This window comes from Lolium rigidum, chromosome 3 (assembly GCF_022539505.1).
Source record: "Lolium rigidum isolate FL_2022 chromosome 3, APGP_CSIRO_Lrig_0.1, whole genome shotgun sequence".
NCBI classification, from domain to species: domain Eukaryota; kingdom Viridiplantae; phylum Streptophyta; class Magnoliopsida; order Poales; family Poaceae; genus Lolium; species Lolium rigidum.
The window spans coordinates 257,515,850-257,587,938 of record NC_061510.1 but is presented as its reverse complement, the minus strand read 5'-3'; positions in this window follow the sequence as shown (position 1 = coordinate 257,587,938).

Sequence of the window (72,089 nt, the reverse complement as noted above, 5' to 3'; positions counted from 1 at the left end):
GGTAAATCCCCATAAATCAATGTAAAACATGGTATTACCATCATATATGTTGCAAATATGTGGGAATTCAATATGATAAAGGACAGAGTTTATGTATGCATTTTACATGTATCACATGGGCATACCCAAACTTATGATCTTGCTACTTCTGGTCCTCTATATCTTCCTCATCATATCATGTTACTCATCTTAAATAAAGAAATATTTTTATCTCCATGATACTCCAATTCCTACAAAATTGTTAGTTATCCAAACAAATGATATGATAATTTCTACCAAGATGAGAACTATAGGAATCACTAGGAAACCATTTTATTCAAAAACCTAAAATATATAAAGAAAGGAAACACTCTTTTTATTTTGTTTTACTGTAGGAAGAGTGCACCTATACATCTGGCAAGTGTATTAGGTGTGTTGGGGACACAAGAGACTTCTTGTATCTTAATTGCAGGGTTGATTGAGAGGGATATCTTTGACCTCTACCTCCCTGAGTTCGATAAACCTTGGGTGATTCACTTAAGGGAAACTTGCTGCTGTTCTACGAACCTCTCGCTCTTGGAGGCCCAACACTGTCTACAGTAATAGAAGCGTGCGTAGACATCAAGCTATTTTCTGGCGCCGTTGCCGGGGAGGTAAGGTAAAAGGTATTCACATCCTCCGACTACTAAGTTATTTCCTAGCACTGTTGCCGGTGTGTGAGTGCTCGAAGGTATCTCCTTTAGATTCTGCAATTATTTCTTTTTGTTTCTTGTTTTTATTTTCACTAGTTAGGCTTAATGGAAAACAACAACAAAATTGGAGATCTTTATGAACTTTATCTTGTATTAGGACATGATGTGTTTGAAGTGAGAATTAAAAACCCATGGAACTTTGTTTGCATAATAGTGATAGCAATGTTATTAGCATGAACTCTCTGAACACTATTATTGCTAATGCTATGGAAAAATTTAAGCTTGGGGAGGTCGGTTTTGATGAAAATGATCTCTTTAGTCCTCCGCGTATGGAGGAGAAAGTTTATGTTGATTATGATATGCCTCCTATATATGATGTTTACAATGATGAATATGATATTTTTAGTCCATCTACTATGGAGGATAAAGTTTATTATGATTATACCATGCCTGCAATTTATGATGATTACAATGATGGTTGTGACAGTTTTACTCCCGCTATTACTAATAAAATTGATTATGCTTATGTGGAGAGTAATGATACTTTTATGCATGTGGATCATGATAAGAATGCTTTATGTGATAGCTATATTGTTGAGTTTATTCATGATGCCACTGAAAATTATTTTGAGAGAGGAAAGTATGGGTATAGAAATCTTCATGTTACTAAATTTCTTCTCTTTATGATGAATGTTTTGAGCTTTCTCTTGATTTGCTTTTATTTGCTGGGTACTTTAAGACCCTACTGGTCCTTATGAGAGAGGGAGACACGATTTCATATATCACAATAATATTAAGTCTCCTCTCCTTGTGTTGAAATTTTTGAAGTTACACTTGTTTTGTCTTCCTATGCTACTCACTTTGTTCTTCATTGACTTGTTTTCTTACAAGGCTCCTATGCATAGGAAGAGTGTTATATTTAAACATGTTTTATATATGCTTCTTGATGCTCTCTTTTCAACTTTCATCTTTATGTGAGCATCATAAAAATCACTATGCCTAGCTAAAAGGCGTTAAAGAAAAGCGCTTATGGGAGACAACCCATCGTTTTTATTTTCTGTTATTTTTGCTTTTCTTTTTTGTTTTGAGTCAAGGTGCTTGCTACTTCTGTAGCAATACCTTTGTATCTTTATTTTCTTGCATTGTTGTGCCAAGTAAAGTCTCTAATAGAAAGTTGATACTAGATTTGGATTTCTGCGCAGAAACATATTTTTTAGCTGTCACGGTTTTGAGCTTTTCTCTCTGCAGAAAAATCTAAAAATTCTGAAACAATTCATGAGTAATCCTCAGATATGTACGCAACTTTCATTAGATTTGGATCTGAGCATGTTAAGTGCCTCGAAAAAATTCGTCTTTACGGACTGTTCTGTGTTGACAGATTCTGCCTTTTATTTTGCATTGCCTCTTTTACTGTGTTTGAGTGAATTTCTTTGCTCCATTAAATTTCAGTAGCTATGGGTAATGTCCAGAAGTGTCGGTAATGATTGTGTCCTTGCAGAACATGTGAATTTTTGATTATGCACTAACCCGCTAATAAGATTACTTCGAGTTTGGTGTGAAGGAAGTTTTCAAGGATCAAGAGAGAAGGATGATATTACATGATCAAGAAGAGTTAAAAGCCTAAGCTTGGGGATGCCCCCGTGGTTTATCCCTGCATATTTCAAGAAGACTCAAGCGTCTAAGCTTGGGGATGCCCAAGGCATCCCCTTCTTCATCAACAAACTTATCAGGTCATCTCTAGTGAAACTATATTTTAATTCTTTCACATCTTATGCGCTTTACTTGGAGTGTCCGTGTGCTTTTATTCTCATTTGTTATTTTAGTTTTCTGAATAAATCGGATCCTAACATGCTTGGGAGGGAGAGAGACACGCTCCGCTTTTTCATTTGAACACTTGTGTTCTTCGTTTTATTTTTCATGTTCATGGCGAAAGCTGAAAGCTGCAGCACTTATTGTTATTTGATTGGAAACAGAAAATGCTTCATGTGGTAGTTGGTATATTGTCTTGAATAATTTGATACTTGGCAATTGTTTTGAGCTCTCAAGTAGATCATGTTTAAGCTCTTGCATCATGTAGTTTAAACCTATTATTGGAGAACTACCGTAGAGCTTGTTGAAATTTGGTTTGCATGATTGGTCTCTCTAAGGTCTAGATATTTTTCTGGTAAAAGTGTTTGAGCAACAAGGAAGACAGTGTAGAGTCTTATAATGCTTGCAATATGTTCTTATGTAAGTTTTGCTGTACCGGTTTATACTTGTGTTTGCTTCAAACAACCTTGCTAGCCAAAGCGTTGTACTGAGAGGGAATACTTCTCGTGCATCCAAAACCTTGAGCCAAAACCTATGCCATTTGTGTCCACCATAACTACCTATTATGTGGTATTTTTCTGCCATTCCAAGTAAATACTTCATGTGCTACCTTTAAACAATTCAAAACTTTATTACTCATTATTTGTGTTAATATTTTATAGCTCATGAGGAAGTATGTGGTGTTTTATCTTTCAATCTTGTTGGGCAGACTTTCACCAATGGACTAGTGGCATATACATCCTCTTATCCAATAATTTTGCAAAAAGAGCTGGCAACGGGGTGCCTAGCCCCAATTAATTAACTTTAATTAATAATTCTATTCACATGTTTTGCCCTGATTTATCAGTAAGCAACTTAATTTTGCAATAGACACTCCTCCATGGTATGTGAAATATTGGAAGGCACCAGAGGATTCGGTTAGCCATGGCTTGTGAAAGCAAAAGGTTGGGAGGAGTGTCATATATAAATAAAACTAAAATACATGTGTAAACAAAAGAGAAGAGGGATGATCTACCTTTCTGGTAGAGATAACGTCCTTCATGGGAGCCGCTCTTTGAAAGTCTGTTTGACAAGGGGGTTAGAGTGCCCACTACCATTCGTTGACAACAACAAACACCTCTCAAAACTTTATTTTTATGCTCTCTTTATGATTTCAAAACTTAAAAAGCTCTAGCACATGATTTAATCCCTGCTTCCCTCTACGAAGGGCCTTTCTTTTACTTTATGTTGAGTCAGTTTACCTACTCCTTTCTATCTTAGAAGCAAACACTTGTGTCAACTGTGTGCATTGATTCTTACATGCTTACTTATTGCACTTATTATATTACTTTGTGTTGACAATTATCCATGAGATATGCATGTTGAAAGTTGAAACCAATTGCTGAAACTTAAATCTTCCTTTGTATTGCTTCAAAACCTTGTATTAAGAATCTATTGCTTTATGAGTTAACTCTTATGCAAGACTTTTTGATGCTTGTCTTGAAAGTACTATTCATGAAAAGTTTTTGCTATATGATTCATTGTTTAGTCATTATCTTTTTGTTAGCAAACTATAGACCATTGCTCTGAGTCACTTCATTCATCTCATATGCTTTATAATAGTATTGATCAAGATTATGTTGGTAGCATGTCACTTCAGAAATTATTCTTTTTATCGTTTACCTACTCGAGGGCGAGTAGGAACTAAGCTTGGGGATGCTTGATACGTCTCCAACGTATCTATAATTTCTTATGTTCCATGCTAGTTTTATGCCAATAGCTACATGTTTTATATGCACTTTATATCATATTATGGAATTTATTGGACTAACCTATTAACAAGATGCCACGAGTGCCGGTTTACGTTTATTATGTCTGTTTATTGCAGAAAAGGCCCAAAAACCAAAGTGGTCGGAAAAATCCAGAAAAATTACAAAAATTCTATTTCGCCAGAAGACCCACGGAGCCAGAAGGGCAAGGCCAGAGGAGGCCCACGGCCTCCTCCCCATCCACTGGCGCGGCCAGGAGGGGGGCGGCGCCGCCCTATGGGGTGGGCCCCTCGGGCACCCCCTCGCGCCGCCCTTTCGCCTATATATTGCCCCAGATGCGAAAACCCTAAATCATCCAGTCATATTCCACCAAGGGTTCCGCAGCGCCGCCGCCATCGACGACAAGTTTCGGGGGACAGAATCTCTATTCCGGCACACCGCCGGGACGGGGAATTGCCCCCGGAGCCATCTCCATCGACTCCATCGCCATCTTCATCGCTGTTGTTGTCTCCCATGATGAGGAGGGAGTAGTTCTCCCCCGAGGCTGAGGGATCTACCGGTAGCTATGTGGTTCATCTCTCTCTCCCATGGTGTGATCTTTATGTGATCATGAGCTTTGTAATCTAGTTGAATATGTAGATGTTACTCTTGTCTATTATGCACTCTAGAGGTTACTTTAATATGAACTCCGGAGTCACTCTCCACGGTGTGATGGTGACGAGTGTGCGCATCGTGTGTGATTCCTTTATGACATTGTGGAGCTTGTTTACTCCGGCTTGAGGTGTGCTTTTGCAGCCCTACACAATGAATGGTGTTTGTTATCCAACAAGAGAGTGTTTGAGAGTAGCATTTATTTATTCAATTATGTGATCATTGTTGAGAGTGTCCACTAGTGAAAGTATGATCCCTAGGCCTTGTTTCTAAGCATTGAAACACCGTTTCCAACAAGTTCTGCTACATGTTCGCTTGCTGCCTTTTTTATTTCAGATTGCAATTACTACTTATAATCATCCATATTACTTGTATTTCACTATCTCTTCGCCGAACTAGTGCACCTATACATCTGACAAGTGTATTAGGTGTGTTGGGGACACAAGAGACTTCTTGTATATTAATTGCAGGGTTGCTTGAGAGGGATATCTTTGAACTCTACCTCCCTGAGTTCGATAAACCTTGGGTGATTCACTTAAGGGAAACTTGCTGCTGTTCTACGAACCTCTGCTCTTGGAGGCCCAACATTGTCTACAGGAATAGAAGCGTGCGTAGACATCAGTGGTGAGCTTGGATGCTTCATACTTAGCCTGCATCCCGAAGGTTTCCGAAAGCTTATGGAAATCATTGTCGCATTTATCTTCTAAAGCAAAGCTTCCTTTCACTGTGATTGGGCCATTGGGTCCAGGAATCCTCCATAATATGTATGTATAATGTGGCACATCCATGAACCTGGCATACGCGGGTCAGCCCAATAGAGCATGATACTGTGATGGAAAATCGATAAGCTTGAACTCCAGCTTCTCCCTCCTGAAATTCTCTCGGGTTCCGAACTGTACATCGAGTAATATCTTTCCAAGGGGATAATTCGGCTTCTCTGGTGTGATACCATGGAAACGTGTGTCCGTTGGTGTCAAATTTGTCAGATAAATATTCATCTTCCTCAAGGTATCCGCGTACATGAGGTTCAAACTGCTTCCTCCATTTATGAATATATGCGAAACCTCGAATCCCGCGATCACCGCTGGTAAAATCATAGCTGATTGTCTCGGTCATGGAACCTGAGGCGGGTGGTCCGCTTGAGTGAATCCTATGTCCTGTGCCGACCAATTAAGTTACTCGATGGTTGGTGGAGGCATCTTCTCTGCCATGTATACCTGTCGCGAAATTACCTTCTGCGCTCTATTCGAGGGTCTGCCTTTCTGAATCATCGACACTCCTCCCGTTGTGTCAATGTAGCCGCCATAATTGACTGGAGGTGCCGCCAACTGCAACTGATGTTGGTTGGAGCTGGTAATTGCGGGTGGTGGTGGCAAGTGGACTTCACTCCTTGGCCCCTGTACATGCCCTCTGTTTGCTGCTTGTGCATTGGTGTGCTCCGCATACCTATGCAAAGCTTGGAAGGTTCGGCAGTCCTTCTGAAGATGGCCTGACTGTCTTTTCCCTTCACTATCCAGGTAAAAAATGCATCTGGCATGGCCCGTTCAGAAGGTCTTCGGGTGATATGTTGTATGGCCTCTGGAACCTTGGTCGATTATTTTGTCTGCTGGAGTTTGGCGCATCTCTATGATCATTGCGCTGCTCGTTGCTTCTCTGATAATCATCCCGATGATTTCCTCCACTATTTCCTCGGAAGCCAGCTGCCACTTGGCTGGGACCGTCGTAATCTGAGAATTGGCGAGAGTATCGTGTCCAATTTTTATTGTTGTTTCTGTTGCGATCCTCCTCGGGTGATCTATGTCGTTTGTTTTGAATAGCATCCTCGCCATCCGCCCAGCAATTCGCTATCTCCATGAGCTCTTCTATTGTTCTCGGGTTGGATCTACCAAAATCCTCGATTAGGTCTATTCTTCGGATCCCCACAACAAATGCGTCGATTGCTCTTTCGTCGGATACGTTTTCTGCCAATTTTTTTATGATGTTCTATCGCTGGATATACATCCTCATTGGTTCGTCATACTTCTGCTTGCAGGCCCTTAGCTGCTCTATTGATGCAGGTTTCTTGCACGTGGAACGGAAATTTTTCACGAACAAGTCCTCGAAACTTTCCAGCTGTTGATGGACCCTCCTGGTAATTTCTTTATCAACGATCATGCGGCTCCGCTGAGGTGAACCTGAATGCTCTGCATGGCTGTTTCTCTAGTTCCACCCATCAATTTCACTGTTTCCAGGTAGTCGACTAACCAATCCTATGGGTCTTGCAAACCATCGAACTTTTTATAGTTGTCAGGTAACTTGAAGCTAGAGGCAACCCGAGTTCTGCGAACTCGTTGGGTGAAGCAAGGGAGTCCACACATGTCCTCTTCATCGACTTCTGGCAAGTGCCGCCTTGATCTATTTTCGCGTGCTTTGTCGACTCGAGTTTGAGTCACTGTGTTTCTTGCATCACCTTCCCGTGGAGGGTCTCGTGCTGCCACCGTAGTAGGTCGAGGACTATTTTGCCTTGGACTATTTGCTCGTGGGTCACTTTCGGGTTGTGGTGTGCTTGAACCCGCTATCGCTGTCCCCATGACGCCAACTCCTGCCATAGTCATCTGGTACAATGCTTCTCTGGGATCTCCAGGAGGTGGCTTGGATGCTAGTATGAAGGCGTGAGTCGCCATATATCCTGCTTCCGGTGTTTTGGGGATGATGTGCCCTCTTGTATCTATCAACATAAAGGACATGTCGACGTTTTGGATCAAATTCTCGCGCTCATTCTCGGGCACGTTCGCCAGTCGAGATCTTCCTCTTGCGCGTGCCGCTCTGTGAATATCTCCCGAAGTTCCTGATTGTCGGCTCAGGTTGTCCCTGCGCGCACTTGATGCGGAAGCTGCAGCTCTTCTATCGTCAAGTACCTTTCTTTGTTTTTCTAGTTCACGTCCGGCACGAGCGAGTCTATATTGATAAGCTTGCAATTCTTCTGTTGTGGCTGTTGTGGTCATCGGCTCCGTGCCATCCATGGCTGTCTGAGCTCTGTCCCAAGCTGCTTGCGGAAGCTGCAATTTTTCTCGAGGTGTTGTCCCGACGTACTTATTTCCGGTTCCTCGCGTAAGATCAGCGGGATCGATGTATGGATTGCCCAAATCACCAAAAGCCTCTGACGCCTCCTCTTCTGGACGACTTGATTCACCGATTGCACAGATTTGATGATATATTGTAGCTTTATTTTCTTCTTCAAGGTCGGTGACACCATCAGATAGATCGGCGAAGACCTCCCGAATAGAAGTAGATCTATCGATGAAGTCGAAGTAGACGATGCTTTCCGAGTCGTCGCTCAGATCGGAGTTCGTGAACGACCCAAAAGACATGTTACCGAACATATCGGCGAGTTCTCCGCCGATGGCGGGCTTGGTGAAGCTTGATGATGAAACCTCCTCGTCGCCTGACTCGATGATTGATGTTGATGATACCGAAAAGTCGGAGTCGGCCGTTGATGGTCCCAAAAAAATCGGTGCCGCAAAATGGTGCGATCCTTCTTTCTAGACGAGGAAGTGGAAACTCCCGAACGTCATCTCCATCGACTCCTCCAGATCGTCATATGCATGCAAACGGGCGGGAGGGTGAGGAACAAAATCGACGAGATCAGGTTTGACCTGTTTACCTCCGGCCATCCCGTTGCTTGCTACTGATGATGTTGACGATGCCATCGAGATCAGCTCCTTGTCGCCTCCAATTCCCACAGACGGCGCCAATTGACGAGGGTTTAACTTGTCAATGCCTTCAAGTTGTAGACTAGGGTTTCACGGAAAGTAGAGGGCAAGTAGATCTCGAAGGTTCAACCGAAAAGGTGCTCGACTGTGAAAAACTAGGGTTTGTGTTGACAATGATTCGATCCCTTCTTTCTCCCTCGGCTCCCCCTTATATAGGAGGTGGAGCCAATGCTTTCGTATCGTACAAGTTACAAAGTCCGGGAGGCTATCTGAGTCATTACCATATTATTACAAGACTCTCTATTCCTAATCTATCTCCATTTTCCATATCGATGCTTATTGAGCTTCCGGGCTTCATAAACTTTGGGTGGGCCTTCCGCCATCCTCGAGTGCCTTATTCGACAGGCCCATTCGGCAGTGGCGGAGCCACGCCTAAGCAGTGTAGTCAATTGACTACACTGTTTTTTGGCAATACAGACTAAACATATGCAAAAAAAAAATGAAACATTTATATAATACATGTATTTGACTACACAGTTCTAAACTGACTACACATGTTTGTTGGCCTGGCTCCACCACTGCCATTCGGGATGCCTATGTCAGCGGGGCTTAGTAATACATCTAACATATTCGACCAAGTGTTCTACTCTTTAGGAAAGTGGGAGCTCAGAGATGACTAGCTAATATTATTGTTATAACATTGTGCATGATGATTCAGCTCATGGCTCATTGCCTTTATCTCACAGCGGAAACCTTTAAAGATAAACATTATAAGAATATTAATGATATATAAGAGTTTCATATATGAAAAATAAAGACAAAAAGGATGCTACTTGAGTATTTCATATATGAAAAGGTAGGAAGAATATTGTGTGCTTTTACTGCGGGGGACTATAGGGTCTACTTAGAGACGTAGTGCATGATGGAAAAATCAATTATTTTTATTATTTCATTAAATAGATGCAAAATAAGAAAATAAATTTCAAATTCTTAAATAATTTATGTCACTATCTTTTTTCTTTTACACCTCTGCATTGATTCCTTCATTTTAATTCACTCTCAATTACTATATCCTATAATATATTGTGCATAATCTTTAGCCTCAAGCTCAACAATTAATTAATTGAGATACGATAAACGATATATTTGCTCGATTTCCTGTATTAAAAGAAGATTATATATGAGATATATTATTATAAATTGGATGCTAGGATAAATATGGCAAGTGCACGAAAAATTGCCTTGGACCACATAGAAAGACAGATGGCTTTTGAAACCAAGTTAAGTTACCTTGTGTAATACATTTAAAAAATATTTACCATAGAAGATGCAATATATTTTTCATGTAAATTTTGGCCTTGTTCGAACATTCTTTGCATCATTTAGAAATTTAATAAATTTCATGGTATTAAGGATATAATTAAAATTTGAACTACATGCACAAAAAAAACCTCTGAATGCAAGGAAGAGAAATATATTTAATTACTCATCTAACTGTGTTGCTTCTCTAGAATATATATAATAACATTCAAATGTTCACTTTGTAAATTAAAACCAAAATAATTATCTAAAATGCTCTAAATATTTTCTATGTGTATGTTAACATATTGATACATGTAAAATATATACATGAACTTTTTTGTTCATTATGTGTTATTGATTGATATTTATATGATATATGATGTTCCTCACATGTTTTCAATGATTTTGGCAAATTTCAACAAAAGTCCCCACTATTTTGGTATTTAACTCTTTGAGGAAGAAAAAACAATTTTTCGTATTTTAAAAAAGCGGAAAGATCAAAGGGCATGCTTGAGAAAATTTGAGATGAATCCAACGAGCTAAAGTACAACCCCGGGAACCCAACAATTCGTCCTAGAGATCCCATGGTGTGGGCCAAGGGAAGCCGCTCCACAATGGGGATCTGGATCCTCTCGGGCATCGCCTCACCTCCTACTTTATACGGCACTCTCCGTATCACGAAAAACTAACACCCTAATTTTCCATGATTTTTATAAATCGACGGCGGAGGAGTAAGTCTTCTCCTCTCCGGGAGAGGGTAGATCTCGCTGCTTTGTGGCCTCCATAGTGGTCAAATCGCCGCCATCAATGGTCACCAACTCCTCCTTGGCATAGGGTGAAATGTCTACCTCACCATCTTCACTAGCACCACCATTAGAATAATCACCATCTCCAAGATCGATGTCATGCCCCCAATAGCTTGTGTACATCCGAATACTAGGACATGTTTGTGGTGTCTTGTGCATGTTTGCACTTGGCTTTTGAGGTTTTTTTGTGGTGAAGCCATGTTTTCGGATTGTGCTGTAATCCGTATGCCACTGATCATGTCCATGGTTCAATGTTATGAATAGTTTCCCATGTTCCTCATGACATAGGATGACTTAGCCATTATTTCTAAATAATATGCTTTGAGTATTTGGTCAAGTTTTATATGTTGTTGTGGTTCTATGATGGTAATATGTGATTCTAAACTCTATGTTTATTCATCTATATGGGCTCATAGAGCTTCACCTTATGGTAAGGAAGAGAGTAGGGATGGTTAGAGTTGATAGCAATCATCTTCCAAATCTGAGACTTCCAACAGGGGGTTCTTGATTGAGGACCTTAAATTTTATAGAGGTGGTTGGATTTATGCCTTAATAACTCCATTGTTTGCGCATTGATGTGTCATTAGGATCAATCACTAGGAGTGTGTTTACACGCATACAGATCTACACCTATCTTAGGCTCTATCCATATAGGAACAAAACTTGACAAAACATTCATCGTGTTCATTTTGAAATTACGTGATTAATAAACGGTGTCACCCTCGGTAAGGTTTGAGTCACATACATGATCACCAATCTTGTCCTCTTGCTACATAGAGCATTGAGATTTCTCTGAAAAGATCTTATTACTTTGTTACACTTTATTTATTGGGACCAATCTAATAATAGTTGCAAAAGTTCACAATTTCTTGTTTTACACTTTATTTTGTAGTAAATTGTAAAAATATGTAAAGGGGTCCAAATTATAATCAAATTTATAATTTCCTGAAATCTGTCTCTGCAGACCAGGTATTAAAGATTGTCTAGTAGATTCTCTAATATGAAGTCAAATTAAAATAATAAAATTGATAAACTTATGGTTAATTTCCTGGCAGTAATTTTTATATAAAATACACATCCAAAATGGAGTTCGTATGCTGGTTTTAGTGAAGCGTAGAGAAGCAGTTTTTGGATTCTGAAAGTTGGTGACGTGATTGACTCAAACTCTCGGCATATATATGATGGATTCGGTAAGCCATGACTTCATAGACTTGTGGGGGAAGAAAGGAGTCTCTCGGAAGATTTTATAGGTGTCCAAGATCCCTTAAATCAAAGGGGCATCAATCCCATGGCCTAGATTGCATCTCCACTTCTATATATTAAGGGGAAACCCTACTTTTGGAGGCCCCAAGACATTGTGATGAAAATTCCTCCTCTTAGCAACCGTCAAGGATGGGTAGAAGCTCATCCACACCAGCACCAAGTCAAGGAAGAAGGGGGCAACGGGCCATCTCCCCGTAGGGTTGTCGCCTTCCCAAGGGGATCCACCATCACCGCCCATAGCCGGTGGGATGGAGTTGCCGCAGTTGTGGACGCCATGGCCATCTCCACCATCGCCACTTCTTCACCAAGCTCCTCCTCTCCATCAACAACTCCATCAAACCTTTGGTATTTGTAATGTTTCTGTTGTGAGTAGTTCCCCATGTTCCCAAGGGGATGGGATGAATTGGTTATGATTTCTATATAACATTTGTGCGTATTTGATCAAGTTTTATTCTTTGATATGGTTTTACGATGGCAATATGCGAACATCGACTTTATGTGACTTCACCTATATGGGCTCATAGGGATGCACCTTAATGTAATGAAAGGGAGTATGAATAGCAAGAGATGATAGAAAACTTTTCCAAATCTTCAGAGTTGCATTAGGGGGTTTATAAGATCGGGGATCTTAGAAGTTAAAGCAATGGTTGGGCATTTATGTATTACTAAATCCCTAGTTGGCTTATTTACATGTCTTAGGGACCAATCATTAGGGGTGTTTTTGCTCATGCTTGTGGCTGGATCTATTTTAGGCTTCGTCTAGAAGAGTAAAACTTAACAAGATGTTTAACATAATACTATTTTTGAAATCTTTATGCCATGAAGTCCATGCCTCCCTCAGAAAATGTTGTCTCGCATAAGTACACACCTACGGTTGTTGCGTTGAGGATTGGACTTTCTCTTAAAATATCATTTACATTCTTGCACATTTACTTTCTTGCATATTTACTTGTTTGCATATTTACTTTCCTGCATTTTAACTTTCAGTTTTAATCCTCTCAAAGAAATCTTACTTGTTTATTTAGTTTTTTAGTGCATAATAATTAGAATTGTCAACATGCAAGGAAACAAATCAGATTTAAGTAATCTTTTTTTAAAACCACATACTGTAGGGAAAAAGCCCCACAGCTTCCCACCTTTTATTATTAATTAAAAAACAACAGGGTACAAAACATGAAGAAGAGGAAACAAACTAAAGAGCTAAAAAATAAAAACCTACCAGGCTACACAAGATATATAACAAGAGCTTATACAAGAGAAGCCACCCACTTCAACAGTTTGTCTTATGATCCTTCTTGAATCTCTGTGCATGAAGTGATATATCATGAATAAACAGAGCACGCCATGTTTGTATAACATGATCAAAGATACAAGCATTTCTCACTTTTCAAATATGCCAGCAAGCAATGATTACCACTTCAGTGAAAAAAGAATACTTGAACCTCCTCCTTGCCATCTCAGTAGTCTGAACCATTCTGCCATACTGTCCCCAAGAGATCTGTAAATAATTCCACACTCTAGTACTGAAATTACAATTAAAAAAGAGATGATCTCTATCTTCATGAAAATGTCCAGCACATAATACACAATTATAATTATCTGTCACATTCCAGTGCCTCCTCTGGATCATATCTTTGGTATTAAGACTGTCAGTGAGCAATAACCAGGCAAACATTTTTATCTTCATAATACACTTACTCTTCCAAATCCAAGCAAACTATGGATCCACCTGTATATGGTCATACAAAGAGAGATAATAATGATGTGCCTTGTATGCACCCTTAGCACACTTCCATTCATCATGTCCAATAGGGACCAACTGTAAGTCTGTAACTGATCTAGCTTATCCTGAATGAAGCAGAACTCCTCATAAGCCTGTGCCGATAGAGGTCTATGAAATTCATCTGACCTATCAAGGAGAAGTGCCAGAGGACGTGGGCATAGCCCAGTGGTTGGGGTCGCAGTGGCGCATCCCAACGACCAGAGTTCGAATCCTGTCAGGAGCGAATTTCTGGAATTCTCACGCCAAGGTCCCACTTCTACTATATCATTTAGTGTCTAGTTCCTCCTAGCACTAATTCATTTTTTTTATCAAGGAGAAGTGCCATATCCCTTACTGAAATTTTTCCATCTTTGGCAAAAGAAAATAGTCTGGGGGATCTCTCACTAAGTGAGTTTCCTGATCCATCAAAATTCCATTCATCTGTCCAGAACAAGACTGTTTCACCACTCTTGACTTCTGGTCTTACCACAGATCTATATTTATCCATCCGAGTGGCCACATCCCTCCACCAATATGATCCACATAACTTAGAAGCATGAGGGACATCAAACTCACAATATGTACTCCATATTAATTTAACACAAGGAATGTCCCTTTTAGAATTGAAAAATTTGTGTAGGAATTTCACCAACAGAGCATCATTCTTCTTCTGGAAATCTACAATTCCCAAACCACCTTTTAACTTTGGCTTACAAATCATGTCCGAAGCAGCCAAAGATTGCTTAGGGGTATCCACATTATCCCTCCATAAACACTGCCTAATAATTCTATTGAGCTGCTTAATTATACCAGGTGGAATATGAATTGTGCATAGCATGTGTAGAGGCATGGAGGAAATAGTAGAATTTATAAGCTGCAATCTAGCTCCTTGTGTCAGGAAGCATGAAGTAGATGTGAGCCTTCTCTCCAGCCTATGAACAATGGGTGAAAGATCTTGTATAGATGGCCGTGTAGTGCCCACAGATAGTCCCAGATATGTAAAGGGAGGAGTAACAATCTGACAGCCAAAACCAGCAGCTAATTGTGCCATAGTATTATCAGGAACATTAATACCCATCATGGAGGATTTATGATAATTTATCTGTAAACCAGTTGATTTGAGATACCTTCAACACTTCCTTCAGAGCAAGCACCTGAGTCATCTTAGCCTGCATAATTAATAAAGTATCGTCTTCATACTGAATAATTGGAAAATCTGGATCAGCATTGTTTACAGACAGATTTATAGCACCATCTCTTAGTAACCTATTGACTTTAGGCAAGTCCCCTCAAGAACATAAAGAAGTGGTGATAAAGGATGACCCTGCCTGACTCCCCTCTTATAGTAGAATTGTTTACCAAGAACTCCATTAACAAGGACCGAAGACACCCCAGAAGATAGGAAATCCTTTACCCAGCTAATCCATTGATCAGAAAATCCCTTATGTTTCAATATCATGAATAAGGCATCATGCTCCAAGGCATCAAAGGCTTTTTCAAAGTATAACTTAAGAATAATTATGGGCTTCTTGGAAGCATGACACTGATACAAATATTCTAGTGACCAAGCAAGACAATCCTGTATTGTCCTTGACTTAATGAAACCATACTGGTTTTTGTGAATGCACTCTAGAATTCTTCCCTGTAGCCTATTAGCTGCCATCTTGGTGAGGAACTTTAAGCAGACATTTATCAAAGAAATTGGCCTATAATCATTGATGGTCTCAGGGGCATTTATTTTTGGCACCAGACTTATGAAAGAGGAGTTTAGGCTCTCCAGAGATATTTTCCCAACATGAAAATCATTAGCCACCCTGTAAAAATCTTCTGCAATTATATTCCAGCACTTTTTAAGGAATAAACCATTAAACCCATCAGGCCCTGGTGCTTTATTAGCTGGCATATATTTGATTACTAAATCCATTTCCTCTTTACTAAAAGGCTTTGTCAAATCAGAGAGACCAGAGACAACTGTGAGTAAATCATCTAGATCAAAACCCATATTTATACCTCTTGACGGCCCCATTCTTTCTTTAAATTTAGTGTGGAGAATTCCTGCCATTTGCTAATGATCTGATATAATTTCTCCATTTTCATTCTTCAATCCAGAAATAGTGTTTCTTCTGTACCTTTGACTTGCCATGGCATGGAAGAATTTTGTATTGTCCTCCCTAACCTTTATCCATCTGATGGAGCTAGCATCTATTCCTCGAATATTTGCACTGAGATTTTAGTAGTTTTTTAAGATGCAGCTTAACTATTTTCCTGAAATTAAATTCAGCAGTAGTGAGAGGCCTCTGCTCCTCTACATTATCCAGAATCAAAAAATCTCTATTACATTTCTCAATGAGAAACTTTATAGTGGAAAGACTGGTCTAGCACTTCTTCAGATCATACCTAAGTGTTTTAAATTTATGAGCCAAGACAGCAGCTGCATTTGTTTTGTGTGATTTCTTTATCCATGAATCCTTTACACATTGCAAAAAGGTAGGATGATCCACCCAATAGCTCTCAAATCTGAATATCCTTGCTTTAGGTATGACAATATCAATTGTAACCACACAAGGTACATGGTCAGAGGAAGAATTTGCCATGCGAAGAACCTAAGTGTATGGGAAATGAGTCGTCCAAGTGGGAGTTGTAAAAACCAATCCAGTTGTTCAAGCAATGGTTGCTGATGCATATTAGACCAAGTGTACATTCTCCCCTTTATAGGCAATTCCACTAAACCCAAGTGTCCAATTATATCATTGAAAATAAACATATCATTTACATCTCCTCCTGGCTTATTTCTATTTTTACTTGATCTGATAAAATTGAAATCCCCAAGCAGTAAACACATAGTATCTGGTGGGATTGTCAAATTATATAGCCAATTAATAAAATTATCCCTTTCCACTCCCTTACAGGGCCCATAGACATATACAAGTGTCCAATTTTCAGCATTATGTGTAGATGTGAAGTTAATGACAATAGAGAAACGCTATAATTCCACAAGGGTGCCAGTAAATACAGCAGAGTTCCAAAAAACAAGGCCATGATACGTCTCAAACGTATCTATAATTTCTTATGTTCCATGCTTGTTTTATGACAATACCTACATGTTTTGTACACACTTTATGTCATATTTATGCATTTTCCGGAACTAACCTATTGACGAGATGCCGAAGTGCCAGTTCTCGTTTTCTCGCTTTTTTGGTTTCAGAAATCCTAGTAAGGAAATATTCTCGGAATCGGACGAAATCAATGCCCAGCATCCTATTTTTCCACGAAGCTTCCAGAACACCCGAGAGCCGCCGGAGGGGAGCCCTGGGGGGGCCACACGCCAGGCCGGCGCGGCCCAGGCCCTGGCCGCGCCGCCCTATTGTGTGGTGGCCTCGTCAGCCCTCCGACTCCGCCTCTTCGCCTATTTAAGCCTCCTCGACCTAAAACCTCGAGACGAAAAAAGCCACGGTACGAGAAACCTTCCAGAGCCGCCGCCATCGCGAAGCCAAGATCTGGGGGATAGGAGTCTCTGTTCCGGCACGCCACCGGGACGGGGAAGTGCCCCCGGAAGGCTCCTCCATCGACACCACCGCCATCTTCATCAACGCTGCTGTCTCCCATGAGGAGGGAGTAGTTCTCCATCGAGGCTAAGGGCTGTACCGGTAGCTATGTGGTTAATCTCTCTCCTATGTACTTCAATACAATGATCTCATGAGCTGCCTTACATGATTGAGATTCATATGAGCTTTGTATCACTATTAGTCTATGTGCTACTCTTGTGATGTTATTAAAGTAGTCTATTCCTCCTTCACGGTGTAATGGTGACAGTGTGTGCATCGTGTAGTACTTGGCGTAGGTTATGATCATAATCTCTTGTAGGTTATGGAGTTAATTATTACTATGATAGTATTGATGTGATTTATTCCCCCTTCATAGTGTAAAGGTGACGAGTGTGTATGCTATGTTAGTACTCGGTTTAAATTGCAAAGATCTATTATGCTCTAAAGGTTACTTAAATATGAATGCCGAATGTTGTGGTGCTTGTTAACTCGGCATTGAGGTGCTCTTGTAGCCCTACACAACGAATGGTGTTCATTATCAAACAAGAGTATATGTAGCACAAAGGAAGAGAACTTATTTATTTATGTGATCAATGTTGAGAGTGTCCACTAGTGAAAGTATGATCCCTAGGCCTTGTTTCCAAATACCGCAATCATCGCTTGTTTACTGTTTTACTGCATCTTTACTTCCTGCAATATTACTACCATCAACTACACGCCAGCAAACACTTTTCTGGCGCCATTACTACTGCTCATATTCATCCATACAACTTGTATTTCACTATCTCTTCGCCGAACTAGTGCACCTATACATCTGACAAGTGTATTAGGTGTGTTGGGGACACAAGAGACTTCTTGTATCGTGATTGCGGTGGTTGCTTGAGAGGGATATCTTTGACCTCTTCCTCCCCGAGTTCGATAAACCTTGGGTGATCCACTTAAGGGAAACTTGCTGCTGTTCTACAAACCTCTGCTCTTGGAGGCCCAACACTGTCTACAGGAATAGAAGCGTGCGTAGACATCAAGCACTTTTCTGGCGCCGTTGCCGGGGAGGAAAGGTAAACGGCACTCACACTCCGGACCCCGGCAACTAGGCACTTTTCTGGCGCCGTTGCTGGGGAGGAAAGGTAAAAGGCACTCATACTCCGGTCCCATGTAACGAAGTACTTTTCTGTTGCCGTTGTGTGTGTGTGCTCGAAGCTATTTCCTTTAGATCCTGCAATTGCATCTTTTTGTTTCTTGTTAAACACTAGTAAGGCATAATGGAAAACATCTGCGAGCTTTTTAAACTATTTCCTGAGTCAAGACATGAATGGTTTAATGCGAAAATTAAAAAACCTATGGAATCTTATTTGCATGCTAGTAGCAATGATATTAGTATGAACGCTTTGAACACCATTGTTGCTAATGATATAGAAAATTCTAAGCTTGGGGAGGTCGGTTTTGATGAAAATGATCTCTTTAGCCCTCCGGGTATTGAGGAGAAAGTTTATGTTGATTATGATATGCCTCACATATATGATGATTATAATGATAGTGGTCTTTTGGTGCCGCCTACTATGGAGGATAAAGTTTATTATGATGATACTATACCTCCTATATTTGATGATGAGGATAATAATGATAGCTACTTTGTTGAATTTGCTCCCACTACAATTAATAAGAATGACTATGCTTATGTGGAGAGTAATGATACTTTTATGCATGTGAATAAGAATGCTTTATTTGATAGTTATATTGTTGAGTTTGTTCATGATGCCACTGAAAATTATTATGAGAGAGGAAAATATGGTTGTAGAAGTTTTCATGTTACTAAAACACCTCTCTATATGCTGAAATTTTTGAAGTTACACTTGTTTTATCTTTCTATGCTTGTTGCATCATGCTTCATGAATTTGTTTATTTACAAGACTCCTGTGCATAGGAAGCATGTTAGACTTAAATATATATTGAACTTGCTTTTTTATGCTCTCTTTTGCTTCAACTCTCATCCTTATGCGAGCATCGTTAAAACTGCTGAGCCCATCTTAATGGCTATAAAGAAAGCACTTCTTGGGAGATAACCCATGTGTTTATTTTACTACAGTACTTTTATTTTATATTTGAGTCTTGGAAGTTGTTACCACTGTAGCAACCTCTCCTTATCTTTATTTTATTGCATTGTTGTGCCAAGTAAAGTCTTTGATAGTAAAGTCAATACTAGATTTGGATTACTGGGCAGAAACAGATTTCTGTCTGTCACGAATTTCAATATGCCTCTCTGTAGGTAAATCAGAAAAATCTGCCAATTTACGTGCGTGATCCTCAGATATGTACGCAACTTTCATTCAATTTGGGCATTTTCATCTGAGCAAGTCTGGTGCCTCTTTAAAATTCTTCTTTACGGACTGTTTTGTTTTGACAGATTCTGCCTTTTATTTCGCATTGTCTCTTTTGCTGTGTTGGATGGATTTCTTTGTTCCATTAACGTCCAGTAGCTTTGGGCAATGTCCAGAAGTGTTAAGAATGATTGTGTTACCTCTGAACATGTGAATTTTTGATTATGCACTAACCCTCTAATGAGTTTGTTTCGAGTTTGGTGTGAAGGAAGTTTTCAAGGGTCAAGAGAGGAGGATGATATATGATCAAGAAGAGTGAAAAGTCTAAGCTTGGGGATGCCCCCGTGGTTCATCCCTGCATATTTCAAGAAGACTCAAGCGTCTAAGCTTGGGGATGCCCAAGGCATCCCCTTCTTCATCAACAATTTATCAGGTTTCTTCTCTTCAAACTATATTTTTATTCGGTCACATCTTATGTACTTTACTTGGAGCGTTTGTTTGCTTTTGTTTTGTTTGAATAAATTCATGCTTATGTGGGAGAGAGACACGCTCCGCTGGTTCGTATGAACACATGTGTTCTTAGCTTTTAATGTTCATGACGAAGGTTCAAATTGCTTCGTTAATTGTTATATGGTTGGAAACAGAAAATGCTACATGTGGTAATTGGTATATTGTCTTGAATAATTTGATACTTGGCAATTGTTGTGCTCATATAGATCATGTTTAAGCTCTTGCATCATGTACTTTGCACCCATTAATGAAGAACTACATAGAGCTTGTTAAAATTTGGTTTTCATGATTGTTCTCTAGAGTCTAGATATTTTCTGGTTGAGGTGTTTGAACAACAAGGAAGACGATGTAAAGTCTTATAATGCTTGCAATATGTTCATATGTGAGTCTTGCTGCACCGTTTTATACTTGAGTTTGCTTCAAACAACCTTGCTAGCCTAGCCTTGTATTGAGAGGGAATTCTTCTCGTGCATCCAAATCCTTGAGCCAAAATCTATGCCATTTGTGTCCACCATACCTACCTACTACATGGTATTTCTCTGCCATTCCAAGCAAATACTTCATGTGCTACCTTTAAACAATTCAAAAGCTATTATCTCTTATTTGTGTCAATGTTTTATAGCTCATGAGGAAGTATGTGGTGTTTATCTTTCGATCTTGTCATTTACTTCGGACAAACTTTCACAATAGACTAGTGGCTCATCCGCTTATCCAATAACTTTGCAAAAAGAGCTGGCAATGGGGTTCCCAGCCCCAATTAATTAACTTTCATTAATAATTCTCTTCACATGTTTTGCTCTGATTCATCAGTAAGCAACTTAATTTTGCAAATAGACACTCCTCCATGGTATGTGATTGTTGGAAGGCACCCGAGGATTCGGTTAGCCATGGCTTGAGAAAGCAAAGTTTGGGAGGAGTGTCATCCATAAATAAATAAAAAAAACTAAACTAAAGTACATGTGTAAACAAAAGAGAAGAGGGATGATCTACCTTGCTGGTAGAGATAACGTCCTTCATGGGAGCCGCTCTTGAAAGTCTGGTTGACGAGGTAGTTAGAGTACCCATTACCATTCGTTGACAACAACAAACACCTCTCAAAACGTTATTTGTATGCTCTCTATATGATTTCAAAACTTAAAAAGCTCTAGCACATGATTTAATCCCTCGCTTCCTCTCGCGAAGGGCCTTTCTTTTACTTTATTGTTGAGTCAGTTTACCTATTCTTTCTATCTTAGGAGCAAACACTTGTGTAAACTGTGTGCATTGATTCTTACATGTTTACCTATTGCACTTGTTATATTACTTTGTGTTGACAACTATCCATGAGATATACATGTTACAAGTTGAAAGCAATTGCTGAAACTTAATCATCCTTTGTGTTGCTTCAATACCTTTTACTTTGAATCTATTGCTTATGAGTTAACTGTTATGCAAGTCTTATTGATGCTTGTCTTGAAAGTACTATTCATGAAAAGTCTTTGCTATATGATTCAGTTGTTTACTCATCATCTTCATCATTGCTTTGAATCGCTGCATTCATCTCATATGCTTTACAATAATGTTGATCAAGATTATGTTGGCAGCATGTCACTTAAGAAATTATCATTGTTATCGTTTACCTACTCGAGGGCGAGTAGGAACTAAGCTTGGGGATGCTTGATACGTCTCAAACGTATCTATATCTAGACCATAAGAGCGCGCGTTGCCGCGCCCGTCCATGTAGAGGTAAGTATAGAGTTTTATGATAAACACATGTCATTTCTACTAAACTATTAAGGGTTTATGAAACACACAGTCTGTCCAATTTACCATGAACATATGGTATTATTGCCTTCTCTGGAATCCACTAAGATAATTAATTTACACTTGGTGACCGAGAGAAATCATAAGAAAGACTAAAATTACAAATGCTGTCATGGTCAGGGCATCATGGGAGACGTAAGAGTATGAGCAAAGGACATGGTACCTACTCCTACGTAGTTATGTAGAGCCTCCAAGTTTGAAGACGAATTTGGAATAGTAAACCGTATGATTAGAATGATAGGAAATGGGAGACATAAAATAAATGCCAGTAAAAATATTTAATTATTTGACAGCAACGAGCATCACATAATCGGCTAATAAGCTATATGTCCATGCTTGAGCCTGTGTATGTCATAGTTTGGAAGAATTAGTTAGGAAAAAAATAGTACAAATAAGGTAGAACTACCTAAGCAAGAAAATCATTTCTCAAACCTGTCAAATCGGTTTTAGATCAGAAAGGTTGAAATTCCGGAGCTGCCCAAGGGTCAGATGGAGTCCATCCCTTGACGAATAATCCGCGACCTTAATTGCAGAGGTCATGTGTTCCAGAGGTCATGTGTTCCTTATGTCAGATCCAAATGCTGATCTTGGTATCTCAGATGAAGTGAAAGGCGTATGGTTGGTAGATGTTGTTGATGAACGACTCACAACCATCTCAGACATAGCACCAGATCTTCTGCTTCCCATGCACACTTGTCCACAACCATGCTTCATGCAACATCAGAGCGATATCATATGAGCCAGCAATAGCATACCAAATATTAGTTGGAAGCAACATGAAAGGACATCAGGTGAAGCAGAAACATGGATAGCAACAAATTGAACATGAGAATTTTTTCTAGTGAATAATCATACACACAAAGTACACACTGTTCAGATCAATTAAGTTGATAGTTGGTAAACAAATATTATGGGATCAGCCCATCAGGGAAACAATACTCTTCGTTGTCCGCTTGAGCTGATTGGTTAGACATATTCAAGGAAATGAATACAGAAGATAAATACAGCTGAATGTCATATTCAGCTTAATGTAGCCTTTCGTATTAGCATCACCAAAAGTATTTCAGGTGAAATCATTGCCATATACACTGTAGCATGCTAGTAATGCACCAGTTTACAAAAGCAACCTGGTTCGAACAAACACAGCCTTGAAGAATAAAAGGTTTGCAGAGCACAAAATTACCCTGCACAAAAGATGGCAATAGCCAATAGATATAAACAGGAAGTCAAATAATGATTCAGTAAGAAATAAAATATATGGAGGAAAACAAAGATGGTGATACACAGCGCATTGTTCCATAAAGATGTAAGTGACTCGGTCGTGAGACATCTATTCAAAGACTGCAATTTCCTGTTCAACGATGATAACATTATAAACATCAAAAGCTTTTAAAGAGTAACATCGTGGTACACACCAGTACAACACAGTCCTTATGTTAAAATTATTACTGTCACATGTACAAGACTGTCACCTCAGTTTTGCAACTCAAATTGCAATGCATTTGGGGTAGACATTTGCCTAGTGGTAACTGAAGACGACGATTAGGATTAAAAAAACTGACAAAAGTTCAATCACAAGAAATTGATACATATGTGTTCAGGAATACCATTTTCTATCCAAACCTCTGTAACTCCGCTGGAAGATGTGCTTCCTTGTGCCACTTACTTATTCGAACCATGCCGAACGCACTCTTACTCCAACGAGCCGTACAGGATACTGCAGCAGTATCATGGTGAGCACGAGGTGTCTGCTCGCAAAAATTGCCCCCTACTATCCTCCTTTCTTTGGCTCGTCAGATCAATGGAAGACGAGTCGAGGTGCCTTGGGAAGATGATTATGCTGACCATATATGAGGAACCAGGGACAGAGGAGGTGGTCGGTCTTCCTCCAGATCCAAAAAGAAAGGGAAACGGAAGGAGGCCATTAATCGCACCAATAATTAGCATCGACGGTACACTTCCATTGATGCCGCTCCGCATGCCGCCGAACGGACCAGACCTAGACGATGCTACATACACGAACGAACCAGAGTCTTTTTTTAGCACGGGTCTGGCCTCCCGCACAGCAAGAATTGGGCTGTTTCACGGCCCGATGAACGACAGAAGACCTAAATTCATTCTGGGAGTAGAAGCCCTTTTATTTTGGACAGGCCTTGACGTAGTAAGGGAGGAAAAATGGCCTGCGACGCCTGGTGGGATGATGGGCAAATCTGGAACGTCCAACAACACGATCGAACGGCTGTGAGTGTCAAATCGCTGTGGTGAGTCCTAGTTGGTTGAGTTATACTGTTAACTAATTTCTTATGTTCCATGCTTGTTTTATGACAATACCTACATGTTTTGTACACACTTTATGTCATATTTATGCATTTTCCGGAACTAACCTATTGACGAGATGCCGAAGTGCCAGTTCCTGTTTTCTGCTGTTTTTGGTTTCAGAAATCCTAGTAAGGAAATATTCTCGGAATCGTACGAAATCAATGCCCAGCATCCTATTTTTCCACGAAGCTTTCAGAACACCCGAGAGCCGCCCAGAGGGGAGCCCTGGGGGGGCCACACGCCAGGCCGGCGCGGCCCAGGCCCTGGCCACGCCGCCCTATTGTGTGGTGGCCTCGTCAGCCCTCCGACTCCGCCTCTTCGCCTATTTAAGCCTCCTCGACCTAAAACCTCGAGACGAAAAAAGCCACGGTATGAGAAACCTTCCAGAGCCGCCGCCATCGCGAAGCCAAGATCTGGGGGACAGGAGTCTCTGTTCCGGCACGCCGCCGGGACGGGGAAGTGCCCCGGAAGGCTCCTCCATCGACACCACCGCCATCTTCATCAACGCTGCTGTCTCCCATGAGGAGGGAGTAGTTCTCCATCGAGGCTAAGGGCTGTACCGGTAGCTATGTGGTTAATCTCTCTCCTATGTACTTCAATACAATGATCTCATGAGCTGCCTTACATGATTGAGATTCATATGAGCTTTGTATCACTATTAGTCTACGTGCTACTCTTGTGATGTTATTAAAGTAGTCTATTCCTCCTTCACGGTGTAATGGTGACAAGTGTGTGCATCGTGTAGTACTTGGCGTAGGTTATGATCATAATCTCTTGTAGGTTATGGAGTTAATTATTACTATGATAGTATTGATGTGAATTATTCCCCCTTCATAGTGTAAAGGTGACGAGTGTGTATGCTATGTTAGTACTCGGTTTAAATTGCAAAGATCTATTATGCTCTAAAGGTTACTTAAATATGAATGCCGAATGTTGTGGAGCTTGTTAACTCCGGCATTGAGGTGCTCTTGTAGCCCTACACAACGAATGGTGTTCATTATCAAACAAGAGTATATGTAGCACAAAGGAAGAGAACTTATTTATTTATGTGATCAATGTTGAGAGTGTCCACTAGTGAAAGTATGATCCCTAGGCCTTGTTTCCAAATACTGCAATCATCGCTTGTTTACTGTTTTACTGCATCTTTACTTCCTGCAATATTACTACCATCAACTGCACGCCAGCAAACACTTTTCTGGCACCGTTACTACTGCTCATATTCATCCATACAACTTGTATTTCACTATCTCTTCACCGAACTAGTGCACCTATACATCTGACAAGTGTATTAGGTGTGTTGGGGACACAAGAGACTTCTTGTATCGTGATTGCAGGGTTGCTTGAGAGGGATATCTTTGACCTCTTCCTCCCTGAGTTCGATAAACCTTGGGTGATCCACTTAAGGGAAACTTGCTGCTGTTCTACAAACCTCTGCTCTTGGAGGCCCAACACTGTCTACAGGAATAGAAGCGTGCGTAGACATCAGGCCAACAGAGGCTCCAACCGAGGGTGAATAGGCAATAATATCAAAATTCTTTGGATAAAAACCTCTGATAATTTGATGATCAAAATATTCCATTTTTGTTTCTTGCAAGCATATTATTGAACACTAATTTTCATGAATTTTCGTCTCACACCTAATTGTCTCCCTTCTGAGTTAAGACCTCTAACATTAAGATCAAGCACACACCATTTTCTAGTTGTGATATTATCCATTACATAGATTGGAATAGAGCAGCAAAAGCCACCAGCTAGGCAAGACTTTGTGGACAATACATAAATGAATATAGTAGCAGAGAGCAACAGAAATTATCAAGCACCAGACTGACATATGACTGTTATTACAATAACTGACATCAAAAGGATAAAATGCAACAAAAGCCAGCACACCACAGCACCCATCATAGCATTGTGTTGTTTAATCATCTCTAGAACTCTGTGAGTCAGAAGTCCTATCTGGAGCAGCCATCAGCTTCTCCTTAGTCAATTATTTAGGGTAAATTCCCAGAGACAAACCAATCTGCTGCAGCAATGGGATAGGTGTTGGTGGCAGTGTACAATTTACTGACTCACTGCCCTTTTGCTCAGTGTTTCCATCCATGTCCCTGTCCTAGCCAGTGTCAGAAGATTGTGGTGGAGCTTCACTACAGTCTTTCTTCTGGGTGAGTCTTCTGTGCACCTTTCTTTTCTTGTTGACAGGGGCTCTTGTATCAATCAAGGCAACATGTCTATGTCCATCATTTTTGGCAGAACTTCTAGTACTGCGCCTGACAGATGTGTCAACCATAGGTGTTTCTGTCTTATGAGTTCTTGTTCTCCTGGTTACTTTCTTCACTCTAGCTGTTGATGGAGATGCAGTGAAAATAACGGGTACAATATCATCAGATTCTTCCCCAAAGGTTAACATCCTTGCCACTGGTTTAGTGACATTCCTTTTCCCAAGCAAGTAAACAGTAAAAGTGGCTCTGTCTCCACCTGTGGAAGAGAATTCAGTATTCTGTTGAAAGGCTTCAGTCCAGTTCCTCTTAGACAGCAGAACAAATTTAAAAGGAGCATGCAACAAAGGTGGAGCAGGTACAGCATGAGGTGCAACAAAAGGCAAAGCCTTCTTCAACAAACTTTCACATTGTATCAGTGGCGGTAGAGCAGGACCAAACATATTTGTTCCAGTTCCCAAAAAATAGTGTATCAGTTCCATCCCTATGTCATGTTTATTGATCAGTGGCTCCTGGAAGCAAATAAGGGCAGAATTAATGATAAAATTTTGTTGCACTTCATTGTCTCCATTATCATCATTGTGATATGAATCAGCAGATGCATTGACAATTGAACTGTCTACATCCTCTTCCACTACTTCTTCTTCTTCCACCACAGGATTTGCTTGCACCACGGGCTCCTCTTGCTGTACTGGCTTCCAGACTTCCTCTACATTGCTTGATGGATGATGTGGCTGCTGTTAGTGGGGCTCAGGTAAATTCCATCCAATCTCTGGGAACTGAGGTAGCACAAATTTATTGTTATCCATGAACCTATTCCCTGGGAGTGGATGTGGGTTTCCATCCAAGGGCATCTGGTCTTCATCTTGTGGAACAATGTCAGCAAAAAATCTTGTATCCTTGATGGATCCTACCCATAAAAATATAATAGCTAAAACTTAAAAAAATCAAAAGCTTCCATGCATCTAATAGGGTTTGTTGTGCATATATTCTAAATTAGGTATAAAAGTATAAATTTTTATGACCCCATGAGACCATATTTAAAATTTGAGATAGTTTCACAAAACTCGGATTCTACATTGCTTTGTAGTTCATGCATCTCCGAGGAAGCAACATACCATTTTAAGGTGTATGAATTTTGAACACCGTGAAACATTTTTTTCACCATTGCCACCTCACATCTGGTCTACAACTTATTTTACAGTAGATTGCACAAATATACCGTTGTGTTTCACCTTGTTATGAAGTAATTTGTGTTTTATATAATTTGTAATACCAAATTAATGTAATTTTTTAGTAAATCTCTATACAATCTTTCTTTTAATACATGATGCGGAAAAAATATAGTCATTGATAGCTCACTTCATTAATTGTTGACCTTGCAGACAAAACATGTATATCATGCTGGAGTAATTGCGAGTTTGCTGGAATGGAGGAATCAATGCAGAGGTGTAAAACCAAAAGATAGTGATGGAAAGCATTTATTAGAAATTGACCTTTATTTTGTATTGGTCTTGCATCCATTTAATGGAGTAATAAAAATCATTTAATGTCCCCTCCTCTAAATTTGTATATAAACCCCAATAGCCTCCCACAACCAATTCACACAATTTTCTTCTCGCCTTTTGTTCATCCAGGTAATCAACTGGCACATCCCTTCATCTATGTGTTCTTCAGGTTAGATTTTAAAATAAAATTTTATAAAACCATTGATTTGTTTGTGATGTTGATATTCAAAGGTGCCTGTGGTGTGATCAAGGTTGTGATCCATGAGCGGACGCAATAGCAACGATGTTCAGGATGGAGAAAATAGTGGCTCGTCTTCTCCAAGCTCATGTATGTCTTCCACTGATACCACAAGCGGAGAGAAGGTTATGTTGCTTGGTGTGTGTCAGCGCTGCAATTTTTATTGCATGCAAACAAGGGAAGAATACCCCATTTGTATCCAATGCAAGCAACCCTTCCTCATCCACATCCAGACCGCCATTGACAATTTGAATCGCAACAAGCAAGAGTGAGTAAGACTTGGGTGGTGCTAGATTTCGAGTTTATTCCATTTGAGATTAATATGTTAGTCATCACAGGCTGGATATTTCTTGTAATAATACACCATAGAGACTTTTTCCTATGGTGGCATAGTAAAAAACCTTGCAATAATGCTAGCGCTTTTATATGTAAACCTCTTAATAAGGTGATGATGGCAATGATTCTATTTTTAAGTATTGTCTTCACCTATATATGGTGAAATTGTTGCTTTCAAAGCACTTGTGTTATTCAATTAATATATGGTGCCTCGCAAAAAGTACAATGATTCTACACCAAGATTCAGCCCACCTGGATGCAGGTAATATAAATTTTCCCTCTTCGATTGGACTTATATCGAGGACAGTGTATACATTTATGAGTGTGATGATTTAGATGGACAACCCAATGATTCTATGAGGATGAAACTTGGTCGAATGCTCTAGATCACCACCAGCTTGTGTTATCTACAGGCTTGTGTTGTAGATATTGGATATCAGCAATTGACAAGGTATCGACTTGTCAATGCCTACAAGTTGTAGACTATGGTTTCGTGGAAAGTAGAGGGCAAGTAGATCTCGAGGGTTTCAGCCGGAAAAGTACTCGACTACTAGAAAACCAGGGTTATGTTGACAATGAATCGATCCTCTCTTTCTCCCTCGACTCCCCCTTATATAGGAGGCGGAGCCGAGGGTTTCGTGATGTACAAGTTAAAAACATCAGGATACATACTCTTTGAGTTCGTCCCGTAATAGTTACAAGTCATTGATGTCTACGGGTGCTTCTATTCTTGTAGACAGTGTTGGGCCTCCAAGAGCAGAGGTTTGTAGAACAGCAACAAGTTTCCCTTAAGTGGATCACCCAAGGTTTATCGAACTCAGGGAGGAAGAGGTCAAAGATATCCCTCTCATGCAACCCCTGCAACCACAAAGCAAGAAGTCTCTTGTGTCCCCAACACACCTAATAGGTGCACTAGTTCGGCGAAGAGATAGTGAAATACAGGTGGTATGAATAAGTATGAGCAGTAGCAATGGCACCAGAAAAGTGCTTTGCTGTCCAAGACTGGCGTGTGGTTGATGGTGGTAATATTGCAGGCAGTATAAATGCAGTAAAACAGTAAACAAGCAGCGATAGCAGTATTTAGGAACAAGGCCTAGGGATCATACTTTCACTAGTGGACACTCTCAACATTGATCACATAACAGAATAAATAAATAGATGCTAGACTCTACACCCTCTTGTTGGATGATGAACACCACTAACTGTGTAGGATTACACGAACCCTCAATGCCGGAGTTAACAAGCTCCACAATATTCAATGTTCATATTTAAATAACCTTAGAGTGCATAACAGATCAACATAACCAAACCAAGTACTAACATAGCATGCACACTCGTCACCTTCACACTACGAAAGGAGGAATAGATCACATCAATACTATCATAGCAATAGTTAACTTCATAATCTACAAGAGATCACAATCATAGCCTACGCCAAGTACTACACGATGCACACACTCGTCACCATTACACCGTGCGGGAGGAATAAACTACTTTAATAACATCACTAGAGTAGCACACAGATAAATTGTGATACAAAACACATTGCAATCATAAAGAGATATAAATAAGCACTTCACTATGCCATTCATAACAGCGAATAAGTATTCCGTGAAATATAGCCTAAGAGACCCACACGGTGCACACACTTGTCACCTTTACACACGTGGGACAAGGAGTCTCCGGAGATCACATAAGTAAAATCCACTTGACTAGCATAATGACATCTAGATTACAAGCATCATCTTATGAATCTCAATCATGTAAGGCAGCTCATGAGATTATTGTATTGAAGTACATAGGAGAGAGATGAACCACATAGCTACCGGTACAGCCCCGAGCCTCGATGGAGAACTACTCCCTCCTCACGGGAGACAGCAGCGTTGATGAAGATGGCGGTGGTGTTGATGGAGAAGCCTTCCGGGGGCACTTCCCCGTCCCGGCGGCGTGCCGGAACAGAGACTCCTGTCCCCCAGATCTTGGCTTCGCGATGGCGGCGGCTCTGGAAGGTTTCTCGTACCGTGGCTTTTTCGTATCGTGTTTTAGGTCGGGGACCTTTATATAGGCGAAGAGGCGGAGTCGGAGGGTCGACGAGGCGGCGACACACTAGGGGCGCGGCCAAGGCCTGGGCCGCGCCACCCTGGCGTCTGGTGGCCCAGTGGCCCCCCTCTGGCCTCTCTCGGGTGTTCTGGAAGCTTCGCGTGATCCTAAGATGCTGGGCGTTGATTTCGTCCGATTCCGAGAATATTTCCTTACTAGGATGTCTGAAACCAAAAACAGCAGAAAACAGGAACTGGCCCTTCGGCATCTCGTCAATAGGTTAGTTCCGGAAAACGCATAAATATGACATAAAGTATGCATAAAACATATAGATATCATCAATAATGTGGCATGGAACATAAGAAATTATCGATACGTCGGAGACGTATCAGCATCCCCAAGCTTAGTTCTTGCTCGTCCCGAGCAGGTAAACGATAACAAAGATAATTTCTGGAGTGACATGCCATCATAACCTTGATCATACTATTGTAAGCATATGTAATGAATGCAGCGATCAAAACAATGGTAATGACATGAGTAAACAAATGAATCATAAAGCAAAGACATTTCATGAATAGTACTTTCAAGACAAGCATCAATAAGTCTTGCATAAGAGTTAACTCATAAAGCAATAAATCAAAGTAAAGGTATTGAAGCAACACAAAGGAAGATTAAGTTTCAGCGGTTGCTTTCAACTTATAACATGTATATCTCATGGATAGTTGTCAATGCAAAGTAATATAACAAGTGCAATATGCAAGTATGTAGGAATCAATGCACAGTTCACACAAGTGTTTGCTTCTTGAGGTGGAGAGAAATAGGTGAACTGACTCAACATAAAAGTAAAAGAAAGGCCCTTCGCAGAGGGAAGCATTGATTGCTATATTTGTGATAGAGCTTTGGTTTTGAAAACAAGAAACAATTTTGTCAACGGTAGTAATAAAGCATATGTGTTATGTAAATTATATCTTACAAGTTTCAAGCCTCATGCATAGTGTACTAATAGTGCCCGCACCTTGTCCTAATTAGCTTGGATTACCGGGATTATCATCGCAATACACATGTTTTAACCAAGTGTCACAAAGGGGTACCTGTATGCCGCCTGTACAAAGGTCTAAGGAGAAAGCTCGCATTTGGATTTCTCGCTTTTGATTATTCTCAACTTAGACATCCATACCGGGACAACATAGACAACAGATAATGGACTCCTCTTTAATGCATAAGCATGTAGCAACAATTAATGTTCTCATATGAGATTGAGGATATATGTCCAAAACTGAAACTTCCACCATGATTCATGGCTTTAGTTAGCGGCCCAATGTTCTTCTCTAACAAGTATGCATGCTCTAACCATTAAATGAGTGGTAAATCTCCCTTACTTCGGACAAGACGGACATGCATAGCAACTCACATGATATTCAACAAAGAGTAGTTGATGGCGTCCCCAGGAACATGGTTATCGCACAACAAACAACTTAATAAGAGATAAAGTGCATAAGTACATATTCAATACCACAATAGTTTTTAAGCTATTTGTCCCATGAGCTATATATTGCAAAGGTAAAGAATGGAAATTTACTTTGGAATGGCGGAGAAATACCATGTAGTAGGTAGGTATGGTGGACACAAATGGCATAGTGGTTAGCTCAAGGATTTGGATGCATGAGAAGTATTCCCTCTCGATCCAAGGTTTAGGCTACAAAGTTATTTGAAACAAACACAAGGATGAACCGGTGCAGCAAAACTTACATAAAAGACATATTGTAAACATTATAAGACTCTACACCGTCTTCCTTGTTGTTCAAAACTCAATACTAGAAATTATCTAGACTTTAGAGAGACCAATTATGCAAACCAAATTTTAGCAAGCTCTATGTATTTCTTCATTAATAGGTGCAAAGTATATGATGCAAGAGCTTAAACATGAGCACAACAATTGCCAAGTATCAAATTATTCAAGACATTTTAGAATTACTACATGTAGCATTTCCCGATTCCAACCATATAACAATTTAACGAAGAAGATTCAACCCTCGCCATGAATACTATGAGTAAAGCCTAAGGACATATTTGTCCATATGCAACAGCGGAGCGTGTCTCTCTCCCACACAATGAATGCTAGGATCCATTTTATTCAAACATAAACAAAAACAAAAGCACACAGACGCTCCAAGTAAAGTACATAAGATGTGACCGAATAAAAATATAGTTTCAAGAGAGGAACCTGATAAATTTGTCGATGAAGAAGGGGATGCCTTGGGCATCCCCAAGCTTAGATGCTTGAGTCTTCTTGGAATATGCAGGGATGAACCACCGGGGCATCCCCAAGCTTAGAGCTTTCACTCTTCTTGATCACGTTGTATCATCCTCCTCTCTTGACCCTTGAAAACTTCCTCCACACCAAACTCGAAACAACTCATTAGAGGGTTAGTGCATAATAAAAAATTCACATGTTCAGAGGTGATACAATCATTCTTAACACTTCTGGACATTGCACAAAGCTACTGGACATTAATGAAACAAAGAAATCCATCCAACATAGCAAAAGAGGCAATGCGAAATAAAAGGCAGAATCTGTCAAAACAGAACAGTCCGTAAAGACGAATTTTAAAGTGGCACCAGACTTGCTCAGATGAAAATGCCCAAATTGAATTAAAGTTGCGTACATATCTGAGGATCACGCACGTAAATTGGCAGATGTTTTTGAGTTACCTACAGAGAATTCTGCCCAGATTCATGATAGCAAGAAATCTGTTTCTGCGCAGTAATCCAAATCTAGTATCAACCCTACTATCAAAGACTTTACTTGGCACAACAATGCAATAAAATAAGATAAGGAGAGTTTGCTACAGTAGTAACAACTTCCAAGACTCAAATATAAAACAAAAGTACTGTAACAAAATAAACACATGGGTTATCTCCCAAGAAGTTCTTTCTTTATAGCCATTAAGATGGGCTCAGCAGTTTTAATGATGCACTCGCAAGAAATAGGAGTTGAAGCAAAAGAGAGCATCAAGAAGCAAATTCAAAACACATTTAAGTCTAACATGCTTCCTATGCATAGGAATCTTGTAAATAAACAAGTTCATGAAGAGCAAAGTAACAAGCATAGGAAGATAAAACCAGTGTAACTTCAAAAATTTCAGCATATAGAGAGGTGTTTTAGTAACATGAAAATTTCTACAACCATATTTTCCTCTCTCATAATAACTTTCAGTAGCAACATGAGCAAACTCAACAATATAACTATCACATAAAGCATTCTTATCATGAGTCTCATGCATAAAATTATTACTCTCCACATAGGCATAATCAATTTTATTAGTTGTAGTGGGAGCAAATTCAACAAAGTAGCTATCATTATTATTCTCATCATCAAATATAGGAGGCATATTGTAATCATAATCAAATTTATCCTCCATAACAAAGTGGTACTAAAAGACCAATATCATTATAATAATCATAAATAGGAGGCAAAGTATCATCAAAGTAATTTTTCTCCTCAATGCTTGGGGGACTAAAAATATCATGCTCATCAAAGCCAGCTTCCCCAAGCTTAGAATTTTCCATATCATTAGCAACAATGGTGTTCAAAGCGTTCATACTAATATGTTCCATAGGTTTTTTAATTTTCGCATCAAACCATCCATGTCTTAAATCAGGAAATAGAATAAGAAGCTCATTGTTGTCCATTATGCCTAACTAGTGTAAACAAGAAACAAAAAGATGCAATTGCAGGATCTAAAGGAAATAGCTTCGAGCACACACACAACGGTAACAGAAAAGTACTTTACCTGGGACCGGAGTATGAGAGCCTTTTACCTTTCCTCCCCGGCAACGGCGCCAGAAAAGTGGCTTAGTTGCCGGGGTCCGGAGTGTGAGTGCCGTTTACCTTTCCTCCCCGGCAACGGCGCCAGAAAAGTGCTTGATGTCTACGGGTGCTTCTATTCTTGTAGACAGTGTTGGGCCTCCAAGAGCAGAGGTTTGTAGAACAGCAGCAAGTTTCCCTTAAGTGGATCACCCAAGGTTTATCGAACTCGGGGAGGAAGAGGTCAAAGATATCCCTCTCATGCAACCCTGCAACCACAAAGCAAGAAGTCTCTTGTGTCCCCAACACACCTAATAGGTGCACTAGTTCGGCGAAGAGATAGTGAAATACATGTGGTATGAATAAGTATGAGCAGTAGCAATGGCACCAGAAAAGTGCTTTGCTGTCCAGGACTGGCGTGTTGTTGATGGTGGTAATATTGCAGGCAGTATAAATGCAGTAAAACAGTAAACAAGCAGCGATAGCAGTATTTAGGAACAAGGCCTAGGGATCATACTTTCACTAGTGGACACTCTCAACATTGATCACATAACAGAATAAATAAATAGATGCTAGACTCTACACCCTCTTGTTGGATGATGAACACCACTAACCGTGTAGGATTACACGAACCCTCAATGCCGGAGTTAACAAGCTCCACAATATTCAATGTTCATATTTAAATAACCTTAGAGTGCATAACAGATCAACATAACCAAACCAAGTACTAACATAGCATGCACACCTGTCACCTTCACACTACGAAAGGAGGAATAGATCACATCAATACTATCATAGCAATAGTTAACTTCATAATCTACAAGAGATCACAATCATAGCCTACGCCAAGTACTACACGATGCACACACTGTCACCATTACACCGTGCAGGAGGAATAAACTACTTTAATAACATCACTAGAGTAGCACACGGATAAATTGTGATACAAAACACATTGCAATCATAAAGAGATATAAATAAGCACTTCACTATGCCATTCATAACAGCGAATAAGTATTCTGTGAAATATAGCCTAAGAGACCCACACGGTGCACACACTGTCACCTTTACTCACGTGGGACAAGGAGTCTCCGGAGATCACATAAGTAAAATCCACTTGACTAGCATAATGACATCTAGATTACAAGCATCATCATATGAATCTCAATCATGTAAGGCAGCTCATGAGATTATTGTATTGAAGTATATAGGAGAGAGATGAACCACATAGCTACCGGTACAGCCCCGAGCCTCGATGGAGAACTACTCCCTCCTCATGGGAGACAGCAGCGTTGATGAACATGGCGGTGGTGTTGATGGAGAAGCCTTCCGGGGGCACATCCCCGTCCCGGCGGCGTGCCGGAACAGAGACTCCTGTCCCCCAGATCTTGGCTTCGCGATGGCGGCGGCTCTGGAAGGTTTCTCGTACCGTGGCTTTTTCGTATCGTGTTTTAGGTCAAGGACCTTTATATAGGCGAAGAGGCGGAGTCGGAGGGTCGACGAGGCGGTGACACACTAGGGGGGCGCGGCCAAGGCCTAGGCCGCGCCACCCTGGCGTCTGGTGGCCCAGTGGCCCCCCTCTGGCCTCTCTCGGGTGTTCCGGAAGCTTCGCGTGATCCTAAGATGCTGGGCGTTGATTTCGTCCGATTCCGAGAATATTTCCTTACTAGGATTTCTGAAACCAAAAACAGCAGAAAACAACGAACCGGCCCTTCGGCATCTCGTCAATAGGTTAGTTCCGGAAAACGCATAAATATGACATAAAGTATGCATAAAACATGTAGATATCATCAATAATGTGGCATGGAACATAAGAAATTATCGATACGTCAGAGACGTATCAGTCATTATTCCTAATACAACTCTATCTTTGTAAACCGACACTTGATTGGGCCTCCGGCCTTCATATTCTTCGAGTCATGGGCCTTCAGTAAAACCCCGGGTACCATCTTCGGCAGGCCCATTGGGGATGCCTATGTCAGTAGCTCCCGAGATTTTACTTGAATCGAAGAATCAAGGAAAATCTCCATCATTACAATTAACACCTGATTTCTTCGAATCGCTAAATAACTTTCATAAATTAATCATATATTGTGTGCAGGGATAATGGTAGTTGGGGCTGGTTCATCTGACGGATCAGGTACCAGTTAACTGCTCTCGTGGCAATCCCGCAAAAACCTACTTCAAGATCAAGTCCCTGGACATGATCTCGGTATACTGGTGTAATTCGACATGTGCCGCTTAAGGTCTTACCATATGCCGAACTCCAGTCATATTTTATCGGGTACCTAACGCGTCCGTTAGGATTTTTCTTCGCATCTGTTGATACGGAAAAAAGTAGCAGAGCGCATTCGGGTGCGATGCCACGCCGCACAGGACGGATCCTGGGGTCTTACCTTCGTAAAGTATTGCGGCATTCAGAGATTAAGTCGCGACTGAGGCGCTCTGAGAATATATTGTCGAGTAACTTTTTCGGCTGTTGGAATAGCACATTTTACTCGAATCATATGATGTCTCACTATTTTTTTATCTTGCCTTCCCGATGGGAGTATATGAAGAGTTAATCATAACTCGAAATATGCTCATTGTGACTCCTTCAATTCATCGGGTACCCCAGCGTTCCCGATGGGAGTAGCCCCCGAGGCTACAGCCAAGTGCTTGTACTTGGTTGTAGGCTCATCTTTTTATTATCTTTGTCGCTATATTGTCAACTCTTCTATTATTTTCATCTTTATCGGGTGCGCGACCAGCGCTCCCGATGGGAGTAGCCCCCGAGGCTACAGTCGAGTATTCATACTTGGCTGTAGGCTTATGTTTGTCTTTTTGAATCAACTCCTTATCAAACTCCTTATAAAATTAGCCCCCGAGCATTTGAGCAAAAACTTGTATTTGATCAAAAGCTCCCGAAATTATCAATAATACTCCTCTGTCGCCAATCCTCAGAGCACTGCAGCCGAAATTTTCCTTATAGTGACATCAGCGCTGACGATGGCCACAATCACTGGATTGGGAAGGTGCGAGTCTTGTCATGTCACTGACCCGTGGGTCCCTAACACCGCGTCGCTTGACACGTTACACAAGTGGGGACACACGTCCTCCGCTTTCTCTGGCACGCGCGCTGTAGCGCCAGTCTAATTACTTCACACTAAAAAGACCATTTTACCCATGGAGACACGTGTAAGGCATTGGATCCATTTCTCCATCATCCAACGGCGCGGCGGTTCAGTGGCCCTCTATAAATAACCTTCTTCTTCCTAAATAACCTCCTTCGCTGCGCTGCTCAAATCTCCTCTCTCTCTCTCCTTCGCCATTGCCATCCTCAAGCCCTGCTCCCTTGCGCCGCTAAACACTCTCCGTTTCCGCCAAAGCTCGCTTCATGCCTCCGCGCACAAGGCTAACCAAACACTCTGCTCCAAAAAACCCTGCTGCTATGGAGGATGTGAAGATCTCCGGATGGGAAAGATCCAAGCTCACCAGCCAGGACAAGAGGGGTCTCAAGAAGCTTGGCCTGTCGCATAAGGAGGATTCCCTCATCTTCCCCGGCGACGAGAGCGCTCCCAAGCCTCGAATCGGATATCGGGTAACCTTCGTTGACCATCTCATCCGCGGTCTCGCTACCCCTGTCCATGAATTTCTGCGTGGACTTCTTTTTGTTTATGGGATTCAGCTGCACCAGCTTACCCCAAATTCCATCCTCCATATCTCCATTTTCATCATCCTCTGCGAATGTTTCCTCGGGACCCATCCCCATTGGGGTATGTGGAAACGTATCTTCTATCTCCGGCACAACAACTCTTGCAGTGTTGTCTACAATGTAGGCGGCGTGTGCATTTGCATCCGCTCCGACGTAGATTATTTTGATGTCAAGTTCCCTGATTCCGTCCAAGGATGGCGCAAGAGGTGGTTGTATATCAAAGATGAATCTGTCGGTGATCAGGAGTACGGCATTGCTCCTTTTGATGGTGCCGCAAAAATCATTAGACGCTGGTCTTGGGCCGCCGAAGCTTCGGCCGAAGAAATTGCGGCTACCGACGCTCTGATGAAACGCATCCACCAACTCCAAAATACCCACGGCAACGAGCTGTCGGGTATTCAGATTACCTCATACTCCATCCGTCCCAAAATATAAGGCGTCTAAGGATTAGTCAAAAGTCAACGTTTTTTTTAAGTTTGACCAAGTTTATACACAAAAATATAAACATTTACAGTACTGAGTCAACATGAATAGATTCACCATAAAATATATTTTCTTAATATGTCCATTCGATATTGTAGATGTAAATATATTTTTCTAAATATTTGGTCAAAGTTAGTAAAGTTTGACTTTTGACCAGTCCTTAGACGCCTTATATTTTGGGACGGAAGGAGTACTTCCTTAGGATCAGGGTGCAGCCTCTGCAGGCTCACAAAAATCCCCTTTGGATGTATGCTAGCAAAGAAGACGTTGATCGCATTTCCAAGGACCTCGACGCGAAGGACCTGGAGAAGCTTATTCGACGCTTTTCTTCACTGAGCAAGAAAGATGAGGTTCCAACCTCTTGTCGGGTGGAGCCATACAGCGGCAGCCACCCCCTTCCCGAGGTAAATAACATTTTCTTCGAGTTACTATTCTCTTTTGTGACTGCGCTATTTTGTTTATGTTTTGTGTATTCATCTATATGCTGCAGAATCATCAAATCTTGACTTCTCTTCCTCCCCTTCCCGACGGCGGAGAACTAGAGGAGCGAGCCATTGTCCATGACGACTCACAAGAATCCACTCCTCTCGAGAGTGAAGTCGCTGCATCTAACAAATCTGCGGCATCCTCCGACAAAGGAACTGAGTCAGAGGCTTCTGAATCAGTGCACTCTCCTCCTTCCGCTATTTCTCCAAGGAACAAGAGAAAGAGGAGTGAAACTGAAGACTCCGACGCCTCTAAGCCAACTGAACCTGCTCCCGAAGAATCATCTCCCGAAGATGGAGGTGCCTTTGACCCTTACGACGACGCAGGCTCAGTTAGCTCATGAGTTCCCTTGTTACTATCTTTGACGCGACCTCTGTTTACTTGTTATGCTTATGTTCATATGTTGACAGTGGCGAGAAGGAGGAAGAAGAAGAACTCCCGGTTACTTGCACGACTCCCACGAGCACGTCCAATACCGTGGTCCTTTCCAAAGAAATTCACACTACCGCAGATTCTTCGCATCCCCCTCAGCAGATGGTGGATACGTCGACTCCACCACCCAGCCCCCGAGTGCCTTCTCCGAAAAGACTCAAGGTCGAGGCTGGTGATGAGCAAACACTTATTTTGGGGAGTTCTTCGACTCCTTTGGTGAATGATGTAAGTATCTCTAGAACTCTATTTTTCTGCATCTTCTCGAGTTTTTCCTGATTATTCCCGAACTTTGTACTTCTTCTTGCGCAAATGTTTTCCCTTTCTAAGTATCTTTTGCGACACTATTTTTTGACAGCCCCTGATGGACCAATTCATATGCCTCGGCACCCAATCCATTGGGTTTCGCGGGCTTTTCAGTACATTGTATGTTTACATGTATAACTCTATTTTTGACTTATGCTTAAAAATGCCTAAGCTGCGCCACGTTCCAGGGATTTGGCTCTGCGACCCCTGTCTTCTTGTCCTTGATTCTGTACGCTCCTCTTGCGATCACTTTTGTGATGATGTACGGGCCTACCCAAGGTGATTCGAATTTTTCTTGGCTATCTTGCGTAAGCCGAAGAACCAAGTCGCCAACTTGGAAAGACCTTGGTCGCAGACGTCAACTGTGGTAATTTTTCAGATCTTGCTGGTACTTGGTGACTCTTGACAGCACCTCGTCTCGAGCTTCGTCGAGTGTATCGACATCGTCCTCCATTGCCTTTCTCGAGGTTTCTTCATCAAATTCCGCCACTCTCGGAGAATTGTGTTCTACTTCTATCGGGACCACTGCCTCAACTCCATGATCTAGAAAAAATGGGGTTTCTTATGTCGCTGTATTGGGTGTCGTCCGTATACTCCATAGTACGCTAGGCAACTCTTCTGGCTAAGTGTGTCGAGCTTTTTCTAATGGTGTTAGCAGCCGTTTCTTGATACCATTGCAGATGATACCGTTTGCTTTCTCAACTTGACCATTGGTTTGCGGGTGCGCAACTTATGCAAAGTGTAGTTTGATGCCTACCTCTGCGCTATATGCCTTGAATTCCTTGGAGGTAAAATTGATGCCGTTGTCGTGCGGAACACCGAATCGAAAGACGATGCTTTTAACGAAACTTACCACCGATGCTGCATCTGGTGAACTTATTGGTTTTGCCTCAATCCACTGAGTAAACTTGTCGACAGCCACGAGCATATATACGTATCCTCCTGGCCACGCCTTATGTAGTTTCCCCACCATATCGAGACCCCATTGTGCGAAAGGCCACGACAAAGGTATCGCATCAGCTCTGCTGCTGGGGAGTGAGGTTTTGCCGCAAATCTTTGGCACGCATCACAAGTGCGTACTATGTCCTTTGCATCTTCTATTGTAGTTAACCAGTAAAATCCTGCTCTGAAGAATTTTGCTGCTATTGCTCGACTGCTTGCGTGGTGTCCACATACTCTCTCGTGCACATCCTTCAGGATAACGCTTCCTTCTTCGGGTGTGACGCATCGCTGCAATATTCCCGATATACTTCGCTTGTACAGCTCTCCTTTGACCACAGTAAAGGCTTTGGACCGTCGAATAACTCGCCTTGTTTCTACCGGATCTTCAGGTATTTCTTTCCTTAAGATATATGCTATGTAAACCTGCATCCAAGGAACTTGAACCACCATCACCTCATGTGATTCCCCTTCATCTCCCGATGTGTTTGCTTCTGATTTTGCTGGAGCCCCAGAGTATTTTTCAAACTTCTCCATTTTCTTTGGTTGTTTCTTCGCGTTAGTTGATCTTTCATTTACCTCCTCCCAAAATACGCCGGGTGGTATTGCTAAGCATTGCGACCCGATGTTTGCCGAAACATCGGCTTCATCGTTGCTGAGTCTGCTAATATGATTCACTTCACACCCATCAAAGAGTTTCTCGAGTTCGTTGTATACCTCCTTGTATGCTATCATGTTGTCATTGACTGCGTCGCACTGGTTCATCACCTGTTGAGCCACCAGTTGGGAATCGCCGAAGATTTTTAATCGGGTTGCGCCACAGGCTTTCGCCATCTTCATCCCATGTATGAGTGCTTTATACTCCGCCTCATTGTTAGACGTGTTAGGAAACGTCATCCGTAGCACATATTTCATCTTATCCCCTTGAGGTGACACTAATATCACGCCTGCTCCAGCTCCTTCTAGCCTTTTGGACCCGTCGAAATTCATGGTCCAGGTTCTCGACAGATCTGGGGGTCCCGTATTTTGCAGCTTCATCCACTCTGCGACAAAGTCTGGTAAAATTTGCGATTTTATTGCTTTTCGTTTCTCATACGTGATGTCCCGAGGGGGAAGTTATATTCCCCAAAGGGAGACACGACCCGTAGCCTCTGGGTTATTGAATATGTTTGATAAAGGCGCCTCGTTGACCACTATTTTCGGATGCGCCGAAAAAATAGTGTCGCAATTTTCTTGCGGTTGTAAACACTCCATACGCCAACTTCTGATACTGTGGGTACCGTTGTTTTGAAGGTGATAAGACTTCAGTGATGAAATATACCGGCCTCTGGACTCCATGAAGTTTCCCTTCTTCTCTTTCGACCACAAGTACCGTGCTAACCACCTGAGGTGTGTCTGCGATATATAACAGGAGAGGTTCCTTTTCCTTAGGCGACACCAATATTGGCGGTGTCGAGATTGTGCGCTTGAGGTCCTCAAAGGCTTTGTCTGCTTCTTCGTTCCACTCAAACTTTTCTCCTTGCTTGATCAAGGCGTAAAATGGCAACACCTTTTCTCCCAGCCTGGCGACGAATCTGCTTAAAGCTGCAACTCGCCCAGTTAGCTGTTGTATTTCCTTTAGCTTGGTTGGCTTCCACATTGTTACAATGGCTTGAATTTTCTCTGGGTTAGCCTCAATTTGTAACATCCCAAATTTTTTCCAAATTTTAGAATGTTAAAATAAAACAAAATTTATTGATAGAGTTGCATGTCTTGATTGAAAATCCATAGGGAATTAAAACTTTTGTGAAATAGTTAAAAGCATTTTCTCAGAATAGAGAATTCATAAACTTTTGGGAAACCAAATGTTTTCAACAAATCTATTTTGCTTTCAATATTTTGAAATTATAAAAAATATTTTCTTTGACAAAATAAAAGCCCTAAATCCTACTTTGATAATGTTCACATAACCTTAAAGGCCAATGTGCATGCATTATTATTTTACTATTTTGCAAATGAGTATTAAACTAGTCCCTTTTTGTCCTAAAACACTACGTTTGGTTTTTACAAATTTTTAGAAACAAATTTGAACTCATTTGGAAGTTTTAATCAAAAGTTATGAAAGAGAAAAAAAGAGGTGAACCCAACCAACTGGGACGACCGGCCTAGCCAAAGCAGCCCATACAACCCACCATGACCTGCCTCTCTCCACTCCATTTTTTTTCTTTTTTTTTCCTGGGCTACTCCAAACTGGCCCAGTCTAGCCCAACCAGCCCAGCACACCCGACCGAGTCGCTCGGTCGTCTTCCTCGTTGCATGAACACGTACATGAGCTGGAACGTTAGACGTTCATGATTGTACGTTTCTTCTCCCCCTTCCATCAATTTTAGTGGACGTTTCTACTTACCATCAACACGAAAATTACTCAATATTTGATGGAGAATCCGTTCAGGCAATTCATATTCCATTTAGTTGTCTTAATCGGCCCAATCAAACCGGCGCCCCAAATACCACCCATCGGCATACATCTTCCGATCTCTCTCCTCAACTCATATCAATGCGAACCAAGAGAAGCACCGTGCGTCCCCCATTATTCTCCACCAGTTTCATTCACAAATTTTCTCCATATGAGCTATGTACAGATCATACCAACCATGCCAACATCGACCCCCAAACCCGAGTTCATCATCAGATCCTTACTTCCTCGGCGATCAGCTCGTCCATTCCTCGCGCCAGTAGACTTCTCTCGTCAAGCTCTACCTCCAGGACATGGTGGTGTGTCATTTGGTTTCCATTGGCCACGCCAACGGACGCCTTCTCCATCAATTCCGACGAAACTGAGGTACGGAACCGTCCTTTTCTGGCACCAATCGATCCCCTCGTCCTTGCGCATCTCCCTGGCTGTCAACACCCGGATTTTTAAGTCCAGATGCCTATTATGTCATACCTTGCAATCCCAGGAAAATTGTTTTTGCGAGACATAATAGATTGATATCACAGAACATCATTCATTACAACACATAATTGTCTTACATAGAGGGATCACATGATCCAGTCTTAATACAACATAGTGGATCTAGAGATCCAAATACAAAACACATAGCGGAAGCGAAGTAGCGGTTGCGGTCCATCTGTTTCACAGGCAACGCTTGACGTCAGGAGCAGTCCTAGTTATCATAGACGTCATGCTGTCCATCTTCATGGTACTGGTTCTCCTCTTCATAGTCTGTCCATTTGAATAGCCAGAGGCAAAGCCATGAGTACTTTAAAGTACTCGCAAACTAATACTAGTGTAAGCACTATCAGCTATAGTAATGGGGTGCTAAGCTCTAGGTTCATTTGCATAATGCCAGTTTTATTTCATAAGCATTTAGTAATAAAAGAATCTTTAGTTGTCTAACTAGCTCAAGTGGGAACATTAGTGTCATTCTCACAACTCTGTTGTGATTCAAGTCAAAATCACCATTCACCTTTCAAGTTCAAGTCATAAGTCACCTTCACACGTCGCATTTTGAAAATTTTCTGATGACGGAACAGTATGGCCTTTCCAATCGTCTGTAACCGTGGACATGACTATTCGAATAGTTTTACACTCTGCAGAGGTCGCACACTTTTGCCACAACATTTGCAATAATCCGTCAGGGTTAACTGGCCCTGATTTATCACACTCCGTGTGCGGACTACCAACCATAACCCTTCACTTACATACCCTAGTATAGGCACCTCTCCCCATGAGCTTGGCCTCCCGGTGAAGACAAACCGTCGGCTCGGGAACTGCACGAGGCTTGGGCGGACATTCACCTCATTTCACGTCATTTCACATCATTTCACATTTCAATGGAGGCAGCCTCGGCATAACCCCTATGACGCTTGTTTAGAGGGAACCCATACTAAAGCACATAAATTTCCAGTTAAGCCCTTACCCATAATCAGGTATTGTGGGGGTACTTGTAAAATTGGAATGGCATCGTATCCGAACCCAACCATAAGTTTTTGTAAAGTTCACCATGTCATTCACAAGTCATATTCACCTTCAAAATCTTTCAATATAATGACTCATCATTCCAAGGTTTTCAAAGTCACTTCATTTCACATGTTCCCATCTAGAGTAGTCAATTTTATTTGTTAGCACTAGCAACTAGTCATGAGGGGTGCTAACTAGCTTTGATTGCTCTAGGCTAAATTGGATACTCTTGTACAACTCCATATCTAGACCAAGTGAATCATGAATCAAAAAGTAACTTTGATAAACAAAACTCAAAAACTTGTAAGGTACAAACTTGGGATAGGATCATTAAACATAAAGTATGATGTAGTGGTGCCTTGCTCTATTAGAGCTTTGCACTTGGGTAACTTCCAAGAATATTAGCTTGCCTTGTTTGGTGTAGTGATCAAAGTTTTCTTCTTCTTCAAAGTAGACCTCCTCCTCCTGGTATTCCTCGGTACTAGCGTCTATAAACGAATACGAGGTATACAATCACCAATCAATACTTAAGGGACTACTTAGCCTTAATGGCTCACTCAAGATGATCTATCATCATCACAATCACTACTTAACAACAACTAGGGTTTTCCATTTAGTGGTAAGAAAATGAAGACTAATGTCATCACCTCACATTGAATTACTTGGAACAATGATTTAAATGAGAGGTTACATCTCATAGGATTTAAATATTATTTTTGAAATAATTTAAATGCGCTAGAAATGGCCACATAGCCACTATTTGAATCTAGCCCATGATCATATGAAACAACCATGCCATATTTTTGCATAAACAATTATATTATTTGAAATATGAATTATGAGAATTTGAATCACCTCAAAATTAATTATGGTTGATTTTTAATAATTATTTGAAGTTTGAAAACCTACTTCCTTGTTATTTTTGTCACATAAATTCTACAATTAATCTAGGGTTGAGACCAGTGTAGTTATCTAGATAATTTCATAAGCTTTCCAAATATATAAAATTTATTAAATTTGGACTAGTAGATTTTATTCTATTAAATTTTGAAAATGGCATCTGCAAGTAAAATGTATTGCATCGAATTATTTGAATTTGAATTTCTTGGCCTGCGCGGGAAATGCTAACGGGCTGGCCCAGCAGTGCACAGGGCTGGCGAGTGTGGCCTGACAGAGGGCCCCACTTGTCAGCGGGTGTTTTAAATCCCAAACAGGTAAGAGATGAGGGCCGTCGAATTAGAACAGGGATCAACGGTCCAGAGGTCATCCTCGTCGGGGACGAGCTCCGACGAGCACGAACCCTAGCCGGCGGCCAGGAGGGTCCAAGGAGAGAGGTTACTGGCGTCCAGAGGGATCAGAGAGGCGGGCTCGAGGCAGCGACGACGAGTCGAGGGAGAGTCGCGATGGCTCCTGAGGTGGACGAATTCGAGGGCTTGGTCTTCAGCGTCTCCGGCGGCCTCCGGTGGTGAAATTGGGGCGGCGTGGTGGCTAATGCGAAGGGGAAGAGGGTCGAGGAGGCTCAGAGGAGGGAGGTGAGTGAGGTGGTGTGCTCAGAGGGTGAAGGGGGAGGCTCTATTTATAGTTTCGCGAGGTGCTGCGGAGGTCACCGACGGTTCGATCATGGCGACGGCTATCCCGTGCGCGAAGGGGCAAGGCGAGGATGGGGTTCGGTAGGCGACGTCAAGGCGGTCCTGGGGAGCGTCTGTGTGCAGCAGGGGAAGGACGGAGTCGCTCGGGCGACGTCGTCGTCCTCGCGGTACTGATGCAGCAGAGGTTGACGATGACGGCGTCTACAGCACACCTGAGGACCAATGGGGTTGTCTGGGTGTGTGCTGAGGTCATGGCGATCCTGGGGGAGAGAGGAGAGGGAAGGGAGTGGTCAGCGTCGATGGAAACAGATGGTGTCCTGGCGCGTCCAGGGACGGGCCAGTGCACGCTTTGGCGCACCTGGTTGTGGTGACCACGTCGTGGCCAGGGCTTTGGCTGCATCTCCTTGACCTAGGATCTTGTCTAGCGTGCTCAGCAGAGAAAGAGGAGCTGGTTTGGCAAGGTGAGAGGGAGAGGAGAGTACCAGGGCAGGTGGTGTCAGGTGGTGAGCATGTGGCTGACATGGTGTGGCATTGGGATGCTTTGTGCACTTTTCTTTGTCTCTGAAGGCTTGTCATGCTAGAGTGAGGTGAGGCAAGGGGGTTTGGCAAGGTGAGCATGGTGAGAGGGGTCTAGTGCATGTACAATTGGATTAATGCTAAAGTATATGTGAGGCATGCAATGTACTAGGCATGGTTGTGTGTGATGGTGATCATGGAAAGGCTATGTGATGTCATGATGGGGGTTAGAGGTACAAGGCACTATAGATGAGCCAAAGAGAGAGAGGGTGAGAGGTACATAGTTGTTGGAAATAGTGGTTGTACCCTAATTTTACTCTATGTACTCCCCTATATGACAAGCAAAGGTCTCCTTTGTTTTTGAAATTTGGCCAAATTTCTACATAGGAGTGATCTAAACAATGTTTGGCAACCATTGGTGGTCTTGGTTTGGGTTTTGGAAGTGGTTTGTGAAGATTCCAAAATTTGGGGCAATCTAGAATCTATTTCAACATTGCCATTTTGCATCCTTGTAATAATCAATAGAAAAGGAACTGGTCAAAGTGGTCAACATCAAAAGTGTTCATCTTGATGAGGTCTTGGATGAGGTGCAAAGATTTGAGAGGCTTTGGTTTAGAAAACTCTTAATCCAGGGGCTCAAAGTGGGTAAGATATTAAAATTGTCACATATGACCATTATCATATGTAACTTGGTTTTTGATTTTCTCTTTATTTGATTTGCATTTCTTTGATTCAAAAGTGATTCTTATTAGTTTATGAACATTTCCAAACCATTGAAACAATTCAAAATGGCCTAGTTTAAAGATTTGCAAAAATGGCCATAAACACATATGTGTTGCTATTTGCATTTTTCTTATTCTTCTATTTTGTTTCACTTTATTCCTTTGGGCATGGTCTAGGGTCCATTTAGGGTTAGATTAGGTTTAGTGATGGTTTCAAACTATTTGGGTAAAGTATGAGGGCATAGGGCAAGATTTTCCATTATGGCTATGTGCCACATATGCCTCTAGGCATATTTTTATTTTATTTTTGTTTCACCTTTGATTTTGTTGGTAAGTGATAGGTTGGGTTTGTTGATGTTTTTCAAACCATCTAAACAAGATAGAACATGGCCTAGTTCATTATTTGCAAGAATAGCCATAGGCTTACATAGGCCTTTTCTTTTTTTATTTAATTTTTTATTTTGTTTTATCTTGGATGGTGAAAACAAAAGTAAGGTTTAGGGTTTTAGGAACATTTGATAAGCATACCAACAATCATCATGGAAATAACACAAGGATTAAGTATGAGCACTATGTATAGCCATTGATTTAATAAAAGTTTTTGTTGGTTCTCATTTTTGGAAAAAGGGAAATTCATTTTCTCTTTGTTTTAAAATTTGGGATGTTACAAACCCTTCCGCCTTAAACAAATCTCGTCCCGAGATTTTAAGAAAAGTTAGGTTCCTAAGAGAGATTGGGCAATTGGATTAATAGGAAAACATACTTGGCATGGCCTGAGGTGCTTCCTGTGCTTCTGTTGCATTCATGTGGTAGAGACGGCCGTTGCGGTTGTTCGAGTTCCTTTTTGCTGCAAAGCGGCGCTGTTGCTAGGCAGGTGCAGCGGTATTGGGGGCAGTCTTGGCTAACCTTTTGGGGCACTCATTGGAGTAGTGACCCACAATTCCACATTCGTAACAAGTTATGGTGGACTTGTCCTTGGGGGTGACGGGAACAGCGTTGCTTCCAGTCCTTGGGGCAGTGTTGGGGTTGTTATTGTTGCCATTGGGGTGGGTGTTGTTGTTGTTGTTGTTGTTGTTGTTGTTGTTGTTGTTGTTGTTGTTGTTGTTGTTGTTGTTGTTGTTGTTATTGTTGTTGTTGTTGTTGTTGTTGTTGTTGTTGTTGTTGTTGTGGTTGCCTCCGGGCTTCGGGGGTCCTCCATTGTTGTTGGTGTAGCTTGGGCGGTATGTCTGAGCAGGGGGCTTGTTGTATCTTGGGGTAAATCCTCCAGTTGAACTGTGGCGGTACCTCTGGGGATTGTTGGGTCCATTCTGGTGCATCATTCTGCGCTTGCGGTTCTCGCTGGCTTGATGCAGTTTTCCTTCCATCTGGATGGCTGAGTCCACCAGTGCTTCTAGGTCAGCAAAGGGAATGTTGACCAGTACAGTCTGCATCTCATCGTGCAGTCCATTCAGAAATCTCTCCTTCCTCTTCTCGTTGGTGTCGGTTTCATCCGGGGGGTACCTTGACAGAGTGAGGAATCTGTCGCGGTATTCCACCACGGACATCCTGCCTTGTTTGAGTTCCCGGAACTCGTCTCTGATCTTCTTGATCAGTCCCTGGGGCACGTGATACTTGCTGAACTTGATCTTGAAATCTGCCCAAGTCATCATCTGTCCCGCATTCATTGCACGGGCACTTGTCCACCAGGCTCTGGCAGGTCCTGACAGGTAGTGGGTGGCGAATAGTACTTTCTCTGCAGCTTCTACTCCCGCAACTTCTACGTTGTTCTCCATTGTCTGGAGCCAGTCATCAGCATCAAGTGGCTCTTCAGTCTTGCTGAACATGGGAGGGTTGGTGTTCTGGAAGTTCTTCAACTTGGATCCAGGGTGATCATGATTTCCATGGCCTTGATTGTTCTGAGCTATCTGCTGCAGTGCGGCAATATTGGCTTGGCGTTCAGCTCTCTCGGCTTCTTGGTCTGCCATCATCATCTGCAGCATCTGCATCATTGCATCTTGATTGGTGCTGCGGGTTGGTGGGGCCATCTGAACATTGAGGTAGATGATAAGATAAGAGGGAAATTTCTATAGTTTGTTTGGTTTAAAGTTCGAAAAGTTTCAAAACTTGAGTAGTGTTGAGGGGGTAAAAACCAACAACCCTTTTTCATTCATACCAAACATCACACACTACAAAGCTAACACACCGTTGGTTTTAAGAACCATTCATTCGCCTACGATACAAGGGGATCCTGATACAAACTGACACCTACTCAAGTGCTGTAGTGATACTACTCTTCATTTGGAAAGATGGGTTCTTCTTCTTCATGGGTGGTGTGCTTAGCGACAAGTGCGGGCGTTGTCCAACTCCTTGCGGGTCTTGTCAGCAGGAAGTCCAGGCATGCAACATAGTAGTTCATCTCCGGGTGCGGTGGTATGGTTATTGGTCTTCCCATGGGGTCATGTCTTGGGTAGTAGAAGAAGCGAGTGTTCTTGATCTTGTTCTCATTTTGTCCACACAGACGGGCAATTGCTTCCTGCATGGCTTTAGCTATTCCATCCTTCCAAGTGTTTCCCCTTACAGAAAACCAGATGGTTTCCCGAATTGGGGCTCCTAGCTTTCCTCTCAGATCTGCAGTAACTTCCCACTGAGGTGGTTTTCCTGATTGATTATTGAGTGGCACTCCAAAGAACTCGGGATACGGGCGTCTTAAATATTCAACTAGTTTCTCCAGATCCTTCTCGAACATTAGGTCTCCTCCGTGGACAAGCTGATAGGACTCACATTTGTACTCCATCTGTGAGAAATTAGGATGAGAAAGTTAGAGAAGTGAGCAAGTGTGTCAAATTTTTAGATAGAATTTCAAGAGAAGTAGAGCATGGATTTCCCATTTTGAAAAGATCTCAAAGATAAGGGTGAGAATAAGTTTTCATAAATATTCACTTCATTTGTTTTTGAAACTAAGTTTTTCAGACGTCCATTCTAAATAGGGTCTCCTAAGGTCAAACAATGGCTCTGATACCAACTTGTCAACACCCGGATTTTTAAGTCCAGATGCCTATTATGCCATACCTCGCAATCCCAGGAATATTGTTTATGCGAGACATAATAGATTGATATCACAGAACATCATTCATTACAACACATAATAGTCTTACATAGAGGGATCACATGATCCAGTCTTAATACAACATAGTGGATCTAGAGATCCAAATACAAAACACATAGCGGAAGCGAAGTAGCGGTTGCGGTCCATCTGTTCCACAGGCAACGCTTGACGTCAGGAGCAGTCCTAGTTATCATAGACATCCTGCTGTCCATCTTCATGGTACTAGTTCTCCTCTTCATAGTCTGGCCATTTGAATAGCCAGGGACAAAGCCATGAGTACTTTAAAGTACTCGCAAACTAATACTAGTGTAAGCACTATCAGCTATAGTAATGGGGTGCTAAGCTCTAGGTTCATTTGCATAAAGCCAGTTTTATTTCATAAGCATTTAGTAATAAAAGACTCTTTAGTTGTCTAACTAGCTCAAGTGGGAACATTAGTGTCATTCCCACAACTCTGTTGTGATTCAAGTCAAAATCACCATTCACCTTTCAAGTTCAAGTCATAAGTCACCTTCACACGTCGCATTTTGAAAATTTTCTGATGACGGAACAGTATGGCCTTTCCAATCGTCCGTAACCGTGGACACGGCTGTTCGAATAGTTTTACACTCTGCAGAGGTCGCACACTTTTGCCACAACATTTGCAATAATCCGTCAGGGTTAACTGGCCCTGATTTATCACACTCCGTGTGCGGACTACCAACCATAACCCTTCACTTACATACCCTAGTATAGGCACCTCTCCCCATGAGCTTGGCCTCCCAGTGAAGACAAACCGTCAGCCTGGGAACTGCACAGGGCTTGGGCGGACATTCACCTCATTTCACGTCATTTCACATCATTTCACATTTCAATGGAGGCAGCCTCGGCATAAGCCCTATGACGCTTGTTTAGAGGGAACCCATACTAAAGCACATAAATTTCCAGTTAAGCCCTTACCCATAATCAGGTATTGTGGGGGTACTTGTAAAATTGGAATGGTATCACATCCGAACCCAACCATCAGTTTTTGTAAAGTTCACCATGTCATTCACAAGTCATATTCACCTTCAAAATCTTTCAATAGAATGACTCATCATTCCAAGGTTTTCAAAGTCACTTCATTTCACATGTTCCCATCTAGAGTAGTCAATTTTATTTGTTAGCACTAGCAACTAGTCATGAGGGGTGCTAACTAGCTTTGATTGCTCTAGGCTAAATTGGATACTCTTGTACTACTCCATATCTAGACCAAGTGAATCATGAATCAAAAAGTAACTTTGATAAACAAAACTCAAAAACTTGTAAGGTAAAAACTTGGGATAGGATCATTAAACATAAAGTATGATGTAGTGGTGCCTTGCTCTATTAGAGCTTTGCACTTGGGTAACTTCCAAGAATATTAGCTTGCCTCGGTTGGTGTAGTGATCAAAGTTTTCTTCTTCTTCTTCAACGTAGACCTCCTCCTCCTGGTATTCCTCGGTACAAGTGTCTATAAACGAATACGAGGTATACAATCACCAATCAATACTTAAGGGACTACTTAGCCTTAATGGCTCACTCAAGATGATCTATCATCATCACAATCACTACTTAACAACAAGTAGGGTTTTCCATTTAGTGGTAAGAAAATAATTTCCTCTCATTGAAATATTTCTTAGGGTTTCTATTTATTATTCTTGAGAAATAATTTACTCTCATTGAATCTTGTTAAGATTTAATCTCCTCAAATAATAAAGTTTGAGTACATGTTGACCAAGGTCAACACTTCATAATTATCATTTGGGGAAAATGATTTAAATGAGGTATTATACCTCATGCAATTTAAATACTACTATCGACATGATTTAATATTCTCAAATAATAACATATGGGGTCATGAAGACTAATGTCATCACCTCAAATTGAATTACTTGGAACAATGATTTAAATGAGAGGTTACATCTCATAGGATTTAAATATTATTTTTGAAATAATTTAAATGAGCTAGAAATGGCCACATAGCCACTATTTGAATCTAGCCCATGATCATATGAAACAACCATGCCATATTTTTGCAGAAACAATTAGATTATTTGAAATATGAATTATCAGAACTTGAATCACCTCAAAATTAATTATGGTTGATTTTTAATAATTATTTGAAGTTTAAAACCTACTGATTGTTATTTTTATCACATATATTCTACAATGAATCTAGGGTTGAGACCAGTGTAGTTATTTAGATAATTTCATAAGCTTTCCAAATATATTAAATTTATTAAATTTGGACCAGTAGATTTTATTCTATTAAATTTTGAAAATGGCATCTGCAAGGAAAATGTATTGAATCGAATTATTTGAATTTGAATTTCTGGGCCTGCGCGGAAATGCTAACGGGCTGGCCCAGCAGTGCACAGGGCTGGCGAGTGCGGCCTGACAGAGGTCCCGACTTGTCAGCGGGTGTTTTAAATCCCGAAACGGTAAGAGATGAGGGCCGTCAGATTAGAACATGGATCAACGGTCTAGAGGTCATCCTCGTCGGGGACGAGCTCCGACGAGCACGAACCCTAGCCGGCAGCCAGGAGGGTCCAGGGAGAGAGGTTAGCGGCATCTAGAGGGATCAGAGAGGCAGGCAAACGACCGAGGCGGCGACAGCGAGTCGAGGGAGAGTCGCGGTGGCTCCTGAGGTGGACGAATTCGAGGTTTCGGTCTTCAGCATCTCCGGCGGCCTCCGGTGGTGAAATTGGTGCGGCGTGGTGGCTAATGCGAAGGGGAAGAGGGTCGAGGAGGCTCAGAGGAGGGAGGTGAGTAAGGTGGTGTGCTCAAAGGGTGAAGGGGGAGGCTCTATTTATAGAGTCGCGAGGTGCTGCGGAGGTCACCGATGGTTCGATCATGGCGACGGCTATCCCGTGCGCGAAGGGGCAAGGCGAGGACGGAGTTCGGTAGGCGACGTCAAGGCGGTCCTGGGGAGCGTCTGTGTGCAGCAGGGGAAGGACGGAGTCGCTCGGGCGACGTCGTCGTCCTCGCGGTACTGACGCGGCAGAGGTTGACGATGACGACGTCTACAGCACATCTGAGGACCAATGGGGTTGTCTGGGCGTGTGCTGAGGTCATGGCGATCCTGGGGGAGAGAGGATAGGGCAGGGAGTGGTCAGCGTCGACGGAAACAGATGGTGTCCTGGCGCGTCCAGGGACGTGCCAGTGCACGCTCTGGCGCGCCTGGTCGTGGTGACCCCGTCGTGGCCAGGGCTTTGGCTGCATCTCCTTGACCTAGGATCTTGTCTAGAGTGCTCAGCGGAGAAAGAGGAGCTGGTTTGGCAAGGTGAGAGGGAGAGGAGAGTACCAGGGAAGGTGGTGTCACGGTGGTGAGCATGTGGCTGACATGGTGTGGCATTGGGATGCTTTGTGCACTTTTCTTTGTCTCTGAGGGCTTGTCATGCTAGAGTGAGGTGAGGAAAGGGGGTTTGGCAAGGTGAGCATGGTGAGAGGGTTCTAGTGCATGTACAATTGGATTAAAGCTAAAGTATATGTGAGTCATGCAATGTACTAGGCATGGTTGTGTGTGATGGTGATCATGGCAAGGCTATGTGATGTCATGATGGGGGTTAGAGGTACAAGGCACTATAGATGAGCCAAAGAGAGAGAGGATGAGGGGTACATAGTTGTTGGAAATAGTGGTTGTACCCTAATTTTACTCTATGTACTCCCCTATATGACAAGCAAAGGTCTCCTTTGTTTTTGAAATTTGGCCAAATTTCTACATAGGAGTGATCTAAACAATGTTTGGCAACCATTGGTGGTCTTGGTTTGGGTTTTGGAAGTGGTTTGTGAAGATTCCAAAATTTGGGGCAATCTAGAATCTGTTTCAACATTGCCACTTTGCATCCTTAATAATCAATAGAAAAGGAACTGGTCAAAGTGGTCAACATCAAAAGTGTTCATCTTGATGAGGTCTTGGATGAGGTGCAAAGAGTTGAGAGGCTTTGGTTTAGAAAACTCTTAATCCATGGGCTCAAAGTGGGTAAGATATTAAAATTGTCACATATGACCATTATCATATGTGACTTGGTTTTTGATTTTCTCTTTATTTGATTTGCATTTCTTTGATTCAAAAGTGATTCTTATTATTTTAGAAACATTTCCAAACCATTGAAACAATTCAAAATGGCCTAGTTTAAAGATTTGCAAAAATGACCATAAACACATATGTGGTGCTATTTGCATTTTTCTTATTCTTCTATTTTGTTTCACTTGATTCCTTTGGGCATGGTCTAGGGTCCATTTAGGGTTAGATTAGGTTTAGTGATGGTTTCAACCTATTTGGGTAAAGTATGAGGGCATAGGGAAAGATTTGCCATTATGGCTATGTGCCACATATGCCTCTAGGCATTTATTTTTTATTTTTGTTTCACCTTTGATTTTGTTGGTATATTTGCATGAATAGCCATAGGCTTACATAGGCCTTTTCTTTTTTTATTTAATTTATTTTTATTTTGTTTTATCTTGGATGGTGAAAAGAAAAGTAAGGTTTAGGGTTTTAGGAACATTTGATAAGCATATCAACAATCATCATGGCAATAACACAAGGATTAAGTATGAGCACTATGCATAGCCATTGATTTAATAATTTTTTTTGTTGGTTCTCATTTTTGGAAAAAGAGAAATTCATTTTCTCCTTGTTTTAAAATTTGGGATGTTACACTGGCCCACACCACTATTTCTTTTTCGCCAGCAGAACAACAGGATCATCCTCGACTGAAGGTTGCCGTCGACAGCAACGACTCCGGCCACCTACCCCTCCTGTTCCAAGAATCGCGCCTCGACGCCTACATCTCCATCGAGCTCCACGCGTTGCACCGCACCCCATCCTCTATTTTCCCAGGCAGAGGGATCCTCGCATCCACAAAAACGTGAACGCCCGACCCGCCAGCGTCGAGACTTCACGTCGTTTCTGCCAGTGTAAGAGCATCTCTAGCAGAGCAAAAACCGGAACTGAAAAACTCGAGTTCAGGTCACTGAATTCGTGTTTACGGGTCGAAAAATAGTTGGCGCAGAATAGAAACTGAAAAACCAAACGGTAAAAAAACATCTTCTGAGAATATCCTTTTTTCTTTTTTTCTTCTCTTTTTTCATCATCTTCTTCCTCCTCCCGTCGGGCAAACAGACACCAATCCCCGGCCGCACCGCGCCCCGCCCGCGCCTGCACCAGCCCCGCAGCGTCGGCCCAGCCCGCCGCGCACCGGCCCCTCCCCGCCACGCTCCGTCGCACGCCGGCTCCGTCCCGACCCGTCGCACGCCGGCTCCGTCCCGACCCGCGGCGCGCCGGCCTCGTCCCACGCCGCCGCGTCCCGTCCAGCCGCGCGCCGGCCTCGTCCCGTGCCGCCGCGTCCCGGCCCCGCACCGCCATGCGCCGCCATGCGCAGCCCCGCGTCGGCCCCGTCCCGCGCCGCCACGCGCCGCCCTGCCCCGTCGCGCGCCATCATGCGCCGGCTCCGCCCCGCCAAGCGCCGCTCCACGTCGCGCCGCCCCGAGCTCGCCCGGCCCCATCCCAGGCCACCCTGCGCCACCACGAGCTCCCCCCGTCCTCGCCGCCCCACACCGCTGCGAGCTCGTCGCCCACAAGCTCGCGCCGCCCCATGCCGGCGACAAATTTGACTAGATTCCGGCGACTGTACTGGTGGAAGTAGTTGGTCCTAACTGGAATTTCAGCGCGCCACGAATATAGTTTGGGTGTTCAGTTCACCCTTTCAGCCCCTACAAATACAGGTCGAGTTGGGTTTTCGGTCTCGGCCTGAAAACTTTTTTTCGGTTTTGCTCGTTTGCAGTAACTGATCTGCGCTATTTTTCAGCCCGAACCCGTAATCAGCGATTATTCTTCGGTTTTGACCCTTTTACGAGCTGTGTTAGAGATGCTCTAAGACAGCACCATCTCATTACTTTGAAAGTTGAATCACGCATGCATAGTTTACCCTGAATCGATCGGATCGTAGGCCGTTAGATCTATATCCAAGACACTGTGTTACCCCACCGGTTGAAGCATCATATTCCGATCGATCAGTGTCTTGTGCTAGCTAGCTCACCTAAATAAACTTAGAAATTCCGTAACTATTGATCTAGAGCTCTATTTTGAATATATGTTTCTCCGTTAAGTTTGTAATTAGATTCTCTACAACTTTCCTGTAGAAAGTTTTACCATCCGAGAAACTTTCTCGGACAACTTTTCGTACACCATTAAATCTGAAACCGTTTCGGTATAATTTTGTAAAATTCATATCTTGAGTTCTACAAGTTGGAGTTCGACAAACTTTATACCGTTGGAATCAGTAAAATGCCTAGATCATTCTGGACATTTTGCTTGTCGGATTCACACGCTTTGTTTTCGCGGTATCCCTTTGATCCGCAATATCGTCTATAAAATAAATCCTACAAACTTTTTCCGAGAGATTCTTTTGGCGATACGCTTATAATAGAATTTTCTACAACTTCCGTGTAGAAAGGTCTTCCATCCGGAAAACTTCATCAAATGACTTTTCGCGAAAAGTGTAGTCCTATGACTGGCTTCGACATAGTTCATTTGGCCAAAATAATCTCTATGATCATACCCATCCATCAGGACCAGTTGGTCATTTAATTCTTTCTCCAATATCATATCTACCCAAACCATGATAGCCTAGCTCACACTTTATTTGAGTTATCCAACTGGAACTATGTTCCCATTTTCACATGTGTATTTGTTGTGATGAGTTAGTCCAGATAAATGATCATATGCTCAAACATATCCATTTCATCTCTGGATCACTTCAGCAATACCAATCTTGACATAGCCATGTCTCATATCATATTTCTTATATGTCATCTATGTGATAGATGAAGTTTAAAATAAAGTAAATACCACACCTATAAATCACTTCATCTTAATTTTCACTTGTCTCCAAGATCATAACTTAAAAATAAGAATACTTCAGTAAGATCTTAAATTAAAATGATCCTTAGCACTATCTACCCCTATCATCCATATCTATCTTGTTAAGATAATTCTACAAACCTTATATTCCTTCCTACCTCGAAAATATTTATTCAATTTACAAATGACAAATTGAGTAAGTCTTGTCTTGCCCTAACCCAAGTATTCTTTCTGCCACTAAAATCCAATACCCAAATCCCTAAATCCTTGAATCTTTAATATATTAAAATCCCACTTTTCAAAGCCAAACCTTGCAAGCCTTGCCTCATGCCATATCTTCTATCCTGATGATCTATAAAATCAATAATGGGTAAAACAAGTTGAATAACCAAAACTTGCATTGTTTGTTATGCTTGATTTTGTTGCCTTGGAATGTGTGTTTATGTTGTGTTATTATTCTTATCTTATTAGCTTGAACGGAGAGACACGTGGTTGCTATGAGAGTTGAAAGGCCTCAATTTACCAAAAAGGCAAGTGACATTCAATCCTACCTATTTTATATTGCATTAGTGTTTTTCAACTAGTATGCATGATAGGTTTTGTTTTCAAAAGTTAAGTGTATATGCTATGCTTAGTAAACCTAGTAGTGTGAAGCCGCTCTCAAGATACTTTCAAGGATGCTATTTCGCTTTGCAATATCAAATGCCAATGTTGTTTCATTACTTGGTTGTGGGTGTTTAAAAATTTGAAAATTAACAACCTTAATGAAACACCTGGGTGGAATTGGAGTGGCTTGGATTATGTTGAGTGGCTACTCGGGGCTACATACCTGGCGGATTTAACCATTGTATGTGGTGGTGACCTGAGGGTTAGTACACTTGTGGTTTGCCACCCAGAAATAAAGAGATTGCTATGTCTTCCGTGTTTAGTGTACTTTCAGTGCAGCCTTATGATATTATGGACTCTGTCTTGATTGAGTAAGATGCGAGGATTCAACTTGTTGCAAGACATTGGCTGGTAGCAGAATTATAGGTGGGAACCAGTCTTGCGTGTATGGTTGCTCTCTCCTTCTAAAAGGTCTCGTCTCATTCTTCTCTCCGGGTAGAATGGGTCGTAAGGTGAAAGTGCACAACCTCTGCAGAGTTAAAAACTAAGATCTTAGCCGTGTCCCCGGTTATGGACAACTTGAGTCTCTAGACAAGGATGTACGGAATAATCTCATCACCTTTTCTGAATGATTAAAACTTGTGTAGAAACAATCTCATGACTGGATTTTCCCACGGCTACATACATGGTGGATTTAACCATAGTATGTGGTGGTGACCTGAGGGTTATCCCGGTCGAGTGACCCCAGGGCTATGTACATGGTGGATTTAACCATAGTATGTGGTGGTGACTTGGGAGTCATATCGACTTGGTGTGAATGGTGGATTTAACCATGTGCCCATTTTTGTGTAAAACCTTTTCGAGAATTGAAAATTGTTTTGTTTTAAAATAAATATAGGAAAAAATTGGCTTTATGCAAATAAGACTCCACTAGCCAAATATCATGTTGATAGTCATGCCTAAAACTGCACCATGTAAGTGTCATTTTCCAGTACATCACTGTACTGACCTCCATTCGTGGGGCTACATATTCAAACGTGCAGGATTTTCTGAGGAGAAGTGGTTGGTAGGATCTTGAGTCTGCATTCCAACATGACTGCCTGTGGCACATGAAGATGATGAAGGCTCATTGCTATTTTACTTTCCGCTGTGTTTATTCTGAAAAATTTAGTTGAGCTAGTCCATGTGACTATGCAATTTGTAAGGTTTTATTGTACCCTCTGGATCAACGATGTAGTAATTTGATACTATTGCAATGATTACTGTATTTTGTAATGTGTGTGCTATCAGTGATCCCGGGAATAGCACTATACACAGGTATCTTACCTTTATTAAAAGGTAGGGTGCTACACAATTCCTCTTGCTGACACGAGAAACCCGAGAAGTTCTCCCGTAGGGACGCCAAAAGAGCACTTCGTCGGGTTCAGCTTGAGGCAAAATTTATCGAGGTTGTCGAAAGTTTCCTTGAGATCCGGCCTCGATCAAGGTTGATCCCTGCTTTGTTGTTATGACGACATCATCGATGTACACTTGAACATTCTTGCCAATCTGTGTGGCAAGACACTTCTGCATCATCTGCTGATATGTTGCTCCCGCATTTTTAGCCCAAAAGGCATTGTTCTGTAACAAAACACGCCGTAGGGTGTTATGAAAGCTGTTTTGACCTCATCTTCTTCTTTTAGTCGGATCTGGTTGTAACCAGAATATGCGTCCAGGAAGGAAAGACGTTCACAGCCTGCCGTGGAGTCGATAATTTGATCGATCCTCGGGAGGGGGAAGTGATCATTTGGACAGTGTTTATTGCGACACGTGAAGTCGACGCACATGCGAAGGACCTCTGTGTTTTTCTTCGGGACCAGCACTGGGTTAGCTACCCACGTGGCTTCTGTGTGTAATTCCTTGATAAATCCTGCTTCTCTGAGTCGATTAATTTCTGACAGCATAGCTTTGCGGTTTGGTTCCGAAAAAAGCCGCAAAGGTTGTTTGATTGGTCTAGCCATTGGATCCAAGTTAAGAGGGTGCTCGGCAAGTTCCCTGGGTACTCCTGGCATGTCAGCTGGACCCCATGCTAAGATTTCCCAGCGCTCAAGGAGGAACTCGACGAGCGTGCTTTCCTATGCGAGATCCATGTTTGTTGCGATAGTTGTCGTCTTCTTAGGATCTGTCGGGTGAATCTATACTTCCTTCGAGTTTTTGGTTGTATCAAAGGTTGGCTCCATTAGCGGCCTCCCTCCGTTTGGCAGCATGTCATAATCAGTTGTTAGCCTAGACGCCATATATTCTGCTTGCATCTCGAAAGATTCTGACACCCGATGAAAATCCTTGTCGCACTTATCCGCTAGCGCAAAACTGCCTTTTACTGTGATTGGGCCCTTGGGTCCAGGGAGTCTCCACAACAAGTATGTGTAGTGTGGTACCGCCATAAATCTGGCATAAGCGGGTCGTCCTAGCAAAGCATGGTACTGTGACGGGAAATCCATGACTTCGAACTCTAGCTTCTCTCTTCTGTAATTCTCTCGGGTTCCAAACTGAACATCGAGATTGATCTTTCCCAATGGAATACTTGGCTTATCTGGTGTAATACCATGGAAACGCGTGTCAGTTGGTGCTAAATTCACCAAGGATATATTCATCTTCCTCAATGTATCTGCATACATGAGGTTTAAACTGCTGCCTCCATCTATGAACACCCGTGAAACGTCGAATCCTGCAATCACCACTGGTAGGTGATGGGTTCGTTGCATGGAAAATCAAAATTTTCTACCGCAAAGACGAGTAAATCCAAGATCCAATCTATGGAAAAACCAAGATCTAATCTATGAGATCGGAGCAACGAGATGTATGTGAGACTAACCCTTGAAGTTTCCAAAGCCTACGAGATCAGATCTCGTTGTTGATGTAGTCGATCGTCCCGGTGCTGCAATCCGGCAGCACTTCCGTACTCGGTCGCGCGTACGGTGTCGATGAAGCCCGTCCTCTCCCCGTTCCAGCGGGCAGCGGAGGTGTGGTAGATCTCCACGGAATCCCAGCAGCACGACGGCGTGCTGGTGGTGGTGGAGAAGAAAAACTGCAGGGCTTCGCCTAAGCCGGAGCACCGTATGGAGGAGGTAGAGAGGGGGCGGCCAGGGTTGGATAATGGGGTGTGGTGACCGGCCACCCCCTCCCCTCTTTATATAGGTGGAGGGGTCGGCCTAGGGTTTCCCCTAGGGCCCACCCTCCCCTTGGCCGGTGCATGAAGGGGGGAGATCTTCTCCCCCAAGTCTTCCCCCTTATCTCTAAATTTAAACCCTTTAATTCAGGAGATAGATCTTATCTCTAAATTTAAACCATTTAAATTAAGAGATAGATCATATCTCTAGGGGTAGGCCGGCCTGGGCCCACATGTCATAGTGGGCAGGACCCACCATGCCATGTGGCGCCTATGATGTTTGCTTGCAGAAAACAAAGAGAACAATGATTGCAGTAGGTTGTATTTCAGATGTAAAAGAATGGACCGGGGTCCACAGTTCACTAGTGGTGTCTCTCCAATAAGATAAATAACATGTTGGGTAAACAAATTACAGTTGGGCAATTGACAAATAGAGAGGGCATAACAATGCACATACATATCATGATGACTATTATGAGATTTACTTAGGGCATTACGACAAAGAACATAGACCGCCATCCAAGCATGCATCTATGCCTAAAAAGTCCACCTTCGGGTTAGCATCCGCACCCCTTCCAAGTATTAAGTTGCAAACAACGGACAATTGCATTAAGTACTGTGCGTAATGTAAACAATACAAATATCCTTAGACAATGCATTGATGTTTTATCCCTAGTGGCAACAGCACATCCACAACCTTAGGGGTTGCTGTCACTCCCCCAGATTCAATGGAGACATGAACCCACTATCTAGCATAAATACCCCCTCTTGGACTTACAAGTATCAACTTGGCCAGAGCCTCTACTAGCAACGGAGAGCATGCAAGTTCATAAACAACATATATGATAGATCAATAATCAACTTGACATAGTATTCCATATTCATCGGATCCCAACAAACACAACATGTAGCATTACCAATAGATGACCTTGATCATGATAGGAAGCTCACAAGATCTAACATGATAGCACAATAGGAGAAGACAACCATCTAGCTACTGCTATGGACCCGTAGTCCAAGGATGAACTACTCACGCATCAGTCCGGAGGCGGGCATGGTGATGTAGAGCCCTCCGGTGATGATTCCCCTCTCCGGCAGGGTGCCGGAGGAGATCTTTTGAACCCCCCGAGATAGGGTTGACGGTGGCGGTGTCTCTGGAACTGTTCTCGTATTTTGGCTCTCCGTGTTAGGGTTTTCGGGGACGAAGGAATAAATAGGCAAAGGGGCAGCGTCGGGGGAGCTAGGGGGCTCCCTCCCCATACGTCGGCGCGGGGGGCCCCACTGCCGCACCGCCCTATGGTGTGGGCCCCCTGCTGGCCTTCCTCGACTCTCCTTCGGTCTTTTGGAACACTCCGTGGAAAATAGGGCCGTGGGCTTTTGTTTCGTCCAATTCCGAAATATTTGTAAACCAGCTTTTCTTAAATAAAAAACGACAGAAAACAGGAACTGGCACTGTGGCATCTTGTTAATAGGTTAGTCCCAAAAAATGCATAAAAACATTATAAAGTGTGAATAAAACATGTAGGTATTGTCATAAAACTAGCATGGAACATAAGAAATTATAGATACGTTGGAGACGTATCACTCGACTACTAGAAAACTAGGTTGATGTTGATAATGAATCGATCCTCTCTTTCTCCCTCGATTCCCCCTTATATAGGAGGCGGAGCCGAGGGTTTCGTGATGTACAAGTTACAGTCATCGGGATACTCTTTGTGTTCGTCCCGTAATAGTTACAAGTCATTATTCCTAATACAACTCTATCTTTCCAAACCGACACTTGATTGGGCCTCCGGGCTTCATATTCTTCGAGTCATGGGCCTTCAGTAAAACCCCGGGTACCATCTTCGGCAGGCCCATTGGGGATGCCTATGTCAGCAATTGAGCATCTTGGTATTCAGACTAGGGCTTGGGGAGACTCCATTCGTATATTTAGTTCTTTACTTAGCATGTTTAATTGATATTACTATCTAAGAAATGTATTATTTGAACATGCATGAGCTGCATAAGTTTAAACCTTATTGAATAGGAGATGACTCATATCCTACTAGATCCATGACGATGCACCCCTTGGGAGTAAATGTGAGGTAGTTTGTTTGATGACATGTTGAGGAAGATCTTGGTGTAGTTCTTGTACTTGGTGATCACAACTTCAGAGTTCTTCATCACAGATCAGATGATACTCTTAAACTGCACTAGATGTGATTGTTGCATCAAGCTTAGCGCATGTGCCTTGAGTTGTTTAACAAAGAGAATTGTTCTTCAGCCTATGTGGGATTGTATACTTTGTAGATAAACATTAGGTACATGAGTTCTATATGTACCTGTAAAGCAGGATAAAAGATGAAGAACTTGACAGAAGCCTTCAATCTAAACGGTGTGGCTTCTTAATTCTTCGTGCATTGTTATTTGAACATGCCTTTCTTTATGTAAGAATGCTCTGCGTGAGGCATTCCCTTTTTTGATTGTGTTCTTCATGCAATTCCTTACTTGACTCATGTCCATGTATACGCTTTGTAGTAGCGGCCAATCAAGTTTCTTGTAGTTAAACCTCTTGTTGGGACTTTGTAGTACAGTAGAAAAACCCCACTAAAACAACTCGGAGGGCATCATATGTACTTTCAAGTGTTTAGCTCTTGGTCCATGTGCACATGGTGAGTACAGTTATGAAAGGAATATCTAGACTTGCTTAAGAGCATTGCTAGATTATGAGAATGAAGATCACAAAAGCCTAGGGCTCCTTTTTTCGAAAAACAAAGGTTAAACCATGAATAAAAATGCATTATTTTCGCTTGGTCATCATCGTCCCAACAAAAATAAGATCACATATATAATATTTTTACAAACATTTTTCAACAGTTGAAAAATAACATTGCATTCACATGGATTGATTGAGAAATACACTTCAAATAAATCCCATTTCCACAAAATGAGAGTTCCTTTTCCTTACATCCTTTAATTTTATGCATCGTTCTTTCAACAAAATGTAAGAAACAATCACAATGATCACCAAAAACAGCAGGGAGGCCTAAGTATTCGCCGAGAGGGCTTATGTATGAATATTCAGGGTATTTTTCATTGTGTTGATGATGATAGGGCCACGAGGGGGGTGAACGCGACAAGGGTTTAGCAAAGGTGGTGAGTGATCTGGTGCCCACAATGGTGTAAAATGAATTTTCCCTTGCTGCAAGTCCGCGTGGTGGAGGATCGCTACATCCTGCTAGAAATTCACTATAATGCAAAAAGTACATATTACGTGTCTCCTTACTTATATCTCCATCTCATTTCCATCCCTTAGGCCGGCTTATAAAGGCACTAGGACCTAGGGTTTCAACAGATTTAAATCGGCAAGTATGATATGCCTTGAAATACAAGTCTTCCATCTTCCTAGACTTTTTGGAATCCGGATTGGGCCTCCCGTTGTCGGCCGATCCTTCATCTTCTAGAAATGAGGCCGCTCGTTAGTCTTGATAGCATTGCCACCCAAATGGGCCTATGAGGCTTGCTAGTCTGAAGTCTTTACAGGGTATACTGCATCCAGCACAATCCTGATAGTAGCCCCCTAAGCTCTTTAAGACTTGAAGCCGCCTTGATGTTGTACTTGAGATTGATCATCCGGCTTGCATTAGGTAGTCGGCAAAAACAATCATGAAGAGTTCCTAACTGTCAAAAATAAAACTTAGCGGTTCCAACAAAATTTAGTCGGACAATGGTGATGGCTCCCAAGTGTAGGAGATCAATTGTCGTAATTTTCAATAAGAAAGGTTCTCGAACCCACGAAGAGCTGAAGGTATTGGTTAGCAGATTTGACAAGTAAACAATAATAAGAATGCATTAGTTTTAGTATTTTGGGTGAATAGTTTGCAATAAAATAAAGTACTGAAAGTAAATAGCAATATGCAAATGCTCTCAATGAGAGAAAGCCCAATCCTCTATGCAGAAAGAGGACAAGCTCAAGTGTGTGTGTGTGTGTGAACTTATATGTGACAAGTGTTCCCAAGGGCGGCATGGATTCACTAGCTTTTAGACTTCTTCACAACATGGTAAATATCTTGTCAAGTTTCATTCCCTTAGGGGCGGAGGCTAAATTAGGTGCAACCATAGATATGAGAAAGTACACCCCTTATGATGGGTCCTAGAGCCATTTTCATTAGCAAGTATAGGAATCATTACGACATAAATCTCCCATCATAGCAATTAGATCATGGGTCCCCGACATAAACCCCTCTAATGCAACTCAAAGTATTGGATAAAAATTTACATCATTCCGTCCCTTCCAACCCTCATTATTGCATTAAAGTGCAACCCTATGAGCCCATATAGGTGAAGTAATATGCAGTCAAAATTCGAATAAAACCATCATATAACAACATAAAAGATAAAATTTGACCAAATACTCATTGCACATAATATAGAATCATAGCCAAATCATCATATGCCCTTAGGAACATGGGGAACTACTCACAAGTGCCAAGCATGATATGGACCAGAGGCATAATGATTACAACACAATCTTAAAGTATAATATCTACACCAAATAAAGACAAAGTACCAATCACAAACATGCAACTAGCATTTAAAACAATATCTGGGGTTCAATCAAACACAAACTATGAGGGCGATGAAGTCGATCACGTGGATATTGATGGTGGTGATGATGGTGTTGATCGAGATTTTGATGAAGATTCCTCCCCCTACATTAAGGAGGAGTGGTGTGACAATGGCGTCGATTTTCTCTTCACTGGAGGCACCGGTGCGGTACGATCTGCCCTCTACCGGAGTAGGAGAGGACTTTCGCCTCCGCCGCCAAAAATATGGCTTAGGTTTCCTAGTGAGACGGAGACGTCTGTAAAAAGGGGGGCTGAGGCGACGCTCGAGGTCCATTTGGGCATGGGTGGCGCGCCCATCTAGGTAGGGCGTGCCACCTGTGCTCTTCTGGCCCTCGTGGCTTCCCTCGCGTGCTTCTTTGGCCCACGGTCATTCTCCCGATGAAAAATTGATCAGGTATTTTTTCCTTCAATTTTTAGTGTACAGAAGGTTCCTCAAACAGAAAAATACGAAAAAGGAGGTTTCCTGCTTCCCAGAAATTAAATACCAATGAAAGTGACTTTGTAGGAAAGTCCCGTAAATGAACTAAAAATGCATAAATAATGATGTATAATGGAAAATATCATTCAAAACTAATCATATGATTCTTAATATTGATGATGTAAAATGCACATATCAACTACCCCAAGCGTAAACATTTGCTCGTCCTCGAGCAAATAAGCGAATAGATCATATCATGCATCAGTGAGCTTATGGTTAATAACAAAAGATGAGCATGGCATCATCAACTGATGCATATTCAATTGTCTTGTAAAATCTCTGAACTAACAACCATACAAATGTGGTCTTCATATAATAGAAATTCTAGCAACTACCCCTTACCTTGTGAACAAAACTAACCATTGCATGTTGGACAATTGAACATGTTTTAGATAATTCTTTTCTTTATGCATGGCTTTTTACCTTGCTTTCTTTGACTTTTACTTTGCCTTTGTAATGAAGATAAACTCTCATAGAGCAACTAGTTACAAGAAGAACATTTGCTAAACAAAAAGATAAACATGAAGTTCGACTTTGTCAAACACCTTGCCATGTTTTAAATGGTATTAGTTAAAAGTTTTGCCCCCTAGTAACCAATATAAACCTTATTCATGGATCTTTCAATCATGTCGTATGCTCTTGCATCCGTCTTTGCCTTTCACTTTCCATTTCTAACCGAATCCTCGGGTGCCTACCTTTCATTCGCTTTCTTGCTAGAGAATATGTATTGAAATATCCATGACCATCAGTTTACCTATTGATTACTAAGTAGTAGAAGAGTATCTCATGCCTCCTTGGAATCATCTCTTCCTAACTATTTGTTCTTCGAGACCACATCTCTACCACAAATTCAAGGTGTTTTTTGTTTTGTTTATTAGTATTACTTGCGCATGGATCTTTCATTTGTTGCAAGTTCTACTTGAAAAGTTATATGCTTGTCCAACGTGGTCAAGTTAATCTAATTTAAGACAAGGTGTAGTTGAAATTTCTAGATACGAGGTGCACATGTGCATGAGTGTTACCCATAAATCTCTAGACAAAGAATCATGGATAACACCATATTTATATTTCATTAAAAACCACTTGACCAAAGATAGATGTAATGCTATAAGAGCTTTCCAAACTATGAGAGAATCAGTAACTACTAGATGAAAGCAAACCCAAACTAAATATAACGACTAAGAGCGATATGATAAACTAAAAAAACATAAAAGAATGGGTAGAACTCCCCCAATCTTAATTTTTTATGTATATCTTATTTCTTGGCACCCTCTTCCTCATAATAGGCGTCCCACTCCTTGAGCTTCCAAGGATAAGGCCTCCCATTGTAGAACGATGTAGGGGGTCAATGAACTTGGTAGAGGCAGCCTCGACGATCATCTTGAAGCGATCTTCATACTCATAGTTCTGGTTCTCGACATCCCACATGAGGGCTTGGAACATGTCCAGGTATGTGATGATATGCACACTCTTTTCCTCCATATCTCTGATCCTTGCCACATAGGCTTAACCTTCTTCTCCATCTCTATGTTCATCAAGTGATGAGTGATGTCTACGCACGCTTCTATTCTTGTAGACAGTGTTGGGCCTCCAAGTGCAGAGGTTTGTAGATCAGAAGCAAGTTTCCCTTAAGTGGATCACCCAAGGTTTATCGAACTCAGGGAGGTAGAGGTCAAAAATATCCCTCTCAAGCAACCCTGCAATTACGGTACAAGAAGTCTCCTGTGTCCCTGATACGTCCATTTTGCATCACTATTTTATATCATAATTTACTGTTATTCATTGATATATTTCATATTTAGAGATGATACTTATGTTATTTCACCTATTTTGCATGTTTCATGATTATTGGAGAATTACTCACCGGAGTCAGAATTCTGCTGGAAAAAGCACCGTCAGGATACAATATTTATGAAGATCAACAATTGACGGAAAATATACCAAAGCTCCTATTTTTCCAGATGACGGGGCCAGCCAAAAGGGGAGGCCGAGGAGGGCCGCCATGGGCCCTCCCCATGGGCTGGCGCGGCCACCAATGCCGGCGTGCCACCACGTGGGGAGGGGGCCCACGACCCCCTCGACCATCGCCCTTTCGCGTACTTCATCTCCCAGAAACCCTAAGGTGCGGGGGAACATCGAGGATAGTCATCGCCGCCTCCTCGAGGCGGAAAACACCAGAGAGAAAAGAGCTCTCCGGCAGGCAGAAATCTGCCGGGGAAATTCCCTCCCGGAGGGGGAAATCGTCGCCATCGTCACCGTCATCGAGCTGGACTTCATTGGGATCATCATCATCATCATCATCTCCACCACCGACACCGTCATCTCCACCGCTGCACCTCGTCTCCGCTGTAACATCTAGGGTTGAATCTTGAGTATTTCATAGGGGAAACTCTCCCGATGTTGATTACTCCTTGTTATTGATGCTATTGAGTGAAACCGTTGAATCAAGGTTTATGTTCAGATTGTTATCCATCATCATATCACCTCTGACCATGTTCCATATGATGTCTTGTGAGTAGTTCGTTTAGTTCTTGAGGACATGGGTGAATTCTAAATGTTAGTAGTGAACTATGTTGAGTAATATTTAATGGTTTGATATTTAAGTTGTGGTGTTATTCTTCTAGTGGTGTCATGTGAACGTCGACTACATGACACTTCACCTTTATGGGCCTAGGGGAATGCATCTTGTATTCGTTTGCTAATTGTGGGGTTGCCGGAGTGACAGCAACCTGAACCCCCGTTGGTATATCGATGCATGAGGGATAGCAGGATCTCAGAGTTTAAGGCTGTGGTTAGATTTATCTTAATTACTTTCTTGTATTTGCGGATGCTTGCAAGGGGTTTAATCACAAGTATGTATTAGTCCTAGGAAGGGCGGTGCATTAGCATAGGTTCACCCACACAACACTTATCAAAACAATGAAGATTAATCAACTATATGAAGCGAAAGCACTAGACTAAATTCCCGTGTGTCCTCAAGAACGTTTGGTCATCATAAGTAAACAAACCGGCTTGTCCTTTGTGCTAAAAAGGATTGGGCCACTTGCTGCAATTATTATTCTCGCATTTTACTTACTTGTATTTTATTTATCTGCTATATCAAAACCTCCTGAAAACTTGTCTGTGAGCATTTACAGTGAATCCTTCATCGAAACTGCTTGTCAACACCTTCTTCTCCTCGTTGGGTTCGACACTCTTATTTATCGAAAGTACTACGATACACCCTCTATACTTGTGGGTCATCAAGACTATTTTCTGGCGCCGTTGCCGGGGAGTGAAGCGCTATTGGTAAGTGGAATTGGTAAGGAAAACTTTTACTGTACGTGCTGTTTTTATTTCTGCCTGCTGCTATAATTCATTATGGAGAGATCTTCTCTTGAATTCCTATTTGGAAAATCTACTACTACTGCAAAGGTAGTGGATGAGGCGCCAGGTGAGAAAGTGATTCCATATAAAATACCTATGAAAATTATTGAACGTGTTGTGGATAACCGCTATGAAGGGGATGGAACTGTCCATCCCGGAGATCATTTACTGTTTTTACATGAATTATGCGGGTTATTCAAGTGTGCAGGTATTTCTATGGATGAAGTTAGGAAGAAACTATTCTCTATGTCGTTGTCTGGTAAAGCGGCGCATTGGTATAAACTGCTGAAGAATGGGCATTCTCTTGATTGGAAGGATATTATGCCTCTATTTTATTCTAAATTCTATCCTCCAAGTGAAATTCACAAAGACCGAAACCGCATATATAATTTTTGGCCTCATGATGGAGAGAGTATTGCCCAAGCATGGGGGAGATTGAAGTCTTTAATGCTCAAATGCCCCATTCATGAGCTTCCTGGTAATATCATCATTGATAATTTCTATGCAAGACTTTCTTTTCAAGATAAAACCTTGCTGGATACTACTTGTTCTGGATCATTCACGCGCAACAAAGAAGAGTTTAAATGGGACCTTCTTGATCGGATTCAAGAGAATACTGAAGGATGGGAGAACGACAAAGGTAGAGAGTCAGGTATAAATTATGATTATGAATGCATTGAAACTTTTATGGATACTCGATAAATTTCGAAATATGAGTGCTACTTATGGTCTTGACTCTCAAGTTGTTGCAAATTTTTATAAAGCTTTTGCCTCTCATTTTGAATTGCCTAGGAAGAGTTTTAATAAGTATCATGAACCTTACAAAGATAAAACTGATTCACCTATAGGTAAATGTATTGAAGTTAAAACTGTTGATCACATTCTTCCTGAAGCTTATATTGAAAAAATTCCTTTTCCTGCTAAAATGAAGGAGTATTCTGTTATAACTAGTGTGGTTAACAAAAGTGCAAAGAAACCTATAGAACCTGAGGAGCAAATAAATGTTGAACCTGTTGTTGCAATAGTTAAAGACCTTGTGACTGAAAATGTAGAAGATGGTCACATCATTTTCTGTGAAGATGCTTCTAATATTGTTTCACATCCTAGTAAGTCTAGGAAAGCCAGTGTTCCTATGCTCTCTGTTAGAATTGGTGATCATTGTTATTATGGTTTATGCGATATTGGTGCAAGTTCTAGTGCCATTCCTTATGAGCTTTACAGGGAAATCATGCATGAAATTGGTTCTTGTGAACTTGAAGATATTGATGTGGTTATTCGGCTAGCTAATAGAGAAACTATCTCTCCTATTGGTATTGTTCGAGATGTGGAAGTTCTATGTGGTAAGATTAAATATCCTGCTGACTTTTTGGTACTTGGTTCTGCTGCTAGTAAGACTTGTCCTATCATATTTGGTAGACCTTTTCTAAATACTTGTGGAGCTATTATAGATTGCAAGAAAGAGAAAATTGTGACTAAATTTGCTGGTGAATCTTATGAGTTTAATTTCTCTAAATTTGCCAAAGTTCCTTATGAAGCTGAATTGCCTAATGATGATTTTAGAGTTGAACAACTTGCATCTATTGCTCTTTCTCCTAATAATCCTTTACAGCAATATTTGGAGGATCATGACTACCTTTACAGCAATATCTTTAGGGAAGAAAGGAATGTGTTTGATGAAATTTTCCTTCGTCAACCCATTCTTAAACATGACTTACCGGTCGAAGATCTAGGTACAACACCACCACCAAAGGAAGATCCTGTTTTTGATTTGAAACCGTTACTCGATAATCTTAAGTATGCTTATATTGATGATAAGAAAACATATCCTATTATTATTAGTGCTAAGCTTTCGGATTTTGAGGAAGAAAGATTATTGGAAATATTGAAGAAACACCGAGGAGCTATTGGCTACACTCTTGATGACTTGAAGGGGATTTCTCCCTCTATTTGCCAACATGCCATCAACATGGAAGATGATGCAAAGCCTGTTGTTGAACATCAGCGTCGTCTAATTCCTAAGATGACAGATGTGGTAAGGAATGAGGTATTGAAACTTCTTGAAGCTGGTATTATATATCCCATTGCTGATAGTAGATGTGTTAGTCCTGTGCATTGTGTTCCTAAGAAAGGAGGAATAACTGTTGTACCTAATGATAATGATAAGCTCATCCCTCAAAGAGTAGTTGTAGGGTATAGAATGTGCATTGATTTTCGAAAGGTTAATAAAGTTACTAAGAAAGATCATTACCCTTTACCTTTTATTGATCAAATGCTAGAAAGGTTATCTAAAAATACTCATTTCTGCTTTCTTGATGGTTATTCTGGGTTTTCACAAATTGCTGTTAGAGCTAAAGATCAAGAGAAAACCACTTTCACTTGTCCCTATGGAACTTATGCTTATAGGCATATGCCTTTTGGTTTATGTAATGCTCCTGCTACTTTTCAAAGATGCATGTCTGCTATTTTTCATGGCTTTTGT